This window comes from Pyrus communis, chromosome 3 (assembly GCF_963583255.1).
Source record: "Pyrus communis chromosome 3, drPyrComm1.1, whole genome shotgun sequence".
Lineage (NCBI taxonomy): Eukaryota > Viridiplantae > Streptophyta > Magnoliopsida > Rosales > Rosaceae > Pyrus > Pyrus communis.
Window position 1 is genome coordinate 527,509 of NC_084805.1, and position 71,493 is coordinate 599,001.

At 35.9% G+C, this 71,493-nt stretch overlaps 8 protein-coding genes across 11 annotated transcripts in view; 4 read left to right on the top strand and 4 right to left on the bottom strand.

The window, feature by feature from the left end:
• Positions 1–10,321: 10,321 nt before the first annotated feature.
• LOC137728755 (TMV resistance protein N-like) lies at positions 10,322–15,596 on the bottom strand. Its single transcript, XM_068467511.1, has 5 exons — positions 14,941–15,596; positions 13,279–14,368; positions 12,857–13,132; positions 11,658–12,761; positions 10,322–11,568 (listed from the first exon to the last, which is right to left on the bottom strand). Exons 1-5 carry the CDS (start codon positions 15,441–15,443, stop codon positions 10,996–10,998), a joined length of 3,546 nt encoding a protein of 1,181 aa, XP_068323612.1. The 5' UTR covers positions 15,444–15,596; the 3' UTR covers positions 10,322–10,995.
• Positions 15,597–17,924: 2,328 nt separating this feature from the next.
• Positions 17,925–24,982, bottom strand: LOC137728943 (TOM1-like protein 4). The gene is made up of 10 exons (XM_068467755.1): positions 24,790–24,982; positions 24,034–24,184; positions 23,188–23,266; positions 22,526–22,624; positions 22,281–22,394; positions 21,128–21,273; positions 20,189–20,270; positions 19,383–19,468; positions 19,116–19,304; positions 17,925–18,933 (listed from the first exon to the last, which is right to left on the bottom strand). Exons 2-10 carry the CDS (start codon positions 24,141–24,143, stop codon positions 18,279–18,281), a joined length of 1,560 nt encoding a protein of 519 aa, XP_068323856.1. The 5' UTR covers positions 24,144–24,184; positions 24,790–24,982; the 3' UTR covers positions 17,925–18,278.
• Positions 24,983–26,512: 1,530 nt separating this feature from the next.
• Positions 26,513–29,260, bottom strand: LOC137729029 (DEAD-box ATP-dependent RNA helicase 47B). Its single transcript, XM_068467848.1, has 2 exons — positions 29,100–29,260; positions 26,513–28,578 (listed from the first exon to the last, which is right to left on the bottom strand). The coding sequence occupies exon 2, from the start codon at positions 28,520–28,522 to the stop codon at positions 26,873–26,875; it is 1,650 nt and encodes a 549-aa protein (XP_068323949.1). The 5' UTR covers positions 28,523–28,578; positions 29,100–29,260; the 3' UTR covers positions 26,513–26,872.
• Positions 29,261–34,208: 4,948 nt separating this feature from the next.
• Positions 34,209–36,757, bottom strand: LOC137729844 (uncharacterized). Its single transcript, XM_068468887.1, has 2 exons — positions 35,680–36,757; positions 34,209–34,413 (listed from the first exon to the last, which is right to left on the bottom strand). The coding sequence occupies exons 1-2, from the start codon at positions 36,558–36,560 to the stop codon at positions 34,353–34,355; spliced, it is 942 nt and encodes a 313-aa protein (XP_068324988.1). The 5' UTR covers positions 36,561–36,757; the 3' UTR covers positions 34,209–34,352.
• A 4,409-nt stretch (positions 36,758–41,166) lies between these two features.
• Positions 41,167–43,016, top strand: LOC137727245 (pentatricopeptide repeat-containing protein At3g26540). The gene has a single exon (XM_068466101.1). The coding sequence runs from the start codon at positions 41,278–41,280 to the stop codon at positions 42,748–42,750; it is 1,473 nt and encodes a 490-aa protein (XP_068322202.1). The 5' UTR covers positions 41,167–41,277; the 3' UTR covers positions 42,751–43,016.
• Positions 43,017–44,502: 1,486 nt separating this feature from the next.
• Positions 44,503–46,842, top strand: LOC137730233 (pentatricopeptide repeat-containing protein At1g43980, mitochondrial). The gene has a single exon (XM_068469299.1). The coding sequence runs from the start codon at positions 44,728–44,730 to the stop codon at positions 46,651–46,653; it is 1,926 nt and encodes a 641-aa protein (XP_068325400.1). The 5' UTR covers positions 44,503–44,727; the 3' UTR covers positions 46,654–46,842.
• Positions 46,843–49,848: 3,006 nt separating this feature from the next.
• On the top strand, positions 49,849–56,059 carry LOC137727499 (probable serine/threonine-protein kinase PBL7; the record flags this gene model as incomplete). The annotated part of the gene is made up of 10 exons (XM_068466351.1): positions 49,849–50,020; positions 50,466–50,606; positions 50,968–51,088; positions 51,823–52,002; positions 52,903–53,339; positions 53,465–53,625; positions 55,063–55,139; positions 55,247–55,394; positions 55,547–55,696; positions 55,979–56,059. Coding segments are annotated over 10 exons (1,668 nt in total), but the record flags the coding sequence as incomplete, so codon positions are not given.
• An 8,447-nt stretch (positions 56,060–64,506) lies between these two features.
• The window catches only part of LOC137729351 (ACT domain-containing protein ACR3-like), an 11,263-nt gene continuing 4,276 nt past the window's right edge, over positions 64,507–71,493 (top strand). For 2 of the 4 annotated variants that reach the window (XM_068468277.1, XM_068468278.1), the window contains exons 1-3: positions 64,507–64,712; positions 64,992–65,059; positions 67,861–67,972. The gene's annotated coding sequence lies outside the window, so the exon portion shown is untranslated. Of the gene's footprint in view, positions 64,713–64,991; positions 65,060–67,774; positions 67,973–71,493 lie in introns of all 4 variants that reach the window. The other 2 variants (XM_068468279.1, XM_068468281.1) reach the window with 2 other exon arrangements.

Here is a 71,493-nt window from a genome sequence, read left to right on the forward strand (position 1 = left end):
AACAAGAAAGAGTAAGATTTTCCTCTTCATTAACCATAGGTGGAATTACAACACAAACATCCTCAATTCCACTTGAAGTGAACAAAGAGTTATATAAAGACTGACAAAAGTTTACCACATGACCAGCAATATCAACAAGGGAAGATAGCACATTATCACCATCCAATAGAGTAACAATCCTGGAAGAAGAAAGCCTACCTCGAGCATAAGTATGGAAAAGCAAAAAAAACAATATTACAATCACCTTTAGTAAGCCAAAAAGTTTCTTGCATACGAAGAGCATCTAGGACAGTTGTCTTAGCCACAGCTTCCTCATTAAACCTTTCTTAAAAATTCCTATAAAAAAACAGTATTTTGGATATTATGAAGTATGTCCTTAGCAATAGTGACATTTCTATGGACATCAACAAAAACATAATAAACATGGGACACCCGTATGCAATAGTTGACTTTCAGCACTTAGCAACCAAATTAGAAAAGCTTGAATGTAAAATCCACATGGATTGAAATCAAAAAGGTCCGGGTCCTCCAAGAAGAGTAGCAAAAGCCGAGAAAACAAGACAATTGTGACCAGAAACTACCCTTGGCAAAGCTAAACAATATGTATGAGGCCAAGACTATAACTACTATGTGTCACAAAGAGAGCGGTCAAGAAGCTTCTCCATGTAACCACAGACACTCCGACCATTAGTCCAAGTATAAAAAACACAAGTAGTATCCATATGAGTAAAATCACAAAACTCAATAATAGTACGAAAGTCCTCACATGAAATTCGAGCAAGCGACTCCTCATTTGTTCATGAGCTCCAACAATAGCATTAAAGTCACCAATTTCCATCCAAGGTATTGTAGTATTAGAATGAATACTTAAAAGATCGCATCATAAAGCACAACAAAGACTCCATGTGAAATCCCATTTTCGGATTTCACTGTTATAATCTACGTATTTGTATTATTGAGATTTTATATTATTTTTCGAGAATTTATATTAGTTTATTTGAAATTAGATTTCAATTAAACTAGTTACGAAGAGTGAAGTTTGAAAAATTATTATTTAGTCGTTGACCTTTTGAGGTCACAAGTAACGTTTTCGAATAGGTCTTGAAGCCACGAGCGCACAAGCGAAGACTGTTTGCAAGTCCAGGTTATAACGGTATAGTTACGAACGTTTCAAATTGTGAAACTATAAATTATGAGAATTATTTTAATTTCCACTTAGGGGTAAAAAGGCCCAAACACTTTTGGGATTAAAGGACTGGCCATCTTAAGTGGAAAAGGGGACCAATGAGAAAGGAGCGAAAGGAGAGGAGCTGCCAATCAGAATGAGGTAAGGAGGGAAAAGAATGGGGACGAATCGGAGAAGGGTGTGGACGAGTGCAGGGGGGGCCTGCGGTCTTCTACTCTCTTCCTATTTTCCTACCTAAACTCAACTTCTCCAACCACTATCATTTTCGATCTACTTTGTTTTGTTCACTGATAAGGTGATAGTGATACCCCATCATTTATCAAGTCTCAGCCTTGGGTTTTTGGTTTCAAAGAGAAACAAAACGAGTTCTTGATCCAGCTTCAGCAACATGGTATCCATAGTTTCTAGCTTTCCGAGTTCAGATTATTGGGATAAGGTTTTCCACTTTGGTTTCTTGTCATTGGATTTGGATTGCTTTGGTTCTGTTATTTTGATTTTTTTTTTCAATGAGTTTTGTTATTTCAAATTGGCATGCTTCAGTATGGATGAGAGGTAGTTTTTGAATTAAAGAACTAGAATTCCCTAATTAAAGATTGGAAAGCGTATTTCTTCAGATACTATATATCTGCAGAATTAGGATTATTAATTTACTGTGAGAACATGCATTTGTTTGAAGTGCTTTGGTTGATTATCGTGCTGTCATTTGGAGATTAGTGAAGCAACAAGGGAGGTGCTCTCTATTTAGTTGTCACCAGATTACAATGTCTCTGTAGATTATAAAATTTGTGAGACATGAGCTGCAGTCTTTGCACCATGATGATGCACATATGGTAGTATTGAATTAACTCTTTTACACTATTGGGAAGTGGTTATTGATATTATCTCCTTGGAGTAAGACCTCGTCAAATAACTTCTCTACTTTCTTTGCACCGAGCTGTAAATACTTGTGTTATGTGGTAATCTAATAGTACATTAGTGCATGCTGGAAAGTCCCTTACAGCTTTAGTTTAACTATACTTCTACATTTCCAACCCTCAAAGATGTATATTGGTCTTGATTATGTTTTCTGGATGCCTTCAACTGTGGTACGTTAGCTAGCTATTCTACAAGTCATGTGGGATTAAAAGTGGGATCAAGTTTTATTCTCATTCTCCTTCCAAGGTTGTCTTGCTTTCTTGTAATTGCTATGCAAGAATGTGCTACAAATAATATGGATTTTTTTTTTATGATCTAGTTGCTATTAATGAAGTCCAAACATTTATGTTTAAGAAAAATGTTGTGTAGTTGGCATGGTTTCACATCTCAGTGATAGCTTCGAAGGATCATTACTCATATCATGATAAATATTGTTCCACAAAGGAACAAGATGTGTGATTACCAATAGGTGGCATTTTACCATTTATGAAGACAAACTCCATGCACAACATTTGGTTATTTCTAGTTTTGCAATGTTACATAGTAGATGGTTTGATTTGATATAGGTTTATCATTTCTGTGAGTGACTTTAATATATGTGATATTGGTAATTACCCATGTTTTCATAATTATGATCCGGTGTGGATATGAATTGGTTTTATGAATATGTTTCTATTGAATTGTTATTTCCAATACTGAGACATTGATTTAAGTTTATGAAATGAGATTTGACATGTATATATTGAAATATGGTTTGATTGGTTTGCTTGGCATGTTGTAATGAAATGTGAGGACTAGTGGTAGACCGTTAACCCGTGATGATGGGGATTTGTTGCTTCGATATGGTTTTATCTCCCATTTCGTTGAATCGTTCTAAATTTAGTATTTGTGCCTTATTTCCCTGGGTTGAACTTTTGTAAATTAAGTAACTTGTGCTTGTCTCATTTCTTTGAGTCGTTGTATATATGGTTGTTGGCCCTCCGCGATTCCGTTGAGTGATGGTCCGGAATCATATCCACTCGGATTCCGTTGAGAGATGGTTTGGAATCATATCCACTCGGATTCCGTTGAGAGATGGTTCGGAATCCCTCCTACTCCACGATTCCGTTGAGTGATGATCCAGAATCATATCCACTTGGATTCCGTTGAGAGATGGTCCGGAATCCCTCCTACTCCCCGATTCCGTTGAGTGATGGTCCGGGATCGTATCCACCTTGGGTTTCATTGAGTTTGGATTGAGATAGCTTCAATGATGTAGGCTTCGGCCGAACTGCATCCCTCTAACCTTAGTTTTTAATGTACATATGAACGATGGATTTTGAGAATCTTGTGCTTTGAATTAGAAAAGTCGTTGGATGTTTGGGTGACTTATTCGAAGTTGTCAGTGACTTGACTATGATTTCATAAAGCATGATTCTGTATTTGATGTTTATAGATTGTGATCGATGACATTAATTTTACATGCGAGAAACCGATTGATAGTTTTGGATTCCGTTGAGTGGTTCGGAATCTCTACTCTTGCTCATTTCCATAAGTTAGACTAGTACCCTAGATTCGAGTGAATGAGAATTACCCACAATAAATCATGTTAATATAAATTAGAATTATCAAGTTATTACTTGAAATCCAGGCAGGGAATTATATAGAAGTCCTTTATTAATTATGAGCATTGAGGCGTGATTTGATTGGTTGATTAACATAATTAAATGTTAATATCGTGCCTCCTTGATATCATGGAATGGGTTACTTGAGATGATTGTGGAATGATGTTGAATATGATTGTTATTAAAATGATTAGATCTGTGATCAATGCGACTAGAGGATACTATTGTGTTTTATTGATTCTTTGATATATTACATGATATGAATAGCGATTTTATGTTGAAACATAATGATTTATATGATGGATGAAATAGAAACCTTGACTGTCTTGCAGGTTGTTATGCAGTTTGAATCGAATAATTCATGCATCTCAAGTCCAAATGTTTGATTGAGGAATGTTATGCATTTTGGCTTTAAACAGACTGTGTTATATGTCGAGTTATAGCAATGGTGAACTACGAATAGCTTGATCCCTAATGAGGGTACGTAGGCAGTCTAACGAGAAGGTTAGATGCAACTATAAAGTATACAAAAAAATTACTATGAGTTTTGATTCTTGAGTTGTGATTTGCTACATCCCGGAGATGGGTATGTTAGATATACGAGTATTTGGTGACGTTGCGTGTCGATCCGGGACATATATCGGGATCGGGGCGTGACACTCGAGGTAGTAGCCGCATAAAAATAAAAATAAAAAGTAAATTGAGAAAGAACACCATCAAAAGAAGCCTGAAAAGTAAGTTGTTGTCCTGAAGAAGAAATCACAATCGGAGAACAATAACTCGTAGAATACAAAACCCAAATATTAAGTAGTAAATCACCCCTGTTAGTAGCAGTAAGCAAAGAAAGACCTAATGAATTCCAATAACTAGAAGGAATAGAATTAAAAGTAACCATAGGTTCATAAATGCAAACCAATCTGAATGATGGGAATGACAAACATTGGAAAGCTTCGTATGCGTATCAGAATTAACAATACCGCGAAATATTCCAGTAAACTAGCTTCGTTTGGAGGTTGAAATAACTTGTCTTCCTGCCCTAGTACCATAGGGTTCTTCTTGCCTAGTTGCGTCAACCTTTTTTTTTTTTTTTTTTTTAATTTCTTTTGCTGAGATTTACTAAGAACGAGAGTAAAGTCATTGGATCCTTACCTGCATCCACAACATTGACCTCTTTCGTCGTGCCAAAACCAGGTGGGACATCCTCATCATCATCATATATATTCAACATGGGTATTACCTTGGTTGGTTGTAACTCAAGAAGCAATCCGTATGCATTTGTCTCTTAACTGTCCATGATGCACTGCAGACTAATCAATTACCCTATCAGTCAACATACTTAACTCATTATTCACAACTCATTAGTATTTGATTTGCAAAATCGTTAACTTGGTTAGCATGACGTTGCTCAAGAGAGCTACACAATGTAATCTCCATGCCGTTATGAAGTTCAAAAGTATGTTCTTCGTGAATAATTTCAATTTTCAACTGAAGGAGAACGTCCCTTTGTGAATAGTATCAACTGAAGGAGAAACAGTCTTAGTAGACGGTTTTGGACGATAAACCTCATGAGTTTTTGATTGTCTGCGATGATGAATCTCTAACATTTGGCTGCATCCCATCTTAGTGATTACGATCATTTAACTGTCGAATTTTAGTCGTGTTATGGCCAATTACACCACAAGTTGGAGGCAAATTCTCATAAATAATATCAGCAGAGAAACCATGGTGCTCCTCCTTAACCATAATAGATGAAGGCAAATCAGCAGAGAGATCCACATCCACCAGAAATTTAGCATAGCAGCAGTGGCGGATCTATAGAGGGACCTAGGAGGTCCCAGGACCTCTCGGCGACCCTAAATCGCTGCTAGAAATTTTTTGAGGACCCCTCGTACTCGAACACGAGGTCTGTTCAGGGTGTTCTGTAACTTCTGGGTTTGGTGGTTTTGTTCTTGCGAAGACGAAAGCAGGAAGAAGATGATTAAATGAGTCTCTCTCATCCCTTCATTCCCATGTGACCACCCTCAAACTTTCCCATTTAATGTATTTTTTAATTGCTCCAATCACGTTTGGACAGCTAACATCAAGTTGATCTTTCCAAAAAAGAAAATGGGTTGTCAGTCCCTAGGTGTATTTTTGCTAATTGGTGTGGCTGCCTCTTTATGCGTCCAGTACCTCATTTTACTTTCTACACCCACATATTTAACACACTTATTTGTCTTAAAATTCAATATAAATCAATATGATCTCTAAAAATATTATGTAAATTATTATGAACTTGTAATTATTTGAACTTTTATCTTCTACCTTATATTCACCAAAATATTAAAGGTATATAATAAATTTACTTAAATTCACCTAGTCCGCCTAGATCGCAAGCGGAGAAGAAAGAAAATAGGACCGTTTTTAACAATTGGTATATGTTTTGTGTTTTTTTTTGTTAAATGCATAGTTTAGAAATAAAAAATATGGAGAGATTTTTCAAGCCAAAGACAATAGCACCATCTATTTGTTCATTGAGAAAGATAGTTGAGTGACTTAATTAGTTATTTATATTGAGAAATATGTTTTTTTATGTACTGGTAATGAAGCTATCATAGAACATTTTCATACTATGAAACCCCATTGTGGACGCTCAAATTAGGATTTTATAACTTGTAATGTTGTTTTGCGTATGATTTATGAATGAAATGTATTATATTTAACTTTTCATTGTTAATGTTGTCTATAAAAAATTTTACCTTTCTTAATGGGACCCCCCAAATTTAAAATCCTGGATCCGCCACTGCATAGCAGTCATATAAATTTCACATGTAGCATGATCCAACTGAAGTGGGATACCCACACCATGAGAAATTTCCATAAGAATGCAAGGGTTCAATATTCTTGACTTAACCCATATATTTCGATCAAGACATGTGCATGCGTTTGGGGAAGCATGTCACCAGGCTTGAAATCCGGTTGCTATTGAGACAACCTAAAAATACCGAACTATAGTGTACATGTTCCACCAACCCACACTTTTCTCATGTCTTCTTCGGTGGAAAAGTGAAGATCAAAATATCCCTTACCTAATGATACCAGTAGACAAGGATTGTGAATCTTTCGTAAAGAAACTAAAGCACTCTTGAGTGACTCAGTCTTTATTGGCATGGTGCTTTTCCTTAACAAAAGTTTATCAATGAGGTTTGTCCAGAATGAGGGCAGTTGTCTTGTAAGGCCCACTAATTTGACATCAGTCACATCTCTCCGAATTAGGAGCAGGAAGTCGACTTAAATTAACTGAACTTTCCATACTATTTGAGACAATGGCAGCAAAGGTCCGTGCTTTCCATACTCGTTGAGGAAGCCCCGGGCATGAAGCACCTAGGTGACTTGTTCATGAAAACCTCAACCTAGTCTACCTAGAACAAAATTCATTCCAAAAATAATGTATAAAAAAAAAAGGAATATAAAATAGAAAATTATAACCTGATCAAAGTGCAGCAGTTCTGAGAAAAGTGTTAAGTGTTCCAAATCGTAGGACTCAATGGAACTTAATGCAGAAAGACCAAATGCCTCCAAAAGCTGCAGCAAGTTTGAGTACAAATCGCAGAACGAGCAAATTGTAGAGCAAATTGTAGAAAATCACAGACCGCCCTAATTTGCGAATGAAACGACCGACGCACCGCCACCCTCTAAAGACGCAAAACGAGAAGAAGGCAATATGCAGATCAACCCGTTCAGAACAGTGAAGGACGAAGCGATGTGGACAGATGCGGGGGACGACGAGCGGCTTCCCTTTTTTTGTCTCCTAATTGATATCTTACAGCCATTTCTTAAATCAGAGCGTTAACGAAAAAGACCTGGGCTAACCTTTATTTAATGAAAAACCATCTTAAACTATTATTTAATAAAAATAGCTTAAGTTTTAATTATAAGAGTACAAAACTTATATCTCAGGTCCTACAAAAATTAAAACACACGGGCTCAACAAAAGGCCCAAACCAGATAACAATTAATATTTCAAAATTGCCCCTAATGGAATCTAACCCAGGTCCGTTAGCCAAACTAGCAGTTACAAAAATTAATCATCCTTCCAACGCTATTAATATCAGAATACCAACCCCTTCAAACTGCATCAAAAAATTGAAACCTCCATTGCTCGAAACCTTAATTTCTCTAACCAATTTCAAGTTCGATTCAAGTTTTCAAACAATAATCAACACATCAAATCCGGAATTTCTCAACCCAAAAACTCCATTTGAAGACCAAAAACTGAAAACATTCGAGATGTATATTTGCAAAATCCAAATTGGAGAAACACAGGTATGAACCTAGAAATTCTGATATTCTTGATGATTTCTTACTTTGATTTACTACATGTGTATATTTGCATGTTTGAGATTCTAAAAAATAAATTATGTTTCCAGTTTAGAGTATTCTGATTTGCATCCAGACGAAAACGAACAAAAAAAAAAAGGGAAATAAAAGCAACATAGAAGAAATAGAGGTACATACCACAAAATTTCTGATATTCTCAATAATTTTACAGTAATATGTAAGTTTGCATGATACGAATTCATTGAATGAGCAATGTTTCTGCAAAATGGTTTTTTTTTTTTTTTTTTTACTTCACTTTGATAACGCATTTTCTTATACCCTTTAAATAGTCTTTTCTTGCCCTCATATGTTGGTTACTTTGCTTAAATAACTTAAATATAATCAACATTCTATTCCAGTGGTTCCAGAAACAGTATAGTTTTTTTGTTTCTGTTTGATAAACAGTATAGATCCAGAATCAGTATGGTGTTTTAGTTCATTTTCTTAAATAGCATGCCCTATTCTGATGTAGATCTATCAATACTTTAATATTTTAAGTTAAGTTTCGTAAATACTCTGAGTTATATTGATTGATATATCAATAGTGTGGCCATGTTGCTGTGGATCCAGAATCAATGTGGTTTTCTAGTTGTGATCTATTTAGGTATAGATCAATAAATAATTCAGTTTTCTAGTTCACTTTGATTTTTTTTTTTTTTTTAAAAGTGTGATTTTCTAGTTCACTTTGATAAATAGTGTGGTCTAACTTAAATATAATCAACATTCTATTCCCGTGATTCAAGAAACAGTATAATTTTTTGTTTCTGTTTGATAAACAGTATGGATCCGTAATCAATGTGGTGTTTCAGTTCATTTTCTTAAATAGCATGCCCTGTTATGATGTAGATCCATCAATACTTCAGTTTTTTAAGTTAAGTTTGGTAAGTACTCTAAGTTATTTTGATTGATAAATAGTGTGGCCATGTCGCTTTGGATCCAGAATTAGTGTGGTTTTCTAGTTGTGATCTATTCAAATATAGATCAATAAATAGTTCAGTTTTCTAGTTCACTTTGATTTTAAGAAAAAAAGTGTGGGTTTTTAGTTCACTTTGATAAATAGTGTGGTCTAACTTAAAATCAACATTCTATTCCAGTGGTTCAAGAAATAGTATAGTTTTTTGTTTATGTTTGATAAATAATATGGATCCAGAATAAATATGATGTTTTAGTTCATTTTCTTAAATAGCATGCCCTATTCTGATGTAAATCCATCAATAATTCAATATTTTAAGTTAAGTTTGGTAAGTATTCTAAGTTATTTTGATATATAAATAATGTGGCCATGTTGTTGTGGATCCAAAATCAGTGTTGTTTTCTAGTTGTGATCTATTTAGATATAGATTAATAAATAGTTCAGTTTTCTAGTTCACTTTGATAAAAAAAAAAAAAAAAAAAAAAAGTGTGGTTTTCTAGTTCACTTTGATAAATAGTGTGGTGTATTCAGATATAGATCATTAAACAGTTTAATTTTTTTAGTTCAGTATCACAAATACTCTGGTATAATTTTGTTCTAATTTAAGAAACAACATAGTTTTATTTTGGTTATGTTTGATAAATAGTGTAACCTATTTTGATGTGAATTCGGAATTAATGTGGTTTCATAGTTCACTTTCACAATAAAAAAAAATTGTGGCATATTTTGATATAGGTACAAAAATAGTTGTAATAATTAAACTATGTATATTCTTACAGACGGAGGGAGCCAAGAAACCCAAAATGAAGACTTTCGCTAGAAAGAGTCCAAATAAGAAAAAGAAGAAAAAGAGCTCCAACTTCATATGTGCAATACAGGTGCAATGTTTTTGTATTTGCAAATTCAATGGAATTATACAAGCCGATGCTTCAAGAACGTCAGGATGTTTGCAATCAGTTGGCTAAGACACCATTTTGGAGTCTTATTAAGTTATACATGGATGATGACATCATTGCAATGGGGGAAAGAAAAAAGAAGTCTGGTATGAATTTGATCAAGATTATACAATGCTATGACTCCAAGCAATAAAAGTTCAAATTTGGAGATCATGAGCCAAGAGGAATAAGAAGTGAAGATGTTGCTCAAATCTTTGGATTAAACAACAAATGAGTGGAACTACCAAACATAGACAAATCCACCAAGAATATGAAGGACAACTTTGTCAAAACATATTTTGCAGAACAAAAACTAGTGAAAAAGAAGGACATTCTTGAAGCGTACCAAAAATACTCCAAGACAAAACTCCTGAATAGGCAAAAACTACTGCTTCAATCATATGTGCGCATCTCATCCAATCTCTCTTATTTGTTGAAGATTTACTTTTGGCATTTTAATTACACTTAGTTAAAACCGCACGTTTAAACTATTTTGCTATATACAACACTAAGGGGTTGTATTTAATATGGAACGGTACGTCATATGTTAACATATAATTGGTTTTTTTATTTCCTTCGAATTGTATAAAAATATGTATTGTACCGCTCCATGTTCCAAGCAATTTCTCCATAATCAGGTTTTTAAGCGATTTTAATTCTTTTTACAAATCCAAGGAAATTTAATTAAAATTTTAAGTGATTTTCTGAAAATATAAGTGTATTCAATTATGATTTTAAAAAAGTTTAAAACATTTCAGGCATATTCAATTATAAATTTATTTTAAAAAGTTGAGGAATTCGAGTGAATTTGAGAGGTTTTGTAATGTATTTTAAGTATTCTCAAATCTCACGTCTCTCCCTAATTATTTGTGAGAATTCACTCAAAAGTTTACCTAGAATATCTAAAAATCAATTAAACCCCATCAAAATCCATTCAAATCCCTCGTAATCCTAATTAAAAACAGCCCAAGAAGAAGAGGAGGCTTGAGAGAGATTTATGCGACCAAACCATAGCTGAATATTTACTTGCTCGATGCCTGCGTGGTTAGGCTTAGTCGACGTCACTCCATCTTCATTGCTTTGCTACTTGAAATGAGGGATTCCAAACATATTGGCGAAGCCGGCCAATGTACCCTTCAATCTACCACTTCCACCAAGTCCTTCTCCGTCACCGTCGCTACTGGATTGGGTCGCTATTTCGTCCGACTCTTCCACATCGCTCTCGTACACCACGTCCAACTCTTCCAAATCGCTCTCGTACACCAAACGAGTGCCGCAACTCTTCACCAAGCAGGGGCCTGAGCTTTTGAAATGAAAATTTAACTGATTGCAACTGTTTTGCCACTCTGTACCAAAGCTTATACCACGAGACACATAGAGTAGCCAAATATGATCTGACACGGGCTGGACATCCGAAGATAGTAGAGGCGCAGGGTACTCTTCCTTTCCATTGACTTCCAAAACACCAGAGAGCTCCCATCCGCTCCCATAAACTTCAAATACAGCGCACAGAGCATATCCCATCCACTTGTTATCACGCCATTGCGGAGTTAGGTCGACGCTTACTTCTGTTCCCATCCTTTGATGAGTGAACCACCCAGGAATTTCCTTTCCAGGCATCACAATTTCATATCTATCTCCTGCATAAGGGACTCCCTGTACAGGTGAAACAGTGATGTTAAGTAATGAGAGACAGAGAGAGAGAGAGAGAGAGAGAGAGAGAGAGAGAGAGAGAGAGAGAGCACCTTAAGATATCTTTGGAGCATGGTAAATGTAATATGATTGTAGCATTCTTTCTCGAGCATTCCAAAGCAATTGATGAAATTGAAGCATGATGAATTCAATTTGCCCAAATTTGTGGGACATTCCAGCATTTCCAGTTTAGTACAACCATCTGCAGTTACTTGTAAATCCACATCTGACGAAAGAACTGGAAGGTGTTGAAGCCTCCTGCAACGACTCAAGTATAAATTCTCTAGCTTAGTGAGTTGGCTAATGCTTGTAGGAAGATTAACAAAATCGTTTCCACTTAAGTTCAATGATACCAAAGACGATAAGCAGCCAATATCATTGGGGATGGCTCCTTCACAAAGATTGTGACCACTTAAGTCTAATTCCATTAAGGAACAAAGGCCTGATAGAGGAGGCAAGAACAAACTGATGGAATGATGAAGGCTCCCTGTTGGCATTAATCTAAAAGGGAGCGACGTACACCATGGTCGCCGTGATGGCCCTTCCACTCCACGAAAAATCAATGCTTTAAGGTTTTTCAGAAGGGCAATGGAAGATGGGAATTCTTTTATAGCAGTTCCACTTAAATTAATCTTCTCCACAAACTCTAATTTCCCGAGGCTTTCTGGCAATTTGGCAAGATTTGAGCATCCAGAAACATCAAGACTTTTAATAGCCCTCAAATTTCCAATGGCACTAGGAAGACATTTCAGATTTTTGCAATCTCTCAAGTCCAACAAAGAAAGGCTGGTTAGATGTTCAATTGATGAAGGTATACATTCAATACCGGTCCCATCTAAAGAAAGCTTCCATAAATGCTCCATGGGTTCCACAAAATTCGGTATCTTCTTAACGCTAGAGCAGCCAGAAAGAACTAGAACTTCAAGGTGCTCCATTTCAATCTCATCTGGAAGAAGCTCGAGACTTTTGCAACCTTTAAGAGTCAAGAAAGAAAGCTTTTTGAGAGTTCCTATAGAAAAGTGAATCTCAACTAGACTTTCGCATCCCTCAAGATCTAATCTCTCAAGATTCGGAATCCCTTCAAAATCAGGGGTTCTAGTCAAACTTTTGGAATGACTAACTTTCATGATTTTCAAATTGCCAAAACTCTGTAATGTCTACAAGAAACAAAGAATAATTAGATCCAGAAAACTCAAATAAGGTAATGAAATATATTCTAACAAGCAAGGTAAATAATAATGTAGGTGTATACCTTTTTGTCATTCCAGAGCTGTTTAATTCTACTATGACACATACTAAGTTCAACAAGCTCTTCCGGGTCGAATTCTGATGGGAGATCTTCTAGAGGATAACCTATCCATTCAAGAAATCTCAAGGAATTAGGGAGACTGTTGAGGCCTTCAGGAAGGCGCACGTTATGGACTTTGAGCAATCTAAGATTAACCATCTGAGAAAAAGCTTCAGGATGGCATTTGACCTCTTTTGATTCAAGCAAGTCTAGGACAAAGCCTTCAACCGTCGGTGTCCCCTGATAACCAAGAACAAAAAAACAAGTGAATTTCAGTATAATATGCACGTTATAAGTAAAGGAAGATGAGTAAAACAAACTTTTTTTTTACGTGCCTCTTAATTGTTAGATTAATTTATATTTGACGTATTAGGTTAAGCTCTTACCGTTTTTTCCTTCAAAACATGAAAGATGTCCTTAGAAAGCCATAATCTGCTTCGTCCACCAGGTTGTTTAGATTGTTGAGCAACAATTGTTTGACCCATTTTTTGTAACAAATCATGCATCCACACCCTGTTGTCTGAAATTGTTATCAGAGACTTCTCCATAAGGACATCTATGTCAATACCTGGATTAAAACCACAACCATCAAGTATTTCAGATACTCGATCTTTGTCCTCTCCTTTAAAGAAACATGCGATGTCAAGGAAAATCTCTCTCCCTTGCGGATCTAATCCCTCGTAACCTGTTATAAGAATCTTCATAATTTTTTCATCCAATGTGAAATCACCCTCTAGTTTACGCGATTGACTGCTCCATGCATCTAGATGTCTTCCATACAAAAAAGACCCCAAGACTTCAAGAGCTAATGGAAGGCCACTGGCATAGTCCACAAAACTGTCAGATAGAGCCTCATAACCTTCACTCGGATTCTCTCTACGGAAGGCTTTCAAGCTAAAAAGTTTAAGAGCATCAACTTTACTCAGCTTCGGCACCTTAAATACTTCTTTTACACCATGTGAAATTAGCAAGTGTTCATTTCTAGTCGTAATAATGATTCTACTCCCCTGACCAAACCAAGCTGGTTTTTCACATAGCTCTCTTAACTGGTTACTATCGTCCACGTCATCAAGAATGATGAGAACCTTTTTCTCGAGTAAGAAACTTCTCCATCTGGCAGCTTCACTGGCATCCCAGTCTTTTATATCTCTTTTCGTAAGGCTTGTGTAAAGCTTCCTCTGTACACCAGCCATACCGTGTGCCTTAGAATCCTCTCTAACTCTGTCATGAAAGCTTTCGGCTTGAAATTTATGACGAATCCTCTCATAACATGCTTTGGCAAGGGTTGTCTTACCTATCCCACTCATCCCCCATATTCCTATAAAGCGAACATCATTTGACTCTAGTTCTAAACGCACATCAAGTTCTTTCAGTTTTGAATCAATGTCAACTGGCTTTTCCGCAGGCTCCAATGATAAAGGTCCTATTTCATTCCGTACATTTTCAACAATTTTTTGGATGAGCTCTGGTTCTTCTCTACAAGAAAAAAAAAAAAAAAAAAAGACAATGTTCAAAATATGACCCAATACACAAAGAAATAAAAGAGCCAGAGACTAATTTTGTTTTAGTCCACCTGAAGTCATAGTACCAAGTGGTCTCTGCGTCCGTTTATAAGAGGGTGGTTTGGTATTGGACCAAATTAGAGACGGTCTAGGAAAAGGGGAGGACAAAAAAGCACAGCAGTATTCGATATCAAAGATATGAATTCTTAACTGGATCAATTCTTCCCCTTAGACTCTCAAATGGACCAAATATATGGTAAAAAGAAAGGTTCTGTAGGATGGAACTGTAGGAATAAACAAAGTCTACAAGCCTTAATGTTTAGTCATTAAGTTGTATTGGGATTAAGTGGTTATGACTTATGAAGCACCTTCAGTAGTGTGCAAAAAGTAAATGATATGAATTCTTCGATTTTCCTATAACTTATCATGTATCAGGCTTTAGAAGAATTGAATTGAACTCGAGCAAAACTCAACCGAATTATTAAAAAAAATAGCAAGAATGAAGGGTCCTTTTGAATTGAGTGAAAAAAAACAAGTAATGCTAACCTGTTGTTTGAAGTAAACCCATTGATTTTTCCCACTGTTTCTAAGGCAGCTTCCCATTGTTCCACCATCTCCTTCTTATCCTCATACTCTGGTTTTTGTGTGAGTTGAGTGAAGCCTTTCCCAAAACTCCCAAGCTGATGTCTAACATCGTAGGGCTCCACTGAGTAGAAAACTGGTATAACTGCATCTCTCTTTTCCATGCATTCAAGAATCTTTACGAGTTCGTTCAGGCACCATTTGGAAGAAGCGTAATTTGGAGAGATGACAACGATGGCAAGCCTCGACTTTTCAATTGCAGGGAAGAGTTGAGAAATTTTCCTTCCTTTTTCAAGATCTTTCTCATCAAAGAAAGTTCTTGTAATTCCTTCTTCTTGCAATTTATCAAGTAGATGGGCGGTAAAACGTAAGCGCGTGTCGGCACCACAAAAACTCAAAAAGACATCATACTTCCATCCAAGATCTGAAGGAACAGATGAAGTGGCTCGTTGGATGGTCGATGCCATTGAATACAAGCTAACTGGACTGATGGTACTAGTTTTTCGAGCAAAAACATGACCAGAAAAACCATGAATCAGAAAGACGAGCAATATAACCTGTGTGTATGTAAGAAAATGAAGTCACAGATCAAGTCAGAGGGGGCATGAGAGGGCTACAAGTCTGGCTGTATGTCGTCAAGTCCAATCAATGCTTAGGTACACCAAGTTGCCTAGTGGGCGTCGTCGTCCAACGAAACTACACGGAGGAATCTTGACGGACGTGATTCAACTGCTTCTGCTATCCGACAGTCAAACCGCGTAAGCTCTACTTTCTCTCTTTTTCACATTTTGTGTAGGTCCATTATTATTTTATTCGTTTGGTGTACTGTAAGCTCCATTATTTTATTTTTGTGTTGGTTCATTATTATTTTTTGAGGAATTGTATTCACACATTTCAAATTATTTTTTTCGTATCTTTTTAATTTTTTAATATTTATATATCAAGTACTAGTGGTGTGTAGAAAATATTAAAAATTTGAAAAAGTGTGAGAGAAGTAATTTGAGATGTGTGAATATAATCTCTCTATTTTTTTATACTAATGCAGAGCACACCATTGTTGAATGTTTCTAACAAACACAAAATTTAGGATAAATTACACTTTCATACCTTAGGTTTGGGGTCTATTTTAATTCCTTACAACATCTTTAAATCATTTCACTTTCATACCTTAACTACTATTTTATTTCAAAATAATACCTCCGCTAGATTTTCCATCCAATGGTCTGTTAAATACTGACGTGATTGCCAATATTAACCCTATTAAAAATATAAAAAAAAAAAAACCAAAAAAACCCGAACCCAAATCCCCTTCCCCACAACCCCACATCCCACCCCCACCCCCACCCCCTTACCCATCTCTCCCACTCTTCTTCTTCAGCCACACCAACCCCAACACACTCCTTGACACCCTTTTTTCAATTCCCTCCTTCCCTCTCCCTCTCTAGGGTTTGAGTTTCGAATTCCACCCCTCTCCCGCCTCTTCCCCCGCCACCCTCCGTCTCCCGCCTCCACGCGTCTCCTTCACCCAAAACCCATATCCCCTTCCACCTCTCCCACCTCAAAGCCCCCACCTTTAATCACTTCTCTGCTTTTTTTTTTTTCACTGGTTTTCTTAGAAACCCCTGCAACCCAAATACCTGCAACACAATACCTGCAACCGTCACCCGGGGGGGGGGGGGGGGGGGGTGGGGGATGGACGGGTTTGGTTTCTTCTTCTTCTAGGGGAAGGGATTTTGTAAATAGGAGTTGCAGAGAGGTGAGGGGGAAGGAAGGGGATATGGGTCGGGTTCGGGTTTTTCTGGTTTTTTTTTTTTTTTAATAATTTTTTTTAGGGTTAATATTATAATATTGTTAATGTACAAAAAATTATTTTTTTTTGCCACATGGCAGCCACATCAGCCCAAATGTGGCAACCACGTCAGCATTTAACAAACCATTGGATGGAAAATCTAACGGAAGTATTATTTTGAAATAAAATAGTAGTTAAGGTATGAAAATGAAATGTTTTAAAGATGTTGTAAGGAATTGAAATAGACCCAAAATCTGAGATATGAAAGTGTAATTTACTACAAAATTTAATTGCATGCACTTCTTTTCTTCTAGAAACACAAAATTTAATTTTCTGTAAGTTGACTGTGCGTTGACTTACACAACGGTGTTGTTTGAATAAAACAAAATAAATAACTAACAAAAACTTTTTGATGGCAAACCAAAAATACACCTGAATTTTCTTCAACTAATTTATCAGGAATGAACACACTTAGATTTATCTAGAGTGTTATAAACTCCTTTAAAATATTGATGGTCCAAACCAATCATTTTGAAGCGCTAACTTATTAATACGTTTCTAGCTACACGTTTGAGCACATTTCGCAAGATTCATGATGATCCATTGAATAAGGATTATTCGTGTAAGATCTCACTCAAATCAATCATTTTGAAGGCCACCATTGAATAAGGATTATTCATGTAAAAGCTCACTCAAATCGATCATTGCTTACTTATCTAGCTAACTGCAACACTATAAGCAAACGAACATGGTAAACAATAAAATGTCACGATGAAAATCAAAGGGCTAAATCATTCCAATTTAGGTAATTTTTTGCAAGAATGATTTTGTATTGATTACCCAAAAGAATGATTAAATTGTGAAATGACCCAAACAAATGACACCATAATAGCCTTTTTTTTGTTTTTTTTTTTTTGTCTTTTTCAGAAAACTATTAATCATCGAAATCTCTTTAATCATCGAAATCTCAAGGGAGGGCGAACAAGAAACCAAATCAGCAGGCCAAACAAAGGACCATGGGCACTGCCGCTACACACTTCTAACAGAACGCAAAGAACCTTCCCGCCAACGATTTCTGGCGAGCAACCGGGCAAGAAGAGAAAGATACTACATCTCCAGAGACAATGCTGCTTGTAAAGAGGAGAGGACTAATCCACAATAAATGCAAACCCACCAATATTAAATTTCAACATCACGAGTCCATGTGGTTGGTACGACAATTTGATACATACATACATACAGCAAGGACACAAACAAGAAAGAAAAATTTGGCCAACCGTTAAAAACAAGCCGAGATCAAAGAAATCAAACAATAAGGTACATCAATACATTAAATTATATGCAATGCCCGCTAACATCTCGGAAATATACCAACTAAACAGCATAGACAAACCAAAACCGAAAAAGTTCCTACCAATATTTATTTAGCAACAGGTAATCTCATGATCTCATATGTGTGTAAGTGAGGAATAAGGTCCAGAGCCGGACTGACTGATACGTTGATGGGCACAACTCAAAATGACCTATTCGGGTTTGAAGAAGACGACTTGGCTTTTGCAAAATCCACTAGATCCTTGAAAAGAGCATCTTCCTGTTTTACTTGTTTTGTTGGGGTAGACGAATTAAGGGAGAGATTCTGAGTCTGTCCCACTAAGCTGTCATAAGATGAACCAGATCCGCTGCCTGGAACGCTTTGTTTCTCAAAAAATTGTTGTCTCTGGTTATACCTGGAAGGCGGAGGTGGAAGGCTGACAGGAGAGTGACCCTTGCCAGGAGACTGAGGATTACCCAGAGACTGAGTATCCCAAGGAGCAGGAGGTAGCCCATCTATAGATTTGCTTCTAGGAGCCGGTTCATCATACACAGGCTTTCCAGTGAATATAGGTGATGGAGTTGTGTTTTGGGAAGAAGGGGCTGAGGGTGATAGTGGAGCCAATCGTGAGGTGGAGCTGGAATGAACTGGAGCTGCAAAGGATGTGGATTCTGATGTTGCAGAGGATCCTTCAGATTTGTAGGCTTCTCCACTGAGATAATCAATCACACCAGGACCCAGAGTGATTGGCCTTTGCGAAGACGGTGGAGGAGGAAGAAGTGGGCTGACTTGCACAGGTTCAGCCTTGGCATTGGCTGATCTCTGGCCCTGTCCTTGTGAATTATCTCTTGATGACCTGCAATGCATCTTACCGAATTTTACTAAGAGGATAAGAATATTAAAAGTAAAAAATTAACAGAATTTGCAATATTCATATTCTGAAGCGCACACATACAAGTAAAATTGGTAGAAACAAAAACAAGTGAGAATGAAACAACAATACAAAATAAAACTTAGAAGTGCTCCTCTAACAATCACCTGTGCGCTAGTTGGGAAAATTCATCCTCGGACTCATCATCCTCATGGTTCACATTCACAAGTGGCACAACTGAAGATTCTGCTCCTCTTACCATAGTTGTAGTTCCCTTCACAATATCATCATGCCGAGAAATTACACGCTGCAGATCATCGTTCAGTGCCAATCCCTGACATAGAAGCTCCTCATCTCTGAGAGGAGAGCAACCACAACTGTCACTATTGCATCAAATCTATCAGTAGAACTCAAATCCATATCAAATCACTTACGCAGTCTCATTCACAAGAAGCCTGACACGCTTTTGGTATGAACGGCACTGATCAACAAGGTCAACAATCACTTCTTCCTTCAAACCCTGCCAAAGTATTTCATTTTGACCATTTATGACCATTAAATTTGCACATATTAAGAGCCCGGATGGTAATATTATGATTTTGGTTCATTTTTTATTTTTAGTAAAAGCCAAAGAGGAATTGTATGGAAGAAAAGAGGGAGAACGAAAGGGCTCGGATGGGTGAGCGTTAAAATGAATATGGAACGGTATTTAAACCAAAAAGTAAATCAATCTCAACTGTTCTATATTTCTCCGTCAAGTTTTTATTTCACCCATTCCCCTTCAATCGTCCATACCTCCTCCCTTCTACAAGCACAAGAAAAGTGCAGCCCTTAAAGGTACTAAGTTTCGAGTAATTAACCACCTATTTCCGACCCTGCTAAAAGTCCCAACTTCAAAAAATTTTACAATCACAGTAATTGACACCCAATTACTAGCCTCCTTCACCTCTGGATAACTAGCCTTACAAATAAAGTTTTGTTATCAATATTTCTCCTCAAATAATTTACATACAGTGCATAAGTAAAGAAAAGTATGGACCATAAATATTCTCCACAATTGACCATATACAACTTTCAGAATTTTCTACTGTGGTAAGAGTCCCATATGAAACTTTCACCGCTAGAGAACTCCTTTAATAAAAATATTTCTAGAAAAACATAAATAAGAAATTATCCTTTAATAATACCTTTTCGGAAAGAAATTAATCAGAAATAAAAAGTAAGGTAGAAAATATATTACCTCAGGATTCTTAGGATCCAAGGCATTAAGCATTTCCATCAACACAGCTGCAATTCCACGAGCATTCTGAATCTCTGGCAAGCTGATTAAAGACAGTTCCAATCAGGATGGATCTATCACAGCTTCAATAATAATTCAGACAATTTATACGAAAAATAAAAAAGCATCCCAAAGCATAAAAAAAAGATAGCATCTGTTACAATATCATTATGTTTGAATTGTGTGTATAGGTAATTATGGGGGATTCAGGAAAGATGGAATAACTATACAAAGAAGAGAAATGATTTGAAGTCTATTGTTCGATTTTCTTATTAGCACAAAATTCAATCCAGCAAGGATGAATTCTTTCATAAATTACAGTTACGGATCATAACATTCAACAAGCAGCAGCTGAAATAGTTGTACAAGCATAAAAAATCGATGCCGACTGACATCTTTTATTAAAGATTAAGACCTAGGACTGACGGGATTTATAATAGTAAGGATGTAAGAGACATCCTCATGTCAAGGGGAGAATTGATGAATACTTGACAAGGTTAAGGCCTTTCAGATATATAGTCAAATTTGTCTGCAGTATTAAAGCATGCACAACAGATTCAAATTTGATAATGAGAAAGGTATAAATTTTTTTTTTTTTTTTTTTTTTTTTTTTTGAAGAAGAAGAAGAAGAAGAAGAAAAATGAAAGAGAAACAATCGAATCACCAATTTATGCAGTACAACATATGTAGAACATGTCATATTGAGGGGTTTAATCCTGGGACATTTTCCAATTGCCTACAAATATTTTTAACCTCTCTCATGCAATCAACACGCAAGTTTATAGTTGTGACAAACATGCATGTGAAGGAAACAATAATTGTTTGAACAGGGAATAAATACCATACTGAAAAGAACCAAAAAATGTATGTTTCCAAGAAAACCATATTCTCAGCTAGTACCTAAGGCCCGATGCATCCGACTGGAGAGAAGCCTGAATGGCAGCATCATCATATGATGTAACAGGAGAAACTACTGGCTGGGTCTGGGGTGGAGTAAATATTGGTACACTGTTCTCTTCTCTTGGTGGAAATTCAACTCCAGCAGACTGTCAGTTATTCATTAAGAGGGTTGGGGGGGGAGAAGAAGCAGAATAAAGAGAACATAATTAAAATCCACAGTTATACTAAATATTGAATAGCAAGCTTATATCTAAATACTGCTGGCCAAAATGATGGTAATGTTATTTTGGACCTATTAAACATCATCAAAAGGTATAAGGGTAAATGAGTTGAAATCTAATTGTGTGAAAGCTGAGGCGTAGTTGCGTTTTTTGTCAGACAAGGCAAGGCATAAGCCCCTCGGACATGAAATCTTATAGGAAGCATATAAATAATGCAATACTAATAAGTTGAAGTGCTAATGTGTAACTCAAGTATAATAAGAAATCCCAATATGACCACATATAAGTAATAATAGTCATTCAAGCATACTAACCAATCCCAAAAATAAAATACTCAATTGGTCATACAATATTCAAAACCCCAAAAGATAAACTCAGTTCACCCGAATAGAAACTAACATCACTATCATATTGGTCCAACAGACTGATGTGATAAGGGACTCTAGCAGTGACTTGCACTGGAGGAGGGTTTGCAAGATCACTATTACTTCCATTGTTCACAACATTTACTATCATCTGTCAAAGCTGAAGGCACTTGGGCTGAATATGTTTACCCGTTAATCTTAACTTGACTAGGTCATATGATTAAACAGAAATGTTTAAAAATATGGCCTAATAAGCAACTCAAAAGAACGATGACAGCAAAGAATGTCAATGATTGGACCGGCTCAGACTGGTGATATCATAAATATATAACAACATGATTCTATTCTCTATATACCATATCCATTCTTCGAATAATGAAAGAAATATCCTATAAGGCAGTTTTAAAAGGAAATACTTTTTAGAAGACGGTCTACTTTGATTAGTAAATCGAAAATTAGTAAGATAGTTCCATGGGAACACAGCACAAGTACACAGGCAGTATACATAGTACAGATTACAAACAAAAGCTTAACATGAGTATAACAAAGATGTGATAAAACAATTACCCTCAATTCATTATATGCTGCATAATACTGGGGAAATCTTCCCCTTGGTCCCCCAAAAGCTTCTTGCCATGTATCTATCAAAATTAGTATCTTTTCCCTAACATTCAAGTCTGGCTGCATAATGAAATTAGAATAACAAAGCAGAAAGACAGTTAGTATCCTATTCATGCACAAACTGGAAAGAAAAAAGGAAGCAACAAGTCAGTGAAAACAGAAAACAAAAGGTTGGGAGAGAAATGCAGCACCTTCTTCTTTACTATTTTGACCATTTCATGCAAGATATCACGCTCAACGATCTGCTGAAAAACATTCTCACCACAGTTCTTGCTCACAGTCTCCAATGCCTGCATCGAATAATAAATTAGGAGAAGGAAAAAGACATCATTGCTCAGAAATAGCTTGTTTTGTGCTGATGATACGCTAATGCAAGGCAATCATTGAACCACAACTGATCCATCATAAATCACAAATTTATTGACATTTTCACATGTATTTGTTAGGATTCTAATGGGATTACTAGTAGCTAAGAGTGGTTATAGAGCAATTGTGATTGTGCCAGATGTCATCATCTGAGTGATTGAGCTGTGACACTTATAATAAGGTTGTTAGTATAGCTGTAATTGGATAAAAATAGTTAGGGAGAGTTGCTACATAGCTTGGTTTGTAAGAGAAAAACAGTTATGAAATAATATTGAAATTCATTTGTCAGTCTCTTTCTTCGAGTTCTCTCATGGCTTCTCTGAGTTAAGGTTGATCGACGATCTATCAGTACGCATATTTTGGGATGGGAAGGGTACCACAAGCTTTACATCATGAATTTAATATTTTAAAAGAAAGATGCAAAAACACGACAAGAAATAACACAAAAAATACTGAAAGTCCCACAAAGAAAAGGAATAGTACTAACAAAAAGAGCCAAGAGTTGTATTTTTGGATTTTTGCTGCCCAGGCGCTTCTTGAGTATCTTCAAGGCCTCTTTTGCTTGCCTGAAAGTTCAACCCAGTTCATTGGCAAAACAAAGCATTCCGAATATTTAAATTGGGAAAGAGATTCTATGGGAAAAATAATCTACAACAATAGAAGATAAAGAGGATAGTCTTCCGCAGAGTTTAAGAGCTAAGAAACGTCCAACATATAAAAGAAAGCCCGACACACTAAGATGCTCATGGAATCTATTTGATAAATAAATTACTCCCTCTACGAAGTTTCCAGTTCCTCCCAAATCAATGCAGCAAAAGCATTCTACTACCCTGTCAATTTTTCAAGTGTTACTTTTCAGGAGGACAGGATTTCCTTATGAGATGAGCCACATCTCCATTTCAGGAGGAGATCTCCTCTTCTATCAGGAGCCAAGTATTAAACTTCGTGTGTGTGCGCGTGCGCGTGCACATGTATATATGAATACATAAATATGTATACATAGGGGGAGAGACAGAGAGAGAGACAGAGAGAGAGAGAGATGAACATAGAACATAATTGGCGAATGTTATTTGACATCAGATGTTTTTACCATATCCTAGAATCCATTTAGAAATGTTTCTCTTGTTGGACATTTAGGATGAATCTATCCATGTACTACCACTTAATAAGCTATGAGCACTTTAAAGTTTCAACCAACGACTACGACATCAATATTTCAGAAAGATTCAACGTACTCAACAATTTAGGAAATGTGAACTCCAAACGGGTGGATATACCTATATATAATATTCAATCTAAAAAACGAAATTGAGGGAAAACAAAGTAATCATACCCAGGGTCCATATTGATAATATCACATAATTCAATATTTATTGCCCAGTCTGGACCAATCAACATATCACTTGTTGCCCTCTCTGCACAGGCCGCAGCATTACCAGCCATGTCGTAATCCCCTTCACGCAAGTCTTTATCCTTAAAATTTCCTAAATCAGAAGCCAAAACCAAGTTCAACTATGTACAGTCCTGACATTTGTGATGTAAAAGAACTTAATAAATGCTAGAAACGGAACATCATAAGACACCTGTCAGGCTATCACTAATTAGCTCGATGTCAGTAATCTTGTTCAATTCCAAAAGTTCCACAAATTATTTCTTACCCACCAAGATAAAACTTATGAAATCCCAATTCAATTACGATAATTGAAAACAGCGGAACTATACAAAATTGATCCAGAAAATATTAAAAACCCGAAATCGCAAACAAATAGGGCCTAAACAAATTCAACTATCTGCTCATCCCCATCACAAATACGTATCCCAAATCAAAATAACAAACAAGCAGATCGTCAACAAAGTACGATTAACACCAATCCAAGTCCCACATCAAGAAACCCACAAAAATTTGTGCCCATAAAACACAGACAAGCAAAACCCAATTGGATATTAGTACTAAAATTGAAAATCAAGATTCGAATTAGCAAGATAATGGTCCTGTGCTTAACCCCAGTTGACCAAACGATCAGAGAATAAGAGAAAGGAATGAGAAGATTTGAGTATTTTGGGTGAGGATCTCGGGGAAAAAGCGTACCTGTGGAAACCCAATATCAAAGAGAATCAGAACCGACCGAAATGCCAAGATTTGAGAATTTGAGGAGAGAAATTGGGATAATTAGGGGAGTGGGTTTTCGTTGGGGAATTCTCGCTTTTCTTTTTCTCTGTGTTGGGGATTGTTTGCTTGTTTGGTGTAATGTTTACTTGCGTCAGCCTTTGCTGTTAAGAAATTAGAACCAATACTTGTGACTAACTTTGCCTACAAAAAGAAATTATACGACAAAAGTCTCTTGTTTTCTTATTTTTACATCAAAGCTGAATTTTCCTGGACTAGTGCGTTTGTTTGCCGTTATTAAGCTTTATTTAACTGGACTAAAAGTTAGTGCAGTCTCATATTTAATATCCGCACAAACTTATTTTTAATAAAATTACGTGGAATTTGACTTTAAAGTCTAAATTTTAGATTGTGTTATTCATACTTTTTTTTATTTCTTAAATGTTTTTGTTAATTTTTGTCTACTGATCTTCTTCATCTCATTCGATTTATAATTAAAAAAATTAAGAAGAATATGTGAGAAGTAAAAAAATGGTTTGTGGAAACACTAGTCTAAACTTTCCCCGCATGGCTGCTCTGCATAAGATTTGTAGCCATGGTCCTTTTTTCTTTCAAAAAGGCTTTCTTTGAATTTTAAATTTAAAATTCTAATTTTTTTGCACGCGAATTTATTTTGTTAAGAAATAGTAGCCACACAAAATTTCAATTTCTATATTCATAAACGGAAACGAAAATTGATGTATGACAATTTAAAAGTTATTACTTTTGTTTAAATTTTAAGTTTATTTCTCATATCTAAACGAATGTATGTTTGTTAATTAATTTTCTTCAGCCAAAATGAAACATCTTACAATAATCTTGATTTGTGATGAAATAGAATCCAAAAGAATTAAAAATATAATTGGTTTTCCATGATGCTAGTAAACAACATTTTCTCTTTAAATTTTGTTTCCTTCCCATGTAAATTGGAAGTTTTAATTTCCTAGGCGCTTCCTGTTTAAGACTTTTCTTTGATTGCGAAATGATCCTGACCGTGAACACATTTCGGAAGTGGCGACTGGGCCCACATGAAGGTGGATTGGAAACGGCTGTATCGGTGTTGGCGTTGAACTCTTTGAGGTCCGGGTGTGGAGTGGAATAAAAGTCAACTAAATACCATGGTTGACTGGGTCAGCGGTCAGCCTCATCCCTCCAACTTGTTCATCCCTCCAACATTTTCTCTCTCATTTTGTTTACGAATATTAAATCATTATCAATTATAACGTATTTAACTGAGTCATTGTCAGTTATAAAATATTCAATTCATTAGTACGTTTTTTCTTTTGTAAGTGAAACGTTTTAAATTTACGATATTGTGGTATTGATGAATTCTGACTTTGTGAAGGTTAGTTGTACTTGTTGCGAGTGGTATCAGAAGCCAATGCTTGAAACTTGGGGTATCTCTCGCATCAAATGGTAGTAAGCCACCGATATTCATTCAAGTTCATCAACAGCAAAAGCAAAGAAAATTGCAGAGAAATTAATTTCACAAATTTCTCTTTCGTCGCACAATAACTCTCCTTCCAATAACTTCATCAGTCTAAACAGAATTAATTAAGAATATCAACCGAATATTACCAAGTGGTCGGGATTGGAATCGAACACAATGCTGAAATAACAGAAGAAAACGAAATTATTATCAAACGGGCCCTAAGCGTTTCACTTCAAGTTCCAGAATGGAGATTTGTAAAGGGTGCTCAATGGCAATATTCTAAAAAGCCCCGCCTATGGTTTCGGAGTATATTTACTGTAAGTGAAAATCAAAACTCATTATAAACAAGGATTGTAGCATCTTGAACGTTGATTTACCATTTGACGTTTTTCAAATAACTGTCAACAAACGAGAAGTAACAGTTTGGATCATCTAGTTCCTTGGTTTATCAACCTCTCATTTGTCTCAAAACATAACTATATTAATTATTCGTTTTAATGACAAGAGAAACTATATTAGTCATTTTGCTAATTGCAAATACTCAAAAGGTGCAGCAGTGCAATCAGTATACAAGAAAAGAGTAGCAAAGTATCATCACCTCAGAGCCGGTAAAGCCTTCTCTTCTTCGGTGATAACGAGCTTGCCCTCTGTGAACTCACAAGCTGCAATGGGAACGCTGAGCTGCTTCTGCAGCTTCTTCACAACAAAAACTTGTGACTCTTCGCATATTGTTACGACAGTGCCCTTCCGGCCAAGCCGACCAGTCCGACCAGCTCGATGTGCATAATGAATTGAGTCAGTTGGCAAGTCCAGGTTGACAACAAGATCACATTCTGCCACATCCAAACCCCTCGCTGAAAGTTCATTTGTCACCAGGATTCTAACCTCCCCATTTTTAAACTTTTTCAGAGTTGTTGTTCTACCAAGTTTACCAAGATCCCCATGTAGCTCTGCTGCTACCATTCCACGAGCCTCCAGCTTGAAGACGGTATCTTTAAGCTGCTTAGTGTGGTTCATGAAGACTATAACAGACTTGGCATCGAGAGCATGAACACATCTTCTCAACGCATCAACCTTGTGTTGTATCTTTGTGACACAGTAGTAGTGTTTAAGAGATGGAGGTAGGCTCTGTATTGCAGACTGACCTTGCAAATTTTGGGATGGATCGGAATTGGTCGATTGTCCTGACAAATTAATGGGCCCCGTTGGAGAAATAGATTCAATGGACATGACTTTTTTGGCTTGGATGAGAAGTGGATCGTGCCCCCAGCTCCTGGCTGCCCGTATCACTGAGAATGGTACTGTGGCAGAAACCAAAACGGTCTGACGCTCAGCCCGCTTGGCAAGTGATCCTTTTGGTCCATGCGAGTCTCCAGTAGATTTCCTCCCAACATGTTCCAATATCCGGTGCATGTCCTCCCGAAAATTAAATGACAGCAGCTGATCAACCTCATCTAAGACCAAGAAACGACAGCCGTGGGTGTGAAGCTTACCAGCTGCACTAATCTCCGAAAGCCTTCCTGGGGTACCAACAACAATGGAAGGTTTATTTTTCCTCAGCGCTTCTTCCTGCCTTGTTCGATTTGCGCCCCCAACAAGCTGCTGCACCACTTTTTTGTGTGCAGGCCCTAATATCTTCTCAAACTCTCTCACAATTTGCATACCCAGCTCCCTAGAAGGAGCCACAATTACTGCTTCTATATCTGTTTTCTTCCCAGGTTCACCATCGCCCTCAGATGTTCTCGTCTTTAGAGGGCCCACTTCAGAAAGGATGGGAAGAAGATAAGCCAATGTCTTTCCTGAGCCCGTGTAAGATTGAATTACAACATCATGATCTTCGAGAATTGTTGGAATTGCAGTGGCTTGAACATCAGTTGGAGTCTTGAAGCCTTCCTTCTCTAACCTCTCGATCAACAAAGGTGGAAGGCCGAGCTCAAAAAACGACTTCGCATTAAAGATACTTGAATCTATTTCAAGTGATCTGTGTGGCCCAGCTGCCTTCACTACATGGCTTCTAACCACCTTGGCTTTACTCTTCGGGACATCTGTAAGTGACTTCAGCACCTTGACTTCATTGATTTTCCCATTCTCCGGAGTTTGAAGATCGCCTTTGAAGCCAAGACTTGCAAGACTCAGACTACAAACACTTCTATGGAACCAAGCATTCCGAGAAACATGTGGAAACCTATGCAAGGTGAGAGACTCTCCAAAAAGGAGCAACCTTGGAGAGATCAATGCTGGCATCTTTAATAGTCCCCACCAGTAATTACTAATTAGATACCATCGGATTGAACTCAGAGCTGGAAATTCGGATTTGAGAAGAAACAAGAATTACATGATAGGACCGAAACAGAATACGTATCTCAACATCGTATTAACAGATACTTAATAACTATCAGTAAATAGCTACTGAAACAAAAATCAGATCAGTAAAAAGTATGGAAACACTTCATCTGACATTAAAACGAAATGGAAAATGCACCATACCAACAGATTAGTAACTTAAATTAGTACGAATTTACGAAAACAGCATCAGGATTAGAAATTTCATGACCAAATGTAACACATCTAGCATCTATATACTACATAATCCATGAAAATTTTGAAACAATGGAAGCTAAAAGAATCAAAACAGATAAACGTGTCCAAATATTAAATTTTGTTCTTCCAAATTTGACAACACAACAGATAAGATTAGAATTACATTTACAGCAGCAAATATATATACAACAAACAGAAAACAGAAGCAATTCAGCAACACAGCGAAGCTCAAGTCAGAGCAAATTGGAAATCAAACCCTAAACTAGATATGGAGAAATACCTTTTAATGGTAACGGGTTACGTCGTCGGAATGGAAGCCGCCTAGGAAGAACTGAGGAAGAAGAAGAAGGTGGGAAGGGCGGAGGAAACTGATTCAGACCACAAGTTCCACTTGAGAAAGGGTTTAAGAGGGGGACTGCGGGAGGAGAGAGCTGCTGGGTTTACGGATGAGGTTCTACGGTTATGAATGGCTAAGGATGGGCTTGGTGACTTGGGTCAGCTGGGCTTCCGATCCTAAAAAAACTGAAAATAAATACTGTGGTTCTTTGTACATCAAAGTTTCGTCTCAAGACACCTTGATTTCTTTGAAATTTTGAATGCTCAATTTACTCTTACACCTTTGTTTGGACATCCAAAATAATTTAGTAAACTTTCAAAAATACTCTTCTTTTAAGATTCAGAGAGGATCTGGATCTGTTTCAAAACACTATGGATGTCCAAAGAAAATAACCGGCAACCTTAAGAAATTATTGAGCCATTTGTGGTAGTTTTGTATTGATTATAGTCATTTTTTTAAAATAAAATTAATAAATGTTCAGAGACAAAACTTGAACATACAAAGAACCACTCCTGAGTAAATTATGGTGTGGATGGGGGTTTTGGGCTACTAGGGGCATATCCAAGCTCGTTCATTTTGAGTTCAACTACATCAGTAGGCAAGGAACCGGATCCTCTATGGACTCAAAGGAACTAAGCCCAAGCATCAAATGATTCGAGGCATTGAAATTTGATCCAACGGCTACAATTATTATAACTTTTAGAGGGCACCCTGTTTGTAGCCGTTGGATCAAATTTTAATAGCCCGAATCATTTGATCAGTGGGCTTAGTTCCTTTGGATCGGAGGGAATCCGATTCCAGTAGGCAAGGGATAGAAAAAGCTTTGTCGGCAGTTCCCTTCGTCAACCCTTTAGCAACAAGGCACCCAAAAGTCCATGCCTTAATCTGGATCAACAGATAAGTGTTTGAGATGTGGTTTTGTGTGGAAGTCACGTCGAGTAGAAAGTGTTTGGAATCCATCACATTGATTAACATATCTCGTTTTACTAGAGAAATTGTCGCTTATCCTCTCTAACAAATGAGGCTACAAATTATATCCATAGACTAAATTGATTCAGTTGGAATTTAGAATTATGAGGCCAAATTAGTGAAACGATTAAAACAAATAAACCATTTTGATATTCAACCTAATTCGGCCTTAAGGCCAATACGACCTCCGGCGGCCTTGAGCCATTGATATTGTGCCCACTCCAAATATTTGGAATATTTGAATAAAAGTAACAAACTAAAATAAAGGCAAATGGCATTTGGCTGTCAAGGTTCTAGAACAAGTTGATCTGCGAAATAATAAAGGAAATAGAGAAATATAATAATCCTAGCAATTTAGTCATACGGGTTCCTATCATGGAAAGTCATTTCGCATTATCATTTTCTCTTTTATTTGTTTGTCTTAACAAATTAAAAGATAATTAAAGGATAAAAATAAAGACAAGACAAGTGCAGACGCTACCTTTGTATTATAACTACTTTGGTTGTTCCATGTGCATGTAATTGGAATATTGAAGAAAGTTCACATTTTACTGTAAAATTAATTGACGATACGAGAAGTAATTCAATTTCTTATAAGTACATACAAGATTCTTTTTTTTTTTTTTTGGATGTAAAATTCATCCTCAACAATTAGGCTTTGACAAAAAATGATAATAATTCTTGTGATATCAATAAGCTCCGTATAATCTCTTTTATTCTCTGTACAATCTCTTTTATTCTCTGTACTTCTATGCTTTATTTTGAACACTTGCAAAGTAGTCAAGCAACAACCACATACATTATTATTTTGTTCTCTGTGTCAATAATTAGTTAGTGTTTGGTCAGAGCAGGATGGAATCATCACTCAGTTTTCCATACATATTTTTTCTTTTTTTATAATGTCAAAAAAAATCTTCCTTCCATGCTTACAAGTGTGGCATGTTATGGCAAGAAAAATATGTGCCTCCCCACCTACCTCAAATTATAGATCATTATTTTCTTTCAAGTTACGTACAAAAGATCTTTATGAACTTTTAAGCCAAGCTCAAACAATTTCCTTCTTTTATTTCCTAAGAAGAAGCCAACAATATCTTACATACTATAGGTTCAAATACTTGTGAAATTAACAACAGGAATACACATTCAGCGAGCACGATCTGTTATTGGTGCTTGGTTACTTGACATGACCATTATTCTCAATAGCGCCTTCATATATTTGAGAGTTTATCATCCGATATCAGATACTCTCAATCATAGTTGGTAAATTTGTGTATAATACGCGTATTACACACATGTACATATTTTCTTAAAATACTTATGTTTTTCCGCACACGTCTTAATGATTCGTTGAATTACACATTTTTTTTTAAACTCCAACATATGATATATGTATTGATTATACATGTATTTACATACTTTTACATTTAATACACGTTATTTAGACATGTTTTTTTTTTTAAATAATGCACATAAAATTCATAAATTCCCTATGTATTTTTAACATATTATTAAAAAACAATATTAATTTTTAAATTTCTTAAAAAATGGCTGGACTTTTTCAAGATATATTTTTAACAAAGTTGTCGAATAATACCCATATGTATTTATTACGTATTACTTGTTGTGTATTTTACCAACTATGATCTCAACACTATTAGCTACCAATTCACGAATTTTTTCTACAAATTTTCATCTTGTCCATTTTTGTATTGTAGTACTCATTAGTAAATAATTTTTTTTTAAATCAAAACAACAATGTCGCTTCCACTCCAATATTACTATCATAAAAAAAGACATTATTGTGAGTATACATTGAAGGAAAAAAAAAAAAAAGTTACAATAAGTTAGAGGGAACATGAAGCCAAACCCAAAGAAGAAGTAGAAAACTATTGGAAACGAAAATCAATTAAGACAACTACTAAGAGAAACAAAAATTTGGAAGCGCCGAAAGATTATGAGCAAAAGGTGCACTTGCACACAACAAACAAGAATTCCACCAATGAACCGCAACATGATCAACACCATAGTTGCAAAAGTTGCAAATGCACACAACAAACAAGAATTCCACCAATGAACCCCAACATGATCAACACCATAGTTTGCCAAACAATCTACCACCTAATTTCCTATGCAATAAATGCGAGAAAACTGAATATGCATAGAAGATAGAATGGTACAACAATTTTCCAATCAATTGATAAACGCCAAGGCACCTGAGAAGATCCATTAAAAAGAAAATGTATTGTTAAAGAAGAATCACACTCAATCCAAAAAGAATGCCAACCCCTCTCCAAAGCCATATAAACATCATGAATAATAGCTTTAAGTTCTGCCTCCGAGGCAGTAGTAATGCCAAAAGATACTGCAAAGTATCCAAGACAATGACCCAAGTGGTCAGGGAAAAATACCACCAAAATTAGCCATGCCCGGAGAACCTCACCGCCAATGTTAACTTTAACTTGAAAAATTGCTAAAGAAAATGAGCACTCGAAAACAACTAATGAGTAGATTCAATAGCATTACAACACAAAGAGCACATCGATACAAAAGAGAACCCTTGGTGAAGCAAATTAGTAAAGGATAGTTCTTTTGTCCCCCCTATGGGGGACTTGCTCGTCCCTCCACATATGATTAAAAAACCTTTACCATCCGAACATCATAATCAAAACCATTCAATCTCTTTATCATCATCTAAAGATTGTATCTGCAAAAAATAATCAATTTAGAGATCGTTTAGTCACCCACATGCATAAAACAAATGGACAGTTCATCATGAAGTTGCTGCTTAGTACCAAAACTGTTGATTGATTTAATACACATAGATGACTAAACAATCTTCACATTAAATGATTTTTTACAGATATAATCTTTAAATAATTATAAAAAGAATGAATGGTTCCTTTTACGATATTTGAACGATAAATGTTCGTTAATCTTAAATAGAGGGACAAGTCCCCATAATAAGAGGACACAATCATATTCCATTAGTTAACTATAATTCATTACAAACCGTTGAAGCACCTATATATATATATATATATATATATATATATATATATATATAAATTCATTACAAACCGTTGAAGCGTATATATCTAGAGAGTTGTTATTCTTACCCCAATGTCTTATCTTCCCACCGACCTTTTAATGATTTTTTTAATTACAAATTTGTCAATTTGTAAAATGATTAATAAGGACCTTAGTTACCCCCTTTTGCATTACTTTTTTTTTTATATATAAAATAAAAAAGAAAAGTTTGGATATGATAACTCTCACGCTATGTTTAGACGATTTGTCTCCTTTAAACCCTAACTCATCCTTCCATCTCCTTTCATTCAAAGAAAGCAAAAAGAATGAACTTAGAAGATGATGTTTCTATGGAATAAGTAGATGATTATGTTTCCGTCGAAAGGGTAAAAGATAATTTTATGTAGGTCATCTTGATTTGTTGACATCGTATAATTGAAGCATAGCTGTGACATCCCACATCGCCCAGGGGAGTGATCCTTATATGTATATTCTCATCCTTACCTAGCGCGAGGCCTTTTGGGAGCTCACTGGCTTCGGGTTCCGTAGTAACTCCGAAGTTAAGCGAGAAGGAGGCCAGAGCAATCCCATGATGAGTGACCCACTGGGAAGTTGCTCGTGAGTTCCCAAAAACAAAACCGTGAGGGAATGGTAAGCCCAAAGCGGACAATATCGTGCCACGGTAGTGGAGCGGGTCCGGGAAGTGATCCGCCCCGGGGCGGGATGTGACAATAGCTCTGTGATTTTTTATCTCTAATTATATATATATATATATATATATATATTAAGGGTTATTTTAGGACTAATAGTGGGTAGGAAAATAACATTTTAATTTTTTAACATTTTATAATGGATGTAAATATAACGTGGATGGGAAAATAAGACAACGAAATGGATCTAGCAGCTATCATATTTATATATAATGCAACACTCACCTCTCAGCAAGTAGACGTCGAAACATAAATCCAATTAAACAAAGGGGAATAAAAAATTAAAAAGAAAAAAATATATATATACCAACTCTTCCAAAAACTGCAAGAATATACACAAGCAACGGCAAATTTTCTTTTGCAATATTCGACTATATCTCAAAAGCATATTTTTATTTGAGACGTAATTACACAAACACTTAATTAAACACTTAATTAAATATTAATCTCCAGTTTGTATTGTATCTAGAAGGCAGGCAAGGCAATCCATTCAATCCTTCCTCTTGTTCTTCTTGAGCAGGATGAACGACCAGCAGCCGCGACTCTTGCGCCTGCAATTATTCAAGCAGAAAAACACCATTAAGAAAAAAAACCAAAAAAATTAAAGACAAAAAATTATGATGAAGTTGAATATTCTGTGGTGCGTAGGACCAAAGATTGAAAGTGATGTGTACATTTTGTCACCCATTCGATCATTTGAACAGTCCATTTATAAGTCATGGTGCTACTAAATATAAAAACATCTATATACATATATATGCCTAAAAAATTGATATATAATGTTTCATATTATAAGAAAAACACTTCAAACTCCAAACTTTACAAAAGCAATTGGTATAATATAAAAGGAATTTCTTGCACTAAGGCGGCATATGAGTTTAATTCTAATACGTAGAAATCAGACCCTCTGAGTTTAATTCTTATAATCCTAGTTTTAAGAATCAATACAACAAGTTAACTTATATTTATTTTATTTATTAAACTTATAGTTGTTAGAGTGTCTGTACTAATTTAAAATTTTTGTAGGCCCTACCTTGAAATTTTTCACAAACGAAAAATATCTGACCATAGTTTTAAAAATACTAGAATAATATAATGTTTTGTAAACGTCACAACAATTTTGTAATGGTGACAAATTCTAGAAGGCCCCTTCCCCAAAACTTGCACAACTTGTGCACCAAACAATCCTTTATATATATCTTCCAATCTTAGATCGTGACATTTGGCAAATCAGCTTCTAGAATGTTAGTGAGATACATGTAACTCAACCACTCTCACACGTTTTATGGCTTTACTTTCTTGCTTTCCCCCTTTCTCTCTTTCGTTAATGGAGACTTTGATATTTAGGAACTTCAGATAAACTTTCCCCTTCACCCAAATTTTCTAAATGTTGACTTAGAGGAATTCGGCACGCACTGGAGCAATCGATGTTGAATGACAATAATCTAACGGCCAAGAAACTCACTGCATAACGACTCGTACTAAAAATATCGCAATTTAAATAGGTTTAGGTTTTTAAGTTTTTAATACTTCTCTCATGAAATCAATAAACTCAAGATTCCCATGTTTCATCGAGAAAAATGACTTGCTCTGCAATTTTAACACAATCATGGAAATAAGGCAGATGAATTGAAGACAATACTGAAAATTAAAGAGAATGGTTTCCAAAATAAAATATATAAATCAACTTTCCTTTATCGGTCTAACTTGCTAAAAAGTGTTACGAACTATAATTTTAAAAATTCAAATTTAGATTAGATTAAATTAGAATATCGCTCGAATGAAAATGAAACTACGTGATAAAATTGATAACATACCTGCTGTTGCTTCTGCTGCTACAACTACTGCTGCTGCTACTGCTGCCGCTGCTTTTCATGCTCCCACTATTGATGCTAGAAACACCACTTTCGCTCCTTTCTGATACAGAAACTCTCTTCATCTTCCACCATTCATTATCCACACCCACTCCCTTCACAGATCCATCCACCCCCTGAGGCTTTGGAGACACCTTCGCACTCGTATTATTGCTATTTGCACCCACTGCCAAACACCCACCCTTCTTCTTAATGCTCTTGTTGTTCTTCTTACCCCCCAAAGAAATTGGCAAAACCATCTTCAAAAGAAACCCCCCACTATCTATACTCGCACTCCTCATCACCATTTTCTTTCTCGCACCATTGTTCTTCCTTTCGTTTACGCTTCCGTTTCCATTTCCCATCCTGATCATCAAATTCTCAGTACTTCTATTATCATCTTCTTCCTCTTGATCTCGATCTTCTTCTTCACCACCCATTGTCCTATACTTATGCTCGACGAGATCTTTCAGTGAAAGCTCATAGCACGGCTCGGGCATGTTCTTCACCATCTCCATCAGCTCCCTCTGTCCTCTGGCAATCGCTTGCGTTCTCGAAGTCGGGGAAAGACTCCGGTAGTTGTTCACGCGGTTCGTCGTCTTCCACAACGGCGGCGAGTCAGACTCATCATAGGGGGCAGCAGGAGTAGTATCGACGTTGATACGGGCGTCCATGCTGTTCCAACTCCTGTAGTTTGCATAATTTTGAGCAGTTTTCTGAGCCCGGGAAGCGTAATTTACGGCCTGCCAAGAATCGTAGGTTGTTGTGTCCCCTTTAATTTGGTCGTCGGCGCCGCCGTTGAAGAGGAAAGGGTGTTCATGTGTGTTTGTGTTGGGACCAAGCATGGTGTTTGTTTCCTGGGAAAATTTTGAGGGGAAATGGAAGGAAAGTGATGGAAGAAGAAAGAAAATGGGGATTGTGTGAAGGGTAGGGTTGTTGTAGTTAGTGTGCTTGAAGCAGGGATTGCCAGGTGGGTGGGTGCTGGGCGTTATCACCGACCCGTTTTTTCTTTTAGTGTATTTGTCATTTTCTTGGCACCAAAGTTTTTAATGGGGATATCAGGCAGGGGGTCAAGGGGTTCTAGATGGGGGCAGCGCTGGGTGGATGTGATTACCTTGCTTGTCCTCTCTGTATTTTCTCTTTGTTTGTTCCTTTTTCTTTTGTCTTTTGAGGAGGAGCTAAGATGCTAACTTATTAGGCTTTTAATTCCTTTTTTCTCTACTAGATTTGTAGGCTATTTATTTCAATAAAATATTGTACTTAAAAAAAAAAAAATTCGGTTTGAGCAATACTTTATTTTTTATTTATTCGAGTTTAAGTCAAGTTCTTACAATATTTACATCTACATGGCATAATTATTATTTCGATCGTCAGATGGTGATTGTGTTAAATGCATAAATTCATATAAATTATATCTTACCGTTAGATAGTTATTGTATTAAATCATATAAGTACTATAGTCAATCTTGAGAATTTGAAGAATCTTAAAAATGTTTAATTCCAATCAGAATTAATTTTAAAATTCAGAAACCTAGAAAGAGGAATAGTCACTAAGACAAGAGCTAGGTAAACAGTCGTTGGAGCAGAAGTTTCCACCCTCCCCCTAATGAGCAAGTAACCTCCCTCCTCCCAGGTACGACGAGACTAGTCCGGTCAAGAGATAGGAGATGATCATCTAGTTATAGCTCTTATTATCTTAGTTGCTTTTGAAAATGTGAAGGATTTTTCTTTTTATTATTATTATTATTATTTAATGAATTTGGAGGATTTTATAGTGAAATTTAGACTTTAAGAAGTCAAGTCCCCCTCTGCTATATTTTGAGGGAGTCTATTCAAATCTGCATAATAGTGTATATGAAAGTTCATTAAAACTCTCTCAAACCCCATGAAAGGTTGTTTTATTAACACCACACATGATGTATTCAACAATATATGAGATACCACTAAACAATTAGTCCATGAATTTATAACTTAAAATCCTTCAAAATTTAATTAAGTACACCTCAATTTATTTTATATTAGAATATCGCTCTAATCAAAATATATTCATTTTTTAAGAGAACTTTAATGAAAAGTTCCCGGTACTGTTCATTTTAACAAAAAATTACATTTTTACACTAAAAAGTCAATCATGGTACTATTCATTTTATTCTTTATCTTGTCCTTATCGTTAAAACTCAAAGTTTTCAAGCCCTTTCATTAGTTTTTTTTTTTTTTTTAATGATACATTTACAAGAAGAGGTTATGAATTTAAGCTAAGCTACACAATTAGAATGTCATAATAATTTAGTGTCGAAGTTACCATTACAAGAGTTTAACACAAAACTTAACATTTTTTTTTAACAAGTAATATTGTCTATACTAAGGGGGTGGAGAAGTGAACAAAGCATCACAACGGACGAGTCATAATAATGTGGTTTAAATTCTTCTTTTACGAGAATCAAATCTAAGATCTTTTACTTACAATAAATACTACTAAACTGTAATGATAAGTAATTAAAAACTTCACACTTTAAGACAAGAGAAATAAGCTTGAATTGTAGTATTAAATGATGGAGATAGCTGTTTAGATTTGGATGGACTGAAATGAGCCGCATGTCCCATTCCTTTGTCTTAATTTATTATTTCTTGACTTTTTAGTTTTGTGTTTTGCTACTATAAATGATATCCTGTAACGTCTATATATATCTTAAAGTGTAGTTTATTATAGCTTGATTAATCTAATCATACTTTAATTTTGTAGTTGCCTTTATAAAAAGAGAAAAAAGGAAAGAAATAAAGGGCAATATCAAACAGCAAAAGCTCCTTCTGCCTGCTTAGTGCTAGTAATTATGTTGTCTGATTAGACAAACTATTGGAGGAGGAGGTCTTTGCTTTAAGTTTCACCCTTCCTTTTAAGGCTTTACACGTTTCTCCACTTTTAGCGACTAACTGCTAACCTGGCCCCACTTTCTTTAATATAATAATCTCCCTTTCCTGAATTGGCTCCAGAAAACATGAGAGCCAAATTTTTTTTTTATTATCTAAATTATCTATTAATAGTATTTTCTTTTGTAAATTAAAAGAAAGCGACAAAATTATTTAACTTTTTACTACAGAAAGAATGTTAAGCAATAATGTAATTTTATAAAATTAAATTTTGTTTTTTTTTTGTTTTTAATCTCATGTAGATGCGATTTTAGCATAGATTTAATATTAAAAGAATAAAACAAAAAATCTGGAATAATTCTATTTTTATCATCTAAATACACCATTCTTATGTTGCAATTGAAGTAGACATTCACATCGATTAAAAAAAATCCTATTTTAAGGTGGATATATACAATTTTACATCAATGATTTTTATTAATAAAAGTATTAAAAAATAATGATGAAATCTACTTGCTCACGTTTTCGAGAAATTTTTTGAGGTACCGGATACCCCAGTCGAGTTGGTATTCCTAGCGAATAGAAGCTTGACATGTAATTATCCAAGTTTTTAATTAAGAAAATGTCAGACTAGCATTTTTTTTTTGATAACAAATTTTCTAATTTACCCCAAAGCCTAACAGAAATTGAGAATAATCACCCTCAGCACCACCCAACCCAGTGCCGGCAAGAACTCAGCCAAGACAAACACCCACCTCAATCGAAGCTGATAATTTTCACTGGAGAATGTTGAAGTTAATATTTTCACTGGAAACTGATCGACGACACTCCGACCTTCAAATTAGATGTCGCCGACCTCCGATCGAAGCATGAGGGTGGTCGCGGGCAACTTCTAGGATCTTTCTCCGGCGTAAGGGATGAGTAGAGTGAAAAATTGGAAGAGAAGGATATAGAAAGAGAAAGGGAGAGAGAGAGAGAGAGAGAGAGAGAGAGAGATAGTGACGGCGAGGGGAGACGGAGATGGGTGGGAGTGGGGTGAAGGTCGGAGACTCGGGACGACGATCTGGGTTCAACGGTTTTGTTTTAACTTTTTATGTTTTTTTTTTTTATATAATTATTTTCTGAAAATGTTTTGTTAGGGACTAACTAGGAAGATAGTAATTCAAGTGCCAACGTGTGTAATACAAAAAGAAGATAGCCAGGTGTCGGGTGTCTATTGGTGCGGAGCACCAGCTCTATTGAGTACCCAGTACCCATAAAAATTTCTCCACTTTTTCAACCTCACCGCTGGGCCGAACCCCTTCGTCACTGCCAACTGGCCGAATAACTACCTGATGGTGCTCCAGCGGCCGGCGGTGGTTGTTTTGATCTGCCACCAACTCCAAGTTTGCAATTTCAATGGTTTATGCTTTCTAGCCGAACTTTGAATTTTCACTGGAATTATCTTCTGTTTGACTCAGATCAGTTGGAAGGATGAAGCGTACACAGGAGCTGAACATATAAGGTTTAAGCAGCCAAAAAAATAATAATAAAAAACCAGAAATTCGACCTAGATGGATACTTAAACTTCACAGTATGTGTATACTAAATGCGATATAATAAGAACATAATAATAGTATTGATTGAAAAATCTGTCTTCAAACTCCTATTCCGCGTTCTCTCTCTTCCGCTCACATTCTTATTTTAAAAATAAAAATAAAAAATATTCACAAAGACGAAGTGCGTAGACATTTGCTAATTTTATTTAATAAGGAAATTGAACTATTGACATTGGCTTGAGGTAAAATTCTCTTTACAACTCAAATTATAAGTTACTAGTAAATGCCCCAACATAAAGAAGTGTATGTGAAATTTTTTATTTTTGTTTTTAAAATTGAAGGAGGGAGGAAGAGAGTGAGAAAGGTGGGAGTGGGGCCACAGAGAGATTTATTTTGTATTTTTTGTTGTGATAAAAGGCTAAATAGTCGTTTACTCTTTTTTGGTTGACAAAGATGATTATATTAATATGTAATTTATATTAGTATGAATTTAGTTTGTTTTTATTCGTGCAATATTTTAATCTAAAATGCAAGAAATTTTAGGGTTTTAGGAATTTTATCTAATATATAATCATCCAAGATATTTCATCAAGTAGTCATACTTCCATTTTTCTTGAAAAGGGCGATTTTTAAGTTTTTACTTTATATAAGCGGTATTATTTGCAATGCCTTTTAGAACTTGGACTTAATCTCACTTTCATTTCTGGTATAATTTTACACCCAAATTCGGAGGGCATTTAGTTCACACCACACTAGTTTGACAAGCTCGTACTTCCTTTTTTTTCTGTTTTTTTTTTTTTTTTTTTTCTTGGTTGGAACGACAACATAGTAATTCTATGCTTACATGGAATTTATTCCCAACAAATTCAGTTCAATTTGATTTTTGAATTGAATTTGACAAATTTGAAATTAAAATCGCACTAAACTAGACAAAACGGTTTAATTCGACCAATTTTCGAGCCCAACTCTAATTTGGATCAATAACATCATATGAAACAATGTGTGTCGTTTGATAACTATTTTAATTCTTTTAGTTTCAAAACAATTAAAAACAAAATGAATATCAAACTCCCTAAAAAAATTCTCCAATTGGAGGTTTATTTTACCTTTCTTTGAGTTCTTATTTTAAAAGCATAGAATTTGTATTAAATTATGCATGGGCGGCAATTCTCTGTTAAACCTTCTTCTCTGCGACAAAGGTCATCTGACAAAACCCTCAAATCCCGCCACCGCCAAAGCCGTTACCACCACCATTCTCAACCACCTCGACTCCGGCCGTCTCCGAAAAGCCGTCTCAATCCTCTTTTATGCCCCATTCCCCTTCCATTTTTCTCTATACGCTCGACTCTTCCAGCTCTGTTCCTCCACCGGCAGCCGCGCCATTGTCGAGGCCCGCAAGGTCGAGTCCCATTTGTTTACTTTCTCCCCCACCCCGCCGGTGTTTCTAGTGAACCGTGCCATCGAGGCCTTTGCGAAATGCGGGTCTTTGGGGGATGCGAGGGAGCTGTTCGAGGAAATGCCTCAGAGAGATGGGGGGTCTTGGAATGCTCTGATAACGGCGTGCTCACAAAGTGGGTCTCCTGAGGAAGCCTTTCGCTTGTTTGTGAAAATGAGTAGGTCAGGTTTTTTGCCGAATGAAATTACGTTTGCTAGTGTTCTTGGCTCCTGTGCTGCTGTTTTGGCGCTTTCGCTTTCGAGGCAAGTTCATGGGCTAATTGTCAAGTATGGTTTTGGCGGGAATGTGGTTATAGGGAGTTCACTTGTTGACATATACGGGAAATGCGTGATTATGGATGATGCCCGTAAAATATTTGACGAGATTAAGAACCCGAATGCCATTTCATGGAACATAATCGTGAGGCGGTATCTGGAGATGGGTGAAGGAGAGGAGGCAATAGTTATGTTTTTCCAGATGTTTAAGGCAGCTGTAAGGCCACTTAAGTTTACCTTTTCTAATGCTCTTGTTGCTTGTTCGAGTATTTCTGCACTTGATGAGGGGATACAGATTCATGGAGTTGCAATTAAAATGGGGTTCGATGACGATGAGATTGTTTCAAGCTCCCTTATCGATATGTATGCCAAGTGTGGGGATTTAGAGAGTGCCAGTGCAATTTTTGACCAGCCCAATTCAAAAGATGTGATTTCTTGGACTTCAATTGTTTCTGGGTATGCAATGAGTGGAAAGACATGGAAGGCCAGAGAGCTCTTCGATGAGATGCCCGAACGCAATGTAATATCTTGGAATGCAATGCTGGCCGGGTATGCTCGTTACTCCCAGTGGGAAGAGGCAGTGGATTTTATATTTTTGATGCGGAACACAACCAATAATATAGATCAAGTCACTCTTGGGTTGATCCTCAAGGTGTGTGCTGGCCTTTCAGATGTGGAATTGGGGAAACAGGTGCATGGATTCATATACCGGCACGGTTTCTCTTCCAGTATATTTGTTGGCAATGGCCTTCTTCACATGTATAGTAAATGTGGGAAAATGAGAAGTGCCAAAACAGTCTGGTTTCACCAAATTAGTCACTGGCGGGATAGAGTTTCTTCAAATGCTTTGTTGAGTAGCTATGCTCGTCGTGGCCGGAGTGAACTAGCTATGACAATTTTCTGCGAGATGCAATGGTAGGAAACACCGGATTAGTTTACGTTTTCAGTTCTCCATGCAGCTTGCGCAAATATTTTTGCTCTTGAGCAAGGCAAACAAATACACGGTTTCATGATCAGAAATGGTTACACAATGGATACACCCTTTCTCCTCTTTTTTTCCCGTATGCTTCGCTTCTGATAGCGTTGCGTTAACCGACCTATCTTGTAACTTATTACTTAACTGATGCAGAAACAGGCAAACAAGAATAGTGAAGGCTTTGCCAGCAGCCGTACTCGATTAAATTTCGTGCATTGAATTACTGTTTTATTGATTTGTTAAAAGTATTTTACGAAGAACATTCGTAAGAATCTAAAGCATAAACAGCACGCATTTTCGAGTACGGTTGGGGGTCTAACTTCTAAGGGTTGTATGGTGTTAATTCTGGTTCTAGCGTTCAAGGAGGTCCTAATTTTGAAATCCCCATCTGATTGATCAAAATAAAAATCAACCAAACATAGACTATAAGCCCTAACCCTAACCTTGGTATGATCTTACAAGATTAAAGGCATAACTTGTAACCATTGTTTACGACAAATGGTCTCTCTCTCTATGCACCGAGCTCAAATTTCCCAATCTCCCTTTCTGCAATTTAGTCTAGTTTTAAAGCCGGATGAAACACTTAACAAAAACTGGATTCTACTGAGGAAACCTCCACATATTATGAGTCCATTGCCCACCACACATTTCTTTTCAAGTTTAAATGAGGGGTAATTGACTGTATCTCAATTGAGTAAACCATCTACAGCTTCTCTTTTCTTCCAAGCTTGTCTACCGCTTTCCCTTCCTATTCTCTCCAGATTCCACGTGAACTGCATTACAGCAGTTCTACTTTGGCATCCCGTTTGATCCGGAGGGTCAAAAGTACGAGGTCGCCTCATGTAATACTAAAACTGCATGGGAAGAAGATTAGTTTATTGTCAATGTGCGGTGACATACATATGATTACGAAAAAAAACAGCGTAGTTAAATCTCATTATAAAGAACAAACTCTTTTGGTCTCTCAAGTACTTCTCTGTTCAAAGTTTTAAAAGGCGTTAGTCAGGTGGCAGTCAAGGGTCTATCGCCTAGATGGGCCTAGGTGGATTTTCTAATTTTAATTAAATTTATTATATAACGTATAAATAAATGTCTACTTATATTCAACTATATAGATTGCAAAATAGAATTACATGTTATTTATAAAGTACTATAACATATTGAAACCATGTGAAATACGCATATAATGAGTGTTTATCCAAGTATCCAACAAGTCTTTTACAATTTATTGAAAACATAAAATGCAAAATGGAAGTTATCCATTTTTCTAATTTTTGTCTGAATGAGAGTCGCGACCTAGGCGGACTAAGTAGGCGTTTTTCTTATTTTTAAACACCTAGAGATTAATCGTGGAGTGCCTTGGCGGGGATTTTTAGAACAGCACATCTATTAAATCTTGTATGTTATTTTTTTTTTATTTATCCAATCCGACAATTATAAAAAGAGTGTGCGAACAAAAAACAGTACGTAAAAATCACTTTTTTAAGAGTATTTGCCTATCATCACTAGCATAAAAAAATTATAACTAAAGGACACGTCTTTGGATCCAATTTCACAAGGGTAATGCTATCTACACATTTATTTTTACCTCTCACACACTCTTTTATTTTTTATCGTGGATTAATGACAAAAGATTAAAAAGGAATGGGTGCGCCAATAGGACTATCAATCACAAAACTAACGGCAGCCAGGAACGCTGTCCTTTGCTTGCGCAGGAGGCAAAACTTGCTTAAAATTGTTAATGCTTTTCACATTTAAGGCGTTGTCGATTGGTTCTTTACCGATCGGTAGCTACGTAGATGGAAAAAGAAGAAGCAGATCCAGCAGCAAAATCACCCGCAATACGGTACGGTATCACTGCTTAAACCCTGCATTGCCCAAAAGCAACCATCTCTGTATCCATACAAGCACTGAGTTTGCATGCACTCGTACTTTAAGCAGCTTCATGGATTTCATAAGACCTCTCTCTCCTATTATTCTCGTCTAATAGATCACTGTTTGTCACTAAAGTCTGTAAATTTTGTGAAAATTATACACGCCCAGTTGATCAAAGTAGGGTTTAACAGCCATACTTTTCTGGGTAATCGTTGTCTCGATGTTTACTTTCGATTTGGTGACACCCTGCACGATGCATTGAAAGTGTATGATGAAATTACCGAGAAGAATCTCGTTTCGTGGAACATTTGCTTAAAGGGGCTCAGTCGATTTGGGGAGATTCAAAAAGCCCGCCATATGTTTGCTGAAATGCCTGAAAGAGATGTAGTTAGTTGGAACTCAATGATTTCGGGTTATGTTTCCTGTGGGTTTATTGATAATGCATTGGAGATTTTCTCACAAATGCAAATCGCTGGCGTGAGACCTAGTGAGTACACATTCTCAATTATGATGACGCTTGTGACGTCTGCTTGTTATGGTAAGCAAATTCATGGTGATATGATTAGGAGCGGTATGAATTTGTCAAATGTGGTTCTTGGGAATTCTTTAATTGACATGTATGGAAAGCTTGGTTGTGTGGATTATGCTTTTGGCGTGTTTTTCACTATGGAGGAGGTGGATGTTATCTCGTGGAACTCTTTGATTTCAGGTTGTCATAGATCAGGGTATGAGGAATTGGCACTAGATCAGTTCTTTTGGATGAGAGCCACCGAGTATGCACCTGATGAGTTTACAATATCAACTGTGATCAATGTTTGCTGTAACTTGCTTGATTTGGAAAAGGGTAAGCAAACATTTGCCTTCTGCTTCAAGGTGGGATTTTTTTCTAATAGCATTGTATCAAGTGCTGCTATTGACCTGCTTTCGAAATGCAACAGATTAGAGGATGCAATCCGGCTCTTTGAAGAACTAGATTGGTGGGATTCAGCCGTTTGTAATTCCATGATTTCAAGCTATGCACAGCATGGCTGTGGGGAGGATGTTGTGCAACTGTTTGTGTTGACCTTGAGGGAGAACCTAAGGCCAACTGAGTTTACACTCAGCGGCATGCTAAGCTCTGTGTCCATTTTTCTTCCAGCAGAGCCGGGTAGCCAAATTCATTCTTTGGTTGTTAAGTTAGGTTTTGAGTCAGATGTAATTGTTGCTAGTTCACTTGTTGATTTGTACAGTAAAGCTGGATTGGTAAATTATGCCATGAAAATATTTACAAATATGGGCGTGAAAGATTTGATAACTTGGAACACCATAATTATGGGTTTGGCTCACAATGGTAAAGTGTTCGAGACCCTGAGCATTTTCAAGGAATTGGTTAGCAAGGGTGCTGCACCAGATAATTTAACACTAGCTGGAGTTTTATTGGCTTGCAACTTTGGGGGTTTTATTGAAGAGGGGATGACCATATTTTTAACAATGGAGAAGGAATATGGAATCGTACCTGGGGAAGAGCACTATGCTCCCATAGTAGACTTGTTGGGTCGAGCTGGTAAACTCAGAGAAGCAATGGATGTACTAGCAGCAATGCCTTATGAACATGGTTCTGTGGTATGGGAATCGATTCTTCGTGCTTGTGTGATTCACGGGGACTTTAAACTCACGGAAAGAGTTGCAAAAAGGATGATGAAGTTGGTGCCACAGTCATCTCTACCTTATTTGGTACTAGCTAGGGCATATGAAATGAGAGGAAAATGGGAAAGCATGATTTGGGTCAGGAAAGCCATGATACTTAACGGGGTGAAGAATGTTGTAGGATGCAGTTGGATTGGGATTCAGAACCATGTATATACCTTTAACGCAGAAGAATTACAGCCTCCAAGAGGCAAAGACATTTATTTGATATTGAGATTACTGTCATCGGAAATGGAGGCTGAAGATTACACTGACAATCTAACAAAAGTAGTGCTGAGACGATAAAAAGTGAAGACAAGCAACAGAGTAAGAGTTCATCTCCTATTATTGATCCATATAGTCAGGGATATAGTCTGTCCAATTTCATTTAACCATAGTATATCAATTATTTGTAAAACACGAAAATTTGATTTGAATCTCTTTGTACTGCTAGAATTGTTCTAATTTGTGGCTGAATCAATATGCTAACAAAATGTCCAGGTCTCAGATGTAATTGTTTTTGTAGTGAAATTGCTAGGCTGACGCCTAATGAATTGCTTGTACCATGCTGCAACTCTGTTTACCGTTGTTGAAACTTGAAATAGCAATGCAGTCCATTTGAGAATAAATAGTTTTTAGATGTTCCAGAGCTCCTAGTTTCAGATAGGACTAGCGACAGTGGCTTATGCGCCCAAATATGGGTTTGTCAGCCCTGGATGCAAGTTGCAACTAAATGCCACAGGTGCGTGTGTGTGGGCGGAAGTTGTTAGCGTTACTCTTTAGATGATTGACAGCCGAAGGCCAAAAAGCCGAAACATGCCCATTTGAAATAGAAAGATGCTTTGGTTTGTCGCGAGTTTTTTTCTGGTTATTGCCTTAAGCATGAAGGGTGCCTGCCTCTGATGAAGGCTTTATGCTCAACAGCAGAACGTGAAGATTTTGCTACTTGGAACTGCATTTGATAGCCTTGGCCTGGACTAATTGTAGTAGAGATTGGCTTGGATAGGCTTGGCTTGAAATTAGTTCTGTCCTACGTTTGGTGTGTCGTATGGAAAAGGGACAGGATAATGCTGCCATCCTCAACCAGGCTGCCCCCTCCAACCTCACTACCAGTACCAGCCATGACCCCAAACCCCCCTCCCGCACCCAACCCGACCTTCCCCTCTTCCCTCGAAATATGCGACCGGTCGAAGGCGAGTGATACTGTAGCGAGTTGAGCAGGGATGAGCTCCAAAGTTCGTGGTGTTTTCTAATTTTGTGTCTTATTTCAGGTTAAGACATATGAGACCCTTGATACCCATATCGTTTTTCAGTTTTCAAGTTTTCAGTTTTTGTTTTGATTTTTTATTTTTTTTTAACAGAAAATCCGTTTGGTAATTATTTTCAGTTTTCAAAAAAAATAAAAATTGAAAACCAAACACTAAACTGCTATTTGTTTTTAGTTTTCAGTTGCAAATCTGTTTGGTAACTACTTTCAGTTTTCAAAATGAGAATTGAAAACTGAAAGCAAGACTAGTTTTCACCTTTTTATTTTCAAAAAACTGAAAATAGTTACCGAAAGTGAAAACAAAAACTGAAAAATTGAAAACGAATTTTTTTTATCAAACAGCCTCTAAAAATCGAAAATGAAACCGAAATAGTTATCATACGGTCTCTTATCTAAGATAATGCTAGGGATATCAAATTTGCAAACAAAATTTTGTAAGTTTTGTTCTCTCCAGCATTACCCCCTTATTTAATGCTAACTAATCTAGTTCTTACACCTAGTTTGGCCTAACTTTTTTTCTTTTAATGCTAAATAATTTTGTCCTTGCACCTAGTTTAAATTGCGATTAAATAATTTGATTCCAGTCCAAATTTGTTTAAGTTAAACAAGGGACCCATTAAAAAATAGAATTCTTAAAGAATCATCAAAGTATGAAACCATTTTGATGCTCAAGTCTCCATCAGGCACATCGATGAAATCAAATATGGATATCAATTTTTTAATTTAAAAACATAATCAGTGATCCGGATTAGTTCATTTTCTGCACCTGTTGGCATATCTTGATCTACTTTGGTTTCCAACGAGAGGAGATAATAAACGGACAATTATTGCTTGGCTCCTTATGTGTGCAAGTTATTCATCTTTTAATAAACAAATTTGTTCATTCTCTTTATTATTGTTCAAATTTATTTATTTTGAATAAATCTTTCTAAAGGTAATTTTATTTGACGATAAAAAGAATGAATGATTTGTATGATGACGTTTGAACGGCAAAGTGAACCAAACGTTGTAACCGAATTTAATTTACTAGTAACGATCAAGAACGTACACATGTTGAAAGAAAACTTACAATTGCAACCGCATTAGGAATAAAGTAGAATTACTTAGTCTTTGAGGACCCACGTTCAACTAACATGAAATATAATATTGCTAGTCGTAGTGCTATCCTCTGATGATCTTGTAATGGCCGAATAAAAACTGGGTATTAGTCACCTCCAATAAACGTTGAGCTTCTTCTTAATAGTCATTTGCCATGCAAATGAAACACAAAAGCCACCCCCTCAACTTTAAACAACAATTGGTGCTTTAAGATCCAAATATGAGCAGTAAGTCATAGTCGGTACAAAAGCTCTCCTTGACAAAGTAAAAGAGCGACCACAACCATAAAAACCATTATCAAATAGAGCGAAACAACTAAAGGCTCACAAAGGCAATCATGCCTTGGCACATGGATTACTTAAAAAATCATTTTTTTTAAATAGTTTAAAATGCGGCGGAGACCGGGGTGGTGGGTTGTGGCGGAATCATGGGTGCCGGTTCGGGAAGAGGTGGCTGGTTCCAAGTCAACGTACTAACATTTTTACTATCGGCGTGGGATAATTATGATATATATATAAGGACCACATTTATAAAACTCTTAAGAGAATGAATCATTCTAAATAATATATTGTACGAAAACAATGCGTTCATAAAAAACTGAAAGGAAAATGAAGTGGACATTGAGAGGAGACCCAAATATTGTTGGTGTTTTTCTTGCATGCATGCATGCAGCAACAACGTATGCATGCCCCTTAGACAGCGGGACATGACTCAACGACACAAAGATGAGTCCCCATACCTTGCGGGGCGACCAATGATCTAGCAGTCCAAACACTAGCCCTTGAAAAGCATAATCCAACACGGTGCCAGTCTGCCAGAGTTTATCCATTGGCTCCATTGAAGACGACGGTAACTTCCCCGTCATGGAAGAAGAATATCCATGGAATTTATTCCTGCTCCCCACTGTGAAAGCTTAAAAATACAAAGTAAAAAAATGGAAGAAAACTTTGCCAGAACTCCGAATTCCAAGCTTGCCATTGGCCAACCAATCAAAATCCCTTTTGGGGTTTATTTGTATACCGCTTTCCAACTGCTAAATCATTCCACAATTTCCTTTAAATAGCATCTTCAATTTTCACCACCATAACATTCAAAACAAAGCTTCAAATTGGTGTCGTGTGTGTAATATTCTGTAAATGGCGAGCCCTCTGACGCCATCCCACGTTGTCATCGCCTATGACGCCACCAAGGACCGCGGCGTGCATGAGCTTACGCTCGCAGTTGACGGTCTCCAGAAGAGGGGTGACGTTTTGCATTCAGGGGATACCATCATTGTGCTTGGAGTTTTGCACAGGGTCGTCCACCCCAGTAAGTGTTTGACGATTTGCCTCGCTGAACTGCACCTTTTTTATTGCTTTTTATTCTTGTTTTTTCCTATAATGGCCTGAAATATTTAATGGGGTTTTTAAGAAACTTCTCTTGTCACTGCCTAATTACTTATAAATTCATATCATTAGTTGGATCGGATGGTTAATAAGATGTAAACAATTAAGGGTTTGCGTTATGAATCTATATTTGAATCTTACCTACCGGAAGATCGTTGCATTGCCATCATTGATCCTACTTGCACATTGAAATCTTATCTATCTAATTATGGTTCATTTCTGCAAAATGCATCCGTGCCCGTAAATATTCAGCAACTTATGCTATCAGTAAAATGATCTGAAGATATGAGTACTGCAGTTATATGAAAATGAAGTGTGCTTCTTTCTGAAATGTTGTTTCCTTGCTTCTTATATCTTTGTTGGGGCAGTGGGATTTCCCACAAAACCATGCACAGATTTTTGGGAAACTAGCATTCGTGCAGTGGAGGAAGAAGTTACAAAGAAAGTTGACATGTATGTTAGCATGCTTCTTGAAAGCGCGAGAAAGTGTGAAGATCAAGGGGTACAAATTCTCTGAAGCTAAGCTTTGCTATTTTAAGTGTTTGTTAATTTGTGCTTTCATTATGTTCCTGCCCTTAAGAGAGTGTTGGCTTTCTCTCAACCAGATAGTCTTAACTCAAGACATCTTTTTTCCGAGATTGCAGAAAGTTCAATTTTCTTTTAATGAATTCATGATATTAGCAAATCTTGCTATATGATGATATATCTAACAATATGAGCTGAATGTTGTGTCACAATTTGAGAACTTGGGGTATGTTAGTGTACATTTTGTACTGCTTGGAACATTACATTTCACATGGTGACTATGGATGTACCTGTTCTTTTTTGTAGTTACAATGAACATCACCTGAACAATAAGATATAATTGCTGCTTCTGTTTTTGCTGTAATCAGGTCAGCATTGAAGTCAAAGTTACTGCTGGTTTTCCCATTAAGCAGGTTATTTTGCAAGAGATTATGGCCTGCAATGCAGCTTGGGTTATACTTGATAGGTAGTTCCTTACCTCTGCTTGTGTATATTAGACTTCACTTGAGTTACAGTTGACATCAGATCTGTTTGTGCTGTTTCATGACTTACGAAAACTATTCCTATGTAAATGATTTCCTCTCACCCATAACTTCTATTCTTCACCCTTTTAGACGATTAAGGAAGTGAATGACATATTATATTCGTGCATAAGGTATGGTGGGTCTTACATATGAATGGAAAAGGGATCCGTGCTTCTATGATGCTGCAATATTTTAATGTGATTGCTAAGTGAAAGATCACTGTAATCTGGCCCTATCCTATAAAGATCACCATTCTTTGCCTTTTTTGTAGGGCGTTGAGAAAGTACTCCATTTTGGTGCTTAACTGCAAATTGTCATTATACCTTTAACAGGATTTTTTTTAATCATGTAAATAATATTTTCTTTTGTATGTGTTTTCAACTCAAAAGTTAAAACCTTGAATTGAATCAAAACTGGCATATTGGAGAAATATTCTTCCACAATTTTATTTGTTAGATATCCTTGGATCTTCATTTGAATCAATATTGATGCAGTGAAAACAAATGACCATTCCAATTTTTCAAAGAAAGCTCCAATTTGTCTTTGCACTTTCAGTTTTCCTTTCTATATATATTTTTTTATATTACCACTGTGTGCGCTTGTGAGCATGCCTCTGTCAAATTCTCTTTTTTTGTTTCGAATTAGCTTCAATTGTAACTTGCAGAGCTTAACACAGGCACCTTAGACGGGATTTGAGGTTCTACCTTAAGAAGATACCATGCAAGGTTGCAGTAATTCAAGATAGTTTGGCTGTGGATGTTGTAAGACCTCATACAACGGATGACACTGATACCATAGAACACAAATTGTTTTTTTCATTGTCCAAGCCTGTTCCACTATCCAATTATCAATCTAACAGAATCAATGAACAGCCACTCATTGATTCACCTGAAAGTTCTGATATTCAGAAAACCTATTTAACTTCACCTACTGTTACTTCACCTACAGTTAAGTTACGAGACTATTGTTCTTTGTTGAATCTGGGGTCTTCCCCTGTGCAAGAAAATTCAGGTCAGAAACTTGTTATATTCCTTTCTACAACTTTATTTACAAATTCAAGATATATATTGTTCTTTCTGCAGTAAGGGTTTCATACAGTTGTAATATCCATGCATAAAATCTTAGCCATAACTTTTGGTAGAGAGTTTCATCAAATGAACAAACCTCAAATGAGAAAATTTTTGTATGCTCTATTATCTATCTCTAGATTTAAAAATAGTAACATTATCGGTCTGTATCCTTTGTTTGTCTTTGTTGAATATTAAGGCATACGTGTCTCATTATTTGGAGTTCGGACTTTGTAAGTAGCACAGCAAGAAATCTTGCTTAGTTTCTCCAATATTTGGATTTAACATTTTTTATAAGTTTCTTGTCAAAATGATCAAGACTGATAATATGTCACATTTGAAGAAGAATAAGGTTATTATTTCATTGCTTGAATGACATAGATTCATTCGGTTTCTAGAACAAACAGGTCTTTCTAACCATCTACATCATTCAGTTTGAAATCACAAAAAGATGAAAGCCTTACATCAAACATACGCCTAGTCCACTGAAAGCATGACAGGAACATGGTTCTGTTTATAACAAAGAAGTTCTCGATGCCTTCTTTCATGTTCATCTTAGCTTGAAATAACTCATTGCGTCTGGTGTTTGTAGTGACAAAGTATGACTTTAGCAATGACCAGGGTTATAGCACTCACTACTGTATAGATTAACACTATATTTTCTGTTTTCCAGGTGTAAAACCCAAAGCAGACGATAAACACTTCATAGTTCCTCAAAAAATCCAGAAGCAAAATAACGACTCCTTCCGAGGAAGATGCTCAGATGCCCCAATTCTGTGTTCCATATGTGGAACAAGGACTGAAATGTATGTCAAGAATTCTATGACATTCAGCTACTCAGAGATACAGCTTGCAACAAATGATTTTTCCAAGGAAAATTTATTAGGAGAAGGTGGATATGGTCATGTGTATAAAGGTGAGCTTAAGGACGGACAGCAAATTGCAGCAAAGGTGCGGAAAGAAGCAAGTACACAAGGATTTACAGAATTTCACTCTGAGGTCCATGTCTTGAGTTTTGCACGCCATAAGAACATTGTCATGCTGTTGGGTTATTGTTGCAAGGAGAACCTAAATATATTGGTTTATGAATATATTTGCCACAAGTCTCTTGAATGGCACTTATTTGGTAAACTTCTGTTAAAATTTTCCCCAGTATATTTCGTTTTTCATTATTGTTAGTTCTTATGTTGATACTATATGAACATGATTAGTGCATCTTCCTTTGTTAATCCTTACTGGCTATATTTGTAGATGAAAAGGCAGCAGTTCTTGAGTGGCACCAAAGACAGGAAATCGCCATTGGAACTGCGAAGGGATTGCGTTTCCTCCACGAAGAATGTCGTGGAAGTCCTATAATTCATCGAGACACGCGACCAAGCAATATACTGCTAACACATGATTACGTTCCAATGGTAAAGTAATATGCCATGTTCTTTATGTTTGTCTCTTTATGACGTCCTTTGAAGAAATGCATAGTATTATTTCCCATTTAAATTTCTGTTTTATCAATGTGCTCAAGATTTGGTTAGCGGGTAATGACGTTAATAAATCAAAGTTCCTTTAAGAATCTGGTTGGGTAGTCTTGGTGCCCTCCAGACTTGTGTAAAAATCTAGAGCCATCTGCATAGTCCTATGCTAATGAGCTGCAAGTAAAACTTCTAGGAATTATGTATTTTTGTATTTCTTTCTAGCTAGCAGCTCTTTGAACTCGAAAAAAAGTCACCTTTCAGTCCTCCCTAGTGTAAAAAATATACAGGGGAGGTGTGCATGATGACCTTTTTAGAGTGCTAACAATTCCCGTCTTTCTATGTGCGAAAATATACATTGTGATGCATGAAACATTTCTCTTGTTTCAAATGGAGTATTGATATATTTAAAAGAATATTTTAGGAACTAGATACCTCTGACCCAGAACAATGAGGACTTGTAGATTACATATTATTAGTTCTCTTCTCTTTTCTTTTCCCTTTTTTCGCTTCTTTTTGTTTTGTTATTTACACAACACCTCCAATCTAAGTTCGCCCACATTTCTATCTACACCCCATCCAAACATTTAAATTTTAATTCATTCTAAGAACACCAACTTTTTTTTTTCCCTTAAAAAACTACCCTTAAACACCAATAAGTTCTATCTGCATGCTTTAAACTAGTGTTTTGAAATTTTGAATCCAGAAAAATAATTTCAATAGCAATTACTTATTATTTTGTGCGTGGTTAATCTGGAAACAATACAACAACTGAATAATGAAAATACTTGGCACAGATTGCACCCGCAATTTTGAGTTTTCGACACCCAAATAGATAGTTCGTTTTCACAGCATAACGGTTTTGAAAGTCTGAGGTTTGTTTATTACCTATACATTTGTTCTTCAAAACTAATTTTTGCTTCCTAGGGGTTGTTAGGTGTTTGATCTTCTGTCAATAAAATCCTTTTTCTTCTTGACAGTAATCCTAATTCCTTTTTTGAATTATTTGGGCTGTTTCTTTGCATATGACGATGTTTGCCAACAATCAACAAGAAGTGGCATTCGATGAAATGAAGCCAATGCAGCTGTAAAGATTAGGGTGTTTCGAGAACAATAATATAGTATTCTTTTGTTGGGGGAGAAAGATGAACCATATATGCTTTTGGTTCTTAGTAAAGCTTAGGATTTCTGTGGGTGTTGATAGAAATGCTGTCCTTAAGTTTTGCATTTTCGGCTTCTACTTTTGTTTGACTTTGGAGTATAATCTTTCTTTTTGATCTCTGAAATTAATAGGCTTTGATTGCAAAATCTGAGTAGTTATTATCAAGGACTCTAAATAATATAAAAACTATTCTAGCTAAAATGGTTTGATTTTCTGCACAGTTAGGTGATTTTGGCTTAGCCAAATGGAAGACGGCGAGGGATGACACTGACCAGACAAGGATACTTGGCACGCTAGGGTGAGGACTTCTATACACTTTTTTCTATATTTGATTCTCACATCCTACATTCTCCGGTCTTGGTAACTTTCACTGTACTTGTGCAATTAAATTTTTGGTCCTTGTAGCTACCTTGCTCCAGAGTATGCAGAGAACGGTATTGTTTCTGTACGGACAGATGTGTATGCCTTTGGCATGGTTCTGTTACAACTCGTAACCGGCCGCAAGATTGTTGATTCAAACGGAGAAGGGCAAGCTCAATCCCTACGGGAGTGGGTATGTTGGGCTTCAAGATGTGTTTTTACATCTTATTTATACTCACTGGCAAAGGGGCAAAAAGAAAAACCATTTTTTTTACCAATCTCAGAAAGCAGCTGTGCTTAATTCTCTGGGTTCCAATCTAATTAGTCTATATCTGCTAAATGTAGGCAGAACCAATAATCCAGAGGCTGGCACTACATGAACTCATTGATCGTCGTCTAGGAGATTCATATGACACATATGAAGTGTACCTTATGGCTAAAACCGCATTCTTATGTGTACAAAGAAATCCTGAAATGCGTCCATCAATGCGAGAGGTAATCAAAATTTTACCCTCTGGGTTCTTGTGGTTTTGTGGGAACTATTAGTATAAGAAGTTGGTGCAAGATCAACTCATATACTCTAACCTGGTATGACAACAATGTGACCGCCTTTCTCAAGAAACAAAAAAAATGCAATGCTCATGAAATACACATAAATATATGTTGTCGTGTTGGTAGTTAGAAATACCGCTGTGTAAACAGAGATCCTTGTATATCCAACTACAAATGTCTCTATGCTGCATTTCCATATGAACTTAACAGATTTTCTTCCAACAGGTTGTCCGCGTTCTTGAAGGTGAAAATGACAATTACCACCACCTAGCAGAGCACTTTGCACCTCAATATCTCACAAAGTGAAGGATCCAGTGGCACAGTTTATTTTCATTTCGAAGATGGTATTGCTGTTTATATTGTTATATCCACTGTTTCTATCTTCTCATGTACGAATATATGTCGTATTTCTTGGCAGTGAGACGCCGTGCAATCTAACGAATGTTTCATTTTGTTCTGTTCCAGTTCGCAGTAGCTTCTTGAAGGGAAAAATTACCGTTTTCTGCATCCCAGGATAGTAATTCTACCTCGATGAAGACAATGGCACACTATACTTTCGTTTGACGGCTGAGGTTATCGTATTTTTTTTCCTGTTTTTCTTGAAGGTGGTTCTAGCTTCTCTGGTTTTGCGTGGTTTCGATCAAGGGAGGCATTAATTATAAGGCTTTGAAAACTTGAACGTACGTATAGTGAAGTTTGGCTTAGGCAAACAATAAGTTTGTTTATTGATGCCTTAAAAATAAGATCCTTTTCATCTAATAAATGGATCATCAGTATTACTCTCCACTAGTTTTGTAAAAACAACTACGTATATGTAATCTGAATTTCTATGTCCCAGACTTTGTGATTGCTGCGTACTTGCATTATGTTGGATTTATCACAAAGGATTGCACCTTCGTAGGAAGGTTTAGCTCTTAAATGAAATTTAATCGTCAACGATTAAGGATATGTAATTGGCACTACAAAATAATAATTTTGCATGTTATATATAGAAAACATTGAAGGAAGAAGTGAATGATGGCCTTTGTGGAGTACTAAATGAGGGGATGATTCAAAATTAGTACAATAATTTAGGGGAAGAGGAGTTTTAAACCTGAGACACAGCAGGTAGAAACCATTGTACTCTTGATTAACTCTGACAATAAAAGTTAATTACTAATGAATATTTATGTGACATGCAAATTTTCTTGAGCCATTTTTTTATTTGGTTGTTTTTGTCGACAGTCTAAACTCCTAAGGAGAAAATGGTGGTGAATTGGTACATAAATATTTGTTGATGTCTCATATCTATGAGAATGCATTTTCTCTGTGATCTTACAAATTTTGACAAATATCACCAAAATGTAGTATTAAATAACAAACTTCATTATATATTAGTAACTAGAAAAACATACGTCGTTAAAATAGAAACGTTTACATCAAATGCTATCGTGTTACACAATCAATCCATTCACAATATGATCTCATTTATGAAGGCCTCCAACTCGAACTACAAATGAAGCAACTAGATGAACTGCTCTATTACATCCACGGGAGCAAATAAGAAACCTACTCACACACAGTTTTGCTTGGTCTTATAAGATGTGGATGGTAAATTTTCTTTCCCCATATTTTGGCTTTAGAAACAGTATCTACAAGCATATGACTCGTGGGGACAACATTTATATGGATTGATGTGATAATTTGTGAGCAGCGTAGATCACCGTTGTTAGTTGCTGTGCATGCATTCCACCAAATTTGGAGAATGTGTAGTCGTTTCAGCCTTTCAGGTGGACAACCATGCGTGGATAGTGACGTCAGTACAATACTAACTGCGAAACGTGTCCTCTCATGGGAAGATGGTTTCTAATTTGTTGTCTTGGTTGGACCAAGAAATAGTGTTCGCCATAAACTGTATGTGTCACGTGTGTGAGGTATAATATATCATTAGGGTTATCCGTACTTCCATGGGAAAGAACAAGAGAGATGGATTTTTATAAATATAATACTTATAACTAGAAATTAAGTTTTGACAGATTTAAAGATAAAATTATCATGTAGTTTGTTGGAGTTTGAGACCCTCTTGTCCCACATTGGTCAACAATATTTTTTCACTAGCCTTTATATAGGTTTATTCCTTTTTCTTAGTAATTAGAACTTGGACCATTTGGAAATGGTTGATTGGACCATTTGTGGTTAATTAGGCTTGATGATTATACTATAATATTAATATTAATTAATCAAGACAAGGGCATTGGGCCTTGGGGCCAAGGAATTAAAATTAATCTGATCAATTAGTTTTAATTTTGAATTAAGTTTTTAATTAAATTAATTAAAAACGTTTTGATTAATAGACACAACTCTTTGGAAAGAGTTGTATCTTTTTGGAAAGAGCTGTATAGCTTCATATACATCCAAAAGGTGTTTGAAGAGGTATGAAAGAGCCTATGTAACTGGAGTCCTCATTTCCATCAATCATTATCTTTTTCTTCTCCTTTGTCTTCCGTACAAAATTTCCAGAGAGTAAACATACAAAGCAATTCGCTAGAGTTCTATAATCCAGTGCGGGTTGTAGAATTAGGTAGTTGTATCCTGGTCGAACAGACGTTGTAGAACCACAAGCACACGAGTGGGACGGAAATACTGTTCGAAGGACATAGCGTTTGCGCTAGCCTCTACCTTCAATTCATTCAAGTTAGTATCATATTAATTTTTGTAATTATTGTGTTATTGCATTCTGTATTGCAAGTATTTGTGAATAATAAAGTATAAGTATTTTAGTTTTGTACATTTGTTATTTTATTGTTTCTAAATTGTTCTCCAACATAGTTTAGTTGCAGACGACTGTTTTAGTATCAAACGATAGCAATGGCCATCATCTCTTTGCTATAAGTGACACTCACTTGACGACATTTTTTCATACCAGGCAACAGTTAAAAGCTGTAATTTCATATTGTTAGTGGTATTGAGAATTGTAATCTTCTCCTTATTTTTTTTTTTTAATAAGAATTAGAGGAAAACAGTTTATTCTTCTTTTCTTGTCCTTTGTTATTTTTTAAACAGCACCCACACGGCGGATTCCATAATTGATATGTGGAACATATCAAACAAGATTGAGGGAAATCATTGTGTCTCTCATGGCAACTGTCCAGAGACAGATTCTAACATCATTTGCCTTCAATTGTCAACTAAAATATCAATGTCACAACCCAAGGCTTTACGCAGTCAAATTTATGTGATCAAGTTAATTATGGTAGGTCTGAAATTGATATATAATATCCCAACAGGAAAGTAGTGGATTCAAAATAAAGTAGTGGGACTAAAAAGCACCCAACAAAATGGGGAGCAAGAAAAATGAACTAGCACTTCAGAGGTTAATCAATATGTTAAATTAGATTTTCAGTTGCTATCCACACCAACTCAGATTTATAATATAATTGAAATTGCACAAGAAATTAAAGATTGTTTTTAAAGTATTTTGTTAGGCCTATTTTAGGCTAGATCAGATCGTAAATATATGTTTATAATTCCAATTCAAAAAGTTTGGGAAATGAATATCAATTATAATTTTATAATTAGAATTTAGGGATTTCATAAATCATACGGAATTTGAAACTTTTGAAATAGAACTAGTTTCGGAATTTCAAAGTTGTGAGAGTTGTATGGCTATACAGAGATCATTCCATGTCCATGCCTCTTTCTGTATAACTACCTTCCTCTCCACCAACTTCCTTTATTTTACAACTTTTTCATCTAACTATTTTACCCTTTACAATAAATTGAGTTTCCATTTAATATCGCATGTGTGTTCATTTTTTTTAAGATTGTGAACGATTCACCTTCAACGCCCTACAGTTCCACCCCTGAATAATGGAGTTCATTGTCATAGATTGAAGTCCTCAAGTTTGCTCAAGAATCGGGGTTTCGGGAAGTCATGATCATATGGTGGAAGCTGATGCTAAGAATGTAGTTAATGTTTTGGTTAATCAGATGAAGAGTAGAATGATGAAGAACAGTGATGGTGTCATGTGTCTAGTTTGTTGTGGTTCTCTTTTTCTCAACCGATTTTTTTTTAATACAAGCATTGTTTTATACTAATCCACATTAAGAGAATGGAGAGAATTTGAACTCAAGACTAAATTGAAGAAAAAAACCCCAACCACCTGAGCAATCCACGACTTGCTTCCTTAACTGATTTCTTCATCAGATTATTATGGTAAAGTTTTTAGTGAGGCTCTTACTCTGGATCCCTTTTATTAAACCATTTGGTTGTAATCACTTTTACCAATGAATCCATATCTTTTGATATAAAATAAGATTAAAAGGACGCCGTTCATCGCTCATTCGATTGTTTTAATGATCACTTTCTCTAGCAAAAGTGCCTCTCAACATGATGATTAGTTCATGAGAATCCATATCTTTCGATTAAAAAGAATGTAGTATAATGTGTCTTTTCACACAAAAAAATAGCAAAATCATTAATTCAAGAATCATGCTCAATCCAAGGAGGAAACCGATTTCTCTCTAAAGCCTTATAAACAACATGAATATATTAGCTTTAAGTTCCACCTCCAAGGCAGTAGCAATGCCAAAAGATTCTGCAAGGCATCCAAAACAATGACTCAAGTGGTCACGGAAAATACCACCAAAACCAGCCGTGGTTCCTAAACCACAAGTTGCACCATCAATGTTAACTTTAACTTGAAAAGCACAAGGAGAAAGCCAAAGAACCTCATGAATTATAGGCGCCCTTGTAGGCCTTCCATACACTCCAAACGCTCTAATAATGCAAAGCTCATCAATTAAATGTAACGTAAAACTCGTACCCTAAGAATTTACCTCACAAACTTGCAAAGGAATGCTACTAACCAACTGATCAACAATAAACATTTTCCCTTCAAACAGATTTAATTTTGAGCTTGCTGAGGTGAGTAAAAATCTACACCAATCATACCCCACCATCATAAGTGAAGTTGAGTGCGGAAACCATGCCTCAAAGCATAAGAAAAAATGATGTGATATTAGAGAATAACATAGAAAATTAAAATAAGGCTAAAATCCTACACCAAATTGGCAAAGAAAATGAGCATTTAAATAATGATGAGTAGATGCAGTAGCCTGACAATACAGAGTACATCGTTGCAAAAGGGAACATATAATAAGACAATAAATCATCAATTAAAAGCTTACCATGAAGAAAACGTCATAACAAAATAGGATTACATGGTCATAAACATTTATGCCGAACTCATCTATTTTGTTTACTATACTTAAAGTTATAAGCCAAAAATAAAGATAGTGCACAATTTGAAGCAGTCGACTAAATTAGTTTAATCATCGAAAGAAAATTTAAATGACGAAATTTCAGAGCAATGTAGCAGAATGCACGGCACTGGTTAGACCAATAGGACAAAACCAACAGCAATTTCGAAAACAATCAATATCTTATATATATAGAGAACACATAAGGTGAATAATGCTTTTGGTTTGGACAAAAATACCTCTAAGACAAAAAACTTCAAATGCATCCTAAAATAAGACTAGCAATAATATGATTTAATTTCACTATTTTTAAACACATTCAAAACATCTTAAGAGGCGTGTAATGCCAGTTATAAAAAAAGTCTTTCGCATACTGATAATAATGTGATTAAATTAGTTGTCAAATGATTTTTTTTTAACAAACGATATTATATACACTAAGGAGGATGAATGGGCTTAACCTCACAATGGGCTAGCAATAATATGATTTAAATCAATTGTTCATTAAATATAATTTTCTTTATTTTTGTGACATCCCATATCGCTCAGGGGAGTGATCCTTAAATGTATATTCCCATCCTTACCTAGCACGAGGCCTTTTGGTAGCTCACTGGCTTCGCGTTCCGTAGGAACTCCGAAGTTAAGCGAGAAGGGGGCTAGAGCAATCCCATGATGGGTGACTCACTGGGAAGTTGGTCGTGAGTTCCCAAAAACAAAACAATGAGGGAATGGTAAGCCCAAAGTGGACAATATCGTGCTAGGGTGGTGGAGTGGGCCCGGGAAGTGATCCGTCCCGGGCCGGGATATGACAAGTTGGTATCAGAGCCTAACCCTGGTCGTGGTGTGCCGACGAGGATGTCGGGCCCTTAAGGGGGGTGGATTGTGACATCCCACATCGCCTAGGAGGGTGATCCTTAAATGTATATTCTCATCCCTACCTAACACGAGGCATTTTGGGAGCTCATTGGCTTCGGGTTCCGTAGGAACTCCGAAGTTAAGCGAGAATGGGGCTAGAGCAATCCCATGATGCGTGACCCACTGGGAAGTTGGTCGTGAGTTCCCAAAAATAAAACCGTGAGGGAATGGTAAGCCCAAAGCGGACAATATCATGCTAGGGTGGTGGAGTGGGCCCGGGAAGTGATCCGCCCCGGGTCGGGATATGACAATTTTTGTTGTAAATTCTATAGAGACCGATTTTATTATGTGAATTCAAATGTTTTAATTGGTTTATGAGGGGTTTCTTCTAGCATGATCTAATATTATTCATTTACTTCAAATATTTAACTTTGCTTTTGTCAATTAACGTATATAAGTACATTTAAAATGTTTAAATCACGAATAACATTTTATGATTCAAAACGGGCATGAAGGCTAGTATTTAAAGAATTGAGAGTACAACAGCAATTATGAACTGAGATGCTTCATCGAAGCACATACATTATATATTCCAAATGTAGTATATAAAAAAGGATATGTACAGTTATACAAATCATTGTGACGAATATATAATTTGGGAAAGTCATCAACTATATATATATCAAGCACATACGTCATTCTCTTTTTTTTTCTTTAATACATCAATATTTTTACATTAAAGAGAATGAGAGTTTGGCTAAACTATACAGTGGGTAGCCTAATTTAGTATCGAATTCACCATCTACGACATTCGAACCTAGGACCTCTCACTTCTGAGTAAAGAAGAATATCATCAGATCGTAGTACTGAGTAGCATGTGATCCTTTTATTTGAAAAGACAAACGCATACTTTAAGAACCTATGAAATTGCCAAAACGTTGCTGAGGTTTCATCTGTTTCCATTAAAATACTAGCTAGCTCATGGTTGTGGGAATCCGATTCTATTTCTCATGGTGCACATCAACTTGCAAACATTCAGTATCTGCACAAAATTTTAAGATATAAAGCTCAACTTTAACCGTCAAAAGAATGATGTTGTATTCTTCACCAAATTTTTATAATCCCATGTGCTCTGATGAAGCATTTGTCAAGATTGTAGAGTCATCAGGACGATCGTCCATTATTAATCATATTTATGTTGTCCTAACTTCTTATACAATTAAGAGTAGAACATACAACATAAGCTGTAATTTATTATGTCAAGTATCCAATGTAGGATTGTTTAAGCTTATAGGTTAATCTACTGTTAGATTAATATGATGATTGTTATTAGAGAAGACCTCACATGTCCTCAAAATGAGGACGACCCTAGGTGATTAGCACTGCACGTCAAGTATCCAATTCTATTTCTCATAGCGCATACATCAAATTTCATTTGGATGTAATTAAAAACTTGTGAGCTAACGAAAAACAAATTGATCACTAACACATTTTCACTAGAGTCTATTTGGTAACATTTTTGTTTTTAGTTTTAATTCGTAATTTTAGTGAAAATGGAGAATATTTAAGAAGAATGAGAAGGGACGATAAATTTCCATGTTTTTAATTCACACTTTCTCCTCCATTTCTCCCTTATTTTTTCTCCTCCTCCTTTCATCCCTCATGCCTACATATTGTTGGAGAATGAGAAAATAGAGAAGCATTTGAGATTATGTTTTATTTCCTACCTTTAGGAGGAAGTAATATACATTTAGGTTACTTGTCTAATTAATTAGGATTTTTTTTTCTATAATATGTTTTTGAGTTAACCTTTGTATCTTGAACTCTTATAAATAACTGCTTATCGAGAAGAATAAAGGTTTGTGAGTGTGTAGGAGATTTACTGAGAAAATTCTCATACTTTGTTGAGTTTGGTATCGGAGCCATGTCCGATCTCTAAATTGAACTCTGCGATGCTTGCTTCCCGGTGGGTATACAAAGGAATATAGTTGCATGAAACCTGTAAATATCATTGCTTATTCCCAACTGTATGTATCATTCAGTTATACTAATTTTAGAATTTAACCATTGCAAAAATTCATTAATCTCTATATCAATATCTAACCATTCATTTTTTGAACTATTCAGCAATATGTATTATGGAAAGACACTTTTCACGTGCTTCTCCCCACTCCAAAAATTACTTGCAAAGTGATTGTATGAGAATTGGTAGGAAACTGAAATGATTAATTCGTTCATATTTAAGAATTGGATCATGCTAGAGGGGTTATCTTTTTAGACATAGTTTGTAGATCATACGATGGATCAATTGATGGTTGAATTTCTTCTTTAAAATGTTGAAAAAAATAACTTAAGCATCAACCGTTATATCACGTAATTTACAAAAAATGGTTTCCCTATCATTTTTTTTTTTAGGATGGTGCTATTCACACATTCATTTTTACTTGACACACATTTTTTAATTTTTTTAACCGTCTGATAGAATCAATTGAAAAAATCAATAAACAAAAATTGACAACGGTGCGAAGAGCACTTCTCTTTTCTTGAGAATTTAAAAAGATTTCCCCCACTATTCGCCACGCCATGCCCAGCTGTACTCTTCATTTTTGAAGAGAGAGAGGGAGAGAGTGGTAATCCAACGTAATAAAGCAGAGAGCCACCACAACAAACAGACACTGCAACTTTACAACAAAACACTCTGCACAAACAAACTCTGCTCAACTTCTCATATATTCTGCTCTCATCTCACCTCCTGCTTATAATCCCTCTCTCTCTCACTCTCTCTCTCACCATGTTTTTCTGACAAGTCTTTTAATTACTCTGCCCCCAATCCTGGAATTTTATGAAATTTCTGAAATCAAAGGTAATTCTAACAGAGCTTCAATTTCTTTAGTTATCCTTTTTTTTCCTTCTTCAATTTTATGTTTATTTCTTGAGAATTCAACGACTAATCTAATTCGAATGCATGGGTACTCTGTCTTTTTTTGTTCTTTCTGTAGTTTACAAATATATTCCAATTAAAAGAGTTTAATATAAAAATAGAGATGGTTAATCAAATGAGTTCTTTCTATTTACTTAGACAAAAACAAAATGAGTTCCTTCTATTTATGTATATTTTTTGTTGTTTAATTTTTATTTGCAGGTTTTGGCTCAAAATCTGAAGGCCGTTTCTGCTGAAGTTGGAAGGATGAATACCAATGTATAATTCCGGTACGATTTTTTTTGTTTTTAATTGCAGTTTTAACTTTAGAGTTTGGATTGATAAGTTGCGCTGCAGAGAGCTCTTACACTCTCACAGCCTCACAGCTTGTTGAAGGAATGGACTATAATTATCTCCCGTCTGCTTTCTACCCCTTCCAACATGGCTTTTCTGCCCTCTCACTTCTCATACACTCTTATCCTTTTTTATTTGTGCAGTCATAGTTAAGTCACGTCAATATTTTATATTACTATTGTTTTTTGTCTTATTATCTTTATAAAAAAAAATCAATATAAAATTGTTGACGTGGCTTAACCGTGACAGTACAAAATATGAGGGAATGGAAATGTATGGGAAGTGGGAGGGCAGATAAGCCAGGTCCATCATTTCCTCTCATATTCTCTATTTTGTCTCTCTTTCTATAAGAAATTAATATAAGATATTGATGTGGCTTAACCATGATTGTTCAAATAGGAGGGGAGGGAAAAAAAGAGGGGAGAGAATCCTACTCCGAAAAAAATAAAGCCCCTTTGTTATTGGTTTTTATTTTTTTTAATTATTTTTTTATATAAAAGCTGTTCCACTTTAAAATTAAGCATTACAAAATTGTTTGATAAAAATAAAATATCTGTTTATTTTAACAGCACTCCAAAGTAGGTTGTTTTAAAAAGCTGCTTTTGTAAAAAAGTTGAGTCTTTAATGAATATTTTCAATTCCAATAATATCTTCATTAGTTTTAAAAAATGACATTATTTATTTTTTAGTCATTTTATCCTTTGGAGAATAAAGTGATTATTGTAACCTACTGCTTCAAATATCGACTTTACACCACAACCCCCATTGACACTACCATTGTTGCCGCCACCATCATTGCAGCCACTACCGCCACCACCACTATAACCACAATCATCACTACAATTACAACCACAACCGCCACACTATCGATGTCGCCGCTCTTACCACCATTGGTACCCCTACAAGCTTGCACTCTAAACACAGCCCACTATTGACACTACAACCAAACCCCACCGCCACCACTACCCTTGCCACAACCGTCGTCGTTAACACCTTCATTATCATGTCTATTTTTGTCCTTATATACAATTATACAACTTTTATATTAAAATTTATCATATACTTTTACATTGTTTTTCATTCTGAAAGCACTTTCAAAAATACAGTATCAAACTTTCAACTGCTTAATTTTACTTCTGATTAGTCGCAAAAACACAGCATAAACAATTTTTTTAAAAAGCATAAAAATCCCAAACTGACCTAAGAACAAGTGCAATTTGTCATTTGGTTACTCTATGCCTCTCTCTCTCTCCTTGTTCCTAATTTTTTCCTAGAATAAATAATGACTTTTTTTTTATTAAAAAATGGAATGGACGGTCTTGATCCATTGACATGTTCGTGGGTGGATTGATACTCTTGGACGGTGGGGATTCGGATGATGGTGCATAAAGTTTGGAATCAAGTCTTTATGTCGCCTCAAAAGGGTTTGAGTAGAACCAATATTTTGAGGTTCCTTTTTTATTTTAGAGAGAATGTTTCATCGTATGTTTTACTCCATTAATACTACTATCTAGTTGCATTTTTTTTAGTTGTAAGTGAGAAAAAGATTTTAGATTCGATTTTAATAGATGGTGAGTTCGATACCACATTATTATGATATGGTCATTGTGTGGCAAATTATCACGATTGAGGTGGTTTTCAAAGTGAGCCACAAGTTCTATTTCTCTCCCGTTCCACCACAAGATTTAGAATTGTAATAGAGTACACTTTTCGTTTGTTTGAACGTCTAATTGTCTATTAAACTACATGTAAGCTCAAATACGGTTTTTAGGCTCACTATGTCATCAATTTAATGAAGAATCAAACATTCAGTTAGACTGATGGTACAATTTCAATATGTTATGGTACAACATGAGAAATTGAAACTTCGCATGCCCATTTTAAAAATTACCCAAAACCTAAAAAGAGAAATGTAGTTAACCTTAATTTTTTCTTGAAATTATGTTCAATTGAGTTTTGGTTGTTTAGGAAAAATTATCTGGTTGCCACAATCATATGGCAAGACTGATACATGTACCATTAAACTTAGGGTGCAATATTAATATACAAATGTTACACATAAAAAATTACATCTAAAGAAAGTTGAGGTTTCATCATAAAACCAATTGGCAATATGGAGAATAGTTCAACTTCTTATAAACCCTTGCAAGATTTTTCCTTTCACCTATGTGGGGTGGTACTCTGTTACCTTTACATTCTCACATGCCTATTCGCATGTTCACATTCTCACATGTCCCTTCACGTGTGACCAATTTTCAAACCAAACATTTGGAAAACACAAATTAGGTGACCTGTTGGGCTTCAGACGTGAGTTAACCTAACTCTGATACCATGAAGAAAGTTGAAGTTCCACCATAAAACCAATTTGTAGTATGGCGAGTAACCAACCTTTTATAAACTCTTGCAAGATTTTTTTATTTTTTATTTTTTTTTTACACCATGTGAGACTCTTTTACTCTCGCATCCTCACAACATCATGTAGCAATGTGGCAATCTCATACAATAGTATCCCACAATTCAGATGTATTTGGATACTGATGCAATGCATTTCTTGTTTTGTTATGTGGTACATTGACAAAGAGTTTTCCAAGTGGAAAACTAAATGAATGATGTGAAAGGCTTATTAATGTGACTTTTCATGTGTTTGTTAGGTAAGTGTGTAGTGTTGCAATTCTACATTTTCTGGCCAGGTGGTAGTTCTGAGGCTGCAGAATTGATTCTGTCATTTTGTACGCAGAATTTGGTACCACCATGTGAAAGTAGTTATCAACAATTTGGAATCACCTGCACTTCTTGGGGTGATTTGACTGTTTTCTACCAACACTCCTATATCTCTTTTGCACATAAAGGTACTCTCTTTCTCTCTCTGTAATATATCAAGTGCTCTTTGGTAATTTAGGTCTTTTGTTTGGGTAAGTAAATAATTGGACAAATATGGGCCTACAACAAGTACAACGTCCAAAACAATACAACATAATAAGAGCCCACAGCAAAAAATCAGGCCTAACCCTAAAATACGAGAAATTTTATATGTTGATTGTACTGCTATGTGGTGTTATCATTCCGCATGTTACTAGTGATTGTAAAACAAATGCATTTGTTTTATTAATGTATTTGGGCGACAAGACTGATATATATCCCCACTCCTAGCCATACTAATGAAAAACAAATGCATGTATTACAGCTTGAGTGAAATCGTAAAATTCTGTGATGGTGTTTCAGACACACAAAAAAATTACTTCTAATACAAATACTACATTGGGGTGTTGTTGCCACTTCCACAGTTCCACCACCACGATAGGACTAAGCATCGATAGCATATTCGACCATACAACAGTGGAGAGTCCTTAAAAAGGGAAACCCCATACAGACATACACCGTGGAAAACCTTTCACTTCAAGAATCTTTTATTAGAGCATCTTCAAGGAAGATGTCAAATTTCAAAAATAAAATTTAAAATTAAGAATTTATGTGGCACTTTGATCTTTTTTAAAATCTTGTGCCCATATGTCAAATTAATCTATTATTTATTACATTATTTCCCTTTCATATTTGTGATAAATATTTCTAGAACAAAAAGCAACAATAAAAATGATTAAAAAAAAATTTATTAATCAATTAAAAATAGATTTGAAGTTGCTCTCAAATTTAACAACAACCACCTTTGCTGCCAATCCACATCATGCCGTTTAAATATTGGCATTTCGGTTGAAAAACACTAATGTTGTCTATTTCAATATTATTGCTAATGTAAACATTTTGACATCCTTTTAGAGATGCTTTAAGTAATAAATTAATTAGTGTGACAGTCAAGTTGCCAAAATGAAAAAGACCTTGATAAATTTATATCGGCCTGAAAGTATCTAACATAATCTACCCTCTCATGAAAAATGGGAAAACTTTAAAAAATTCAAGTAATTAGAAGAGGATTAACCATAGAAAAATAATAAAGCTCACCATTAATGACGAATTAACGATCGAATTAATTGCTTTCTAATAAAAACAAAGAAAACTAGGCTTGCTTCACTAATCTCCCAACAGAGAAACTCTTATTTATTAGCATGAAGTTAATATGAAGGGGCATCATTTCAGGGACAGCACTCGTCCACCAACTCAGGCCTTCCTTCAACTAGTCTGCATGCACCATTCGGTGTTATGAGCCACTCACAATTCTTGACGCACTTAGGTTTGTCTCTCAGTTGTACTTATATGTCAAACCAGTAAGATCCGCCTTCCCATTCAAGTTTGCAATAATATTGTGTCGAATTCAAAACTTGGGCCGAAAATGGAATTCAAAGGACCCATCAGGGTTATCACATGAACATCAACGCTATCGTCTTCGGACTTACAATGAACTGTAAGGTCACGACCATTACGCAAATAGTTAATCAGTGTGGCATGGGTTACGGGATTGACAACTTCCCGTATCATGTAGTTCTTCGCATCAGTAGAAATGTGAGAACCACTGCGCTTCTCATATGCACAGCCATGCTTGCTTGGTTGCAATCTACTGATCTTATAGAGGATGAATGAAAGGGGAAATGTTGTTAGTTGGTGGGTGAATAAAGGATATATCGGGTTTCTTATATACTAAAATAAATTCATGTATGTTTAATTGTGTACTTTATGGAAAGAGGCTCCTTTTCTTTTCTTCTCCCTATTTTCTCTTTAAGAAAGGAAGGGGATATGAGAAATTTCCAGAGGATCTGCTGTGAATTGATGATTTAAGTATTTTACAATATTAATTCACGCATGTCCAATTACTTTTTTTAGTGCAAACGATGATCTGCACTAATCCTTGTTAAAAGCCCAAAGGTGGAAGTAGAGGGTTTGAACTCGGAACGTAGTGGGTTGAAAAAGAAGGTTATAAATATCAAGACAATCTATCAGTTGCCACAAGTCCAATCACTAACATTTAAACTCTTAATAAGGGTTTCTATCGCCACTTAGTACTATGTTCTAATAGTATTCTTCTTCACTTGTAAGTGAGAGGTCTTAGGTTCGATTCTTGCTACAGGCGAACTTGAACCACATTATTACTAGTCCATTTCCCACAACCTTAATGTAGATAATATTTTTTGCTTAAGAAAAAAAAAAAAGAAAAGAGTTTTCTATCACAAATAGTCCTTGAAAATAACCCAACTCATTAATATGGTCTTTAAAATTGAAAATCGATCATTATTCTGTGGCACCCATTTTCAAGGACTATATTAATCGATTTTCAATTTTATAAACCATTTTGATGAGATGAGTCAATTTTAGGACCATCTGCCATAAAAAGGGTGACTTGTTGAATCACCAATTCGGTAGATGCTTGCCAAAAATATAAATTTTGGCAGATCTTTAATAAAAATTCACGTTGCTTGGTTTAAGGCCACTCATTTTTAAAATCATTTCAGTCAATCCCTACTATATATCGAGAGGAGTCCTCCTTTCCTAAAGTCATCATTATGAGGATTTGAAAGGATTAAATGAATATTAGTCACAAGATTTATATTTTAGGACTATCTACCATAAAAAGGGTGACTTGTTGAATCACCAATTCGGTAAATGCTAGCCAAAAATATAAATTTTGGCAGATCTTTAATAAAAATCCACGTTGCTTGGTTTAAGGCTACTAATTTTTAAAATCATTTCAGTCAATCCCTACTATATATCGGGAGGAGTCTTCCTTTCCTAAAGTCATCATTATGAGGATTTGAAAGGATCAAATGAATATTAGTCACAAGATTATGAGCTCGTTTGGATATGTTTTTTAAATGACTGAAAACGTTTTTGGTAAAAATATTTTTGGAAACAATACTTAGTAAAAATGCAAGTAAATCTTGAAAAAAACACTTACAGTGCTTCCTGGAGCTCGTTTGAATGTGTTTTTTAAATGACTGAAAATGTTTTTGTTAAAAATATTTTTGGAAACAATACTTAGTAAAAATGCAAGTAAATTTTGAAAAAACACTTACAGTGCTTCCTGGAAGAATAACATAACTGGTGTTTCTTGTAGAAAGCACTTCAAGTGCTTCTGAAACCCAAAACATTTTCTCCAAAAGCGTTTTCAGTCATTTTAAAAGCACATCCAAACGAGTCATATATTAGTCTGGATCTAAATTCGTAAAATATTTGACAACTTAATAAACCAAAACCAACTTAAAATTCATGAACCATTAGAAAACTCAATTTTTTTGTTTTGGTTTATTAAATTATCAAATATTTTAAGCTTTTGAATCTAAACTAATATAATTTTGTAGTTAATATCTATTTAGTAATCACGTGTCCCCAAAATGAGGACCTTAAGAGAGCACGATTGAAATCGGAAGAGTGTGGGGTATGTGGATGGTTTGGGCAAGTAAAAGGGGTTAATTTTTTTTTTCCG

Bases quoted from the DNA above. Each gene is read 5' to 3' on its own strand.
- LOC137728943 (XM_068467755.1), bottom strand. From the start codon at position 24,143: ATGGCTGGTAATGCTGCGGCCTGTGCAGAGAGGGCAACAAGTGATATG. The intron at 21,274-22,280 runs GTAATTGTTTTA...AATAACTGACAG, and splicing joins CAGCATATAATGAATTGAGG to TCTGCTGGAGTTGAATTTCC. The intron at 19,469-20,188 runs GTAATATATTTT...ATACTTTGGCAG, and splicing joins TGGATCCTAAGAATCCTGAG to GGTTTGAAGGAAGAAGTGAT.
- LOC137729844 (XM_068468887.1), bottom strand. From the start codon at position 36,560: ATGCTTGGTCCCAACACAAACACACATGAACACCCTTTCCTCTTCAAC. The intron at 34,414-35,679 runs GTATGTTATCAA...GAATAATTGCAG, and splicing joins AGCAGCAGAAGCAACAGCAG to GCGCAAGAGTCGCGGCTGCT.
- LOC137729029 (XM_068467848.1), bottom strand. From the start codon at position 28,522: ATGCCAGCATTGATCTCTCCAAGGTTGCTCCTTTTTGGAGAGTCTCTC.
- LOC137727245 (XM_068466101.1), top strand. From the start codon at position 41,278: ATGGGCGGCAATTCTCTGTTAAACCTTCTTCTCTGCGACAAAGGTCAT.
- LOC137728755 (XM_068467511.1), bottom strand. From the start codon at position 15,443: ATGGCATCGACCATCCAACGAGCCACTTCATCTGTTCCTTCAGATCTT. The intron at 14,369-14,940 runs GTTAGCATTACT...TTTTTCTTGTAG, and splicing joins GGGTTTACTTCAAACAACAG to AGAAGAACCAGAGCTCATCC. The intron at 12,762-12,856 runs GTATACACCTAC...TGTTTCTTGTAG, and splicing joins AGCTCTGGAATGACAAAAAG to ACATTACAGAGTTTTGGCAA.
- LOC137730233 (XM_068469299.1), top strand. From the start codon at position 44,728: ATGCACTCGTACTTTAAGCAGCTTCATGGATTTCATAAGACCTCTCTC.